This window comes from Gastrolobium bilobum, unplaced genomic scaffold (genome assembly GCF_033153095.1).
Source record: "Gastrolobium bilobum isolate Gb01-03AN ecotype WA unplaced genomic scaffold, APGP_CSIRO_Gbil_v1 utg5188, whole genome shotgun sequence".
NCBI classification, from domain to species: Eukaryota; Viridiplantae; Streptophyta; class Magnoliopsida; order Fabales; family Fabaceae; genus Gastrolobium; species Gastrolobium bilobum.
In genome coordinates this window covers 209,262-281,350 of record NW_026899969.1, presented here as the reverse complement: position 1 = coordinate 281,350, position 72,089 = coordinate 209,262, and the positions used below count along the sequence as shown (strand labels likewise).

The window sequence follows — 72,089 nt, the reverse complement described above, 5'->3', positions numbered from 1 at the left end:
TTAGAAAAATAAACTAGAGTACAGTAGAAAAATAAATTTGTAACAGGTTCAGATGTATTTATCATAGACTAGAGTAGGACTAAAAATGAGTCGAGCCACCTTTCAAGTTCTTTGCAACTCGATTTGTTAACAATTCAACAACTCAAATACTTAACCTAATGAGGTGAGTTTAAACTTTATAATTTTGGCTTATTTGACAAATGAGTGAAACTTGAACTTTCATATATTTAGTTCAGTAGTTTGTACGCTTGCTTACACTAGGTCTAAATCTTAGTAATAGTATAATTATATCCTTTAATAATTTTTATATCGATGTTAAATTTTATTAATGCAGCTGTTAGATTAAAAGCTTTCATGAAGTCGATTGAGTTTCACGAGTTCATATAATTAAAAAGAAAAAAAAAACTAATTGATAATTTATCACATTATTCTAACGTATATTATGCATTTCAAAATATAAGTAATCATTGATTATTAGATTACGTTGCTATGAAGGTTAAACATATCTAAAACATATTTGCAGCAATCTCAAAATAATATTACATGATTCAATAATTTGATTGGTTAATTTCACATTTTAAAAAAAAGTTATTAATCGGTTAAGTGTCAAGACTTACACCTATGCGTACACATAATGATTTAAAATTTATTATGCGTTTATATACATACATATTTGTTTTACCTTTTATATTATCAAGTACTTATATTCAACAAATTAATTTTTTTTTTCTTTCAAAGAGGGAGGGCCGCAATCAAGTTCAACAGAGCATAATCAAATTAAAACTTGAATAGCTTTCAATTCATATACAGTCCAATCAAATTGGCCCACAATCAATGAAGCCCAATAACTAACGTTTATCTTGACACAACTGAAAAATAATTTGTAAGAGCTGGCAAGTAATGCTTTCATTCACTGATGAAGGATATTCTCACTAGCAAAGTTTTTCACTACCAACTTACTACCTATCTAATCACCATTGGATCAAAGAGAAAGAATGCTAAAAAAAATTTGAAGAGAGAGAAAATACTAATCCAATGGTGATTAGATAAGTAATAAGTTGGTAATGAAAAAATTTAGTAGTAAGAATATCTCTCCTCTTGGTTCATAGATAAACACATGATACTACAGGAATGTAATGTTATGAAGTGCCAAGATTCATAACTGTCTCAACGGATCATGAACATCACTGAAGCTTATAAGCTTCAGCCAAATCCTTTTCAATTTTCAGAATCTTTTTTTCATTGCCACGGAACAAAAATGAGGCTAATATTTACAACGTCCAGGTTTGCACACAAAAATACAATCTGGAAGTATAATTTCATGAATCACATGATATCCCGTAATGTGAATGCAATGTGAAGATCCATACCCATACTGCCATACCCAGAGGCGGATCCACTTACGGGAGAAGAGGGGCAAGTGCCCACCCTTAAATATGATGTAAAAAATAAAAATATTTTTTTTCTTAAAATTCAAGTTTTTCCAATTTAATTTTGAGGTAGGATATTATAACAATCAATTAGGTTACTACAAATGTTACTACCAATCAAATTTCAATTTTACCGTTAGAACAATTATGCTGATCCAACGGTTATATTTATTTTCATCTTTGTATGGTTATGATTCCCATATTTAATACTTTATATTTATTTTCACCTTTGTATGGTTATGATTTTCTATAGTTAATGCTTTTACATTAAATATGGGGATCATAACCTTATAAAGATGAAAATAAATATAACCGTTGGATCAACTAATTGATCTAACGGTGAAATTGATTGGTAGTAACCCTAGTTGGTTGTTACAATATCCTACATCTTTAATTTCCCTCATTCTAATTTATTTTCAGGTGAGTTTTTTTTCTCATCTACCTTCATTATCCAAACCTAATCTAGATCTAAATCTAAACCAGATCGAACCAGCCGGCACATGCTCGTAAATCACGTTCAAGATCAGACCTTATTGAGTGCCCACCCTTCGTTATTTTTCTGGATCCGCCACTGGCCATACCCACAATAATATAAAGCATTCACCGGTAAAACAGATATAATCTTAGAACCTTGCAATAATCCTATCCTCAAACTGATTTCAGATATCACAGACACTACAAAATGAAGTAGATGTCGCTATGCAATATGATCATGGACAATTAGCTTAAAGAACCAAACCTGTAAGGTTTAGATTTCATTCACCTGATGATTTTTAAGCTGAGAATCAAAATACAACCGCGGGGGGGATCAATTAAGGGATGGAATTGCAGCAATCAAAAAGCAAAAAAGGTGGTGAAGGTACCAGTGAACTGGACCTACTTATGGAATTGATTACAATGTTCCAACATGAGCACACATCTACAGTAGTAAACCATACCTGGATATCGAGGAAAAATGTACAACCACTTGCAGCACCCCCTCAAAAGAAATTTTTAGGAAGAACTTTTTTCTTTTGGCAAAAGTTAAAGCACGATCCTCTTGTTTTGCTATTTGCAGTTTACTTCATTAGCACAATTGTTAAGACCACATCAAGCCAAGTAGTTGAACAAATTTGCATTATCTTTGTCTCTTTCCAAGTAGTCTCCACTCCAGAAATCAAATCATCAATCCGCCATCAGGCTGGGCAATAACATTGCATATAAAATATTCAGGATTCAAGAGTGAAAAACAGACACGCAATATTATGTTAGGAAAGTGGTCAGACATGAACCTTGAGCATGAAACACAACAGCTCAACACACTCCATAATACGCATAATTGAAGCATCGATAGCATATCTTCTGTTCCTGTCAACATCCGTAATTACTTTTTTCTTCTCATCCACAGGAGGAAGATGAATCTACACGAAAAATGTGTCTCAATTCCATCAAAAGTCAGTAAATAGAACAGAGATTTAGATGACCAAACAAACAGAAAAAGAGTAAAACATTATTTTTTAATAAAATTAGACCTTTATCCTCCTCATTTTGTCAGTAAATTTTGAATTAAATTCAAAATTATCAGTGGATGAAATCGTTTGTGTTTGGTTCCTTGTTAACAATCAAGGAGTGGGACAGTCTAACAACATCATATTCTTATAAGTTTAACTGAGTCATTATATTTAAATAAATCAGTCTATCTGAAGAATTAAAAAGCAGCAATACCGAAGCCTAAAGAAAAATGAGACAATATTGGGTCAGTAGAGAGAATTCCATACAAGAATTCGTGGACATCCCAAAAGTGAAAAAATGAACGAGCGAGGGCATGACAAACATATGATTACAGATAAGAAGCAGGGGGGAAACAGATTTTGGTTCAGAAAGTTATAAACTATAGACCAAAATCTTCAAAATCCAAATTAAGCAGTATCAAACAATAAGCACCATATATTAGATTGTTCATATCAAGAAGATTCAGGTGATCGTTTCTGCTGGAAGATTGAGATATTTGTAACTAGGCAAGAAGCCAGTAGTCAGAACTGTAACTGTCAAGTCTATTCAACCAAAAAAAGATTAAACAGAGTCTTCCACTAATTATTTTCCTTTCAAATAATTATTCCTCAACTCAGAAAATTACACCGATCCTCAGTCATAAAATAATAAGCAGGAACCGCAGAAAATTCTGACAATTCAAAGCAATCTCATAGACAAAAAGAGTAGATATAAATAAATTATACAAAAAGCACAAAAACCTCGTAGGAAAATAAATATAATGTAATTGAGAGGGGGAATGCAATATAACCAAGTTCATAATGTTCCAAGATGAATCGGAAGCAATAATCAATCTGAGAGTCACCCAGGTTACATAATGATGAGCATAACACCATACAACAATTACCCAATTACCAAAACCCCAGGATTAGGGGGGAAGTGAAACAAAATAAGAAACTCAAAGCTCATCCTCCATCCTCAAGTACTCCCCAATATCACCCTGGTGCAGCACGACGATAGCGTTGGGATCCAACTTCCTACAATCCTGAGTGGACTTGGCGGCGATACCAAAACCCAGAGGAACATCGGACATGGAAAACACGACAACCCCATCACCGGAAGCGATGTTGTCGGTGATCCTACCCAAGGCACTCTTCAAGACGTGGTTGCCGTACAAGAAGGACATCTCGGACTGTGGTTTGAGCCACACCTTGTGCTTGGCATTGGCGGCTAGCAAGTTGAGGGCTTGAACGGTGAGGTGGAAACTGCCACCGTGTGTGTATTTGCCGATGCACGTGCCGAGGGAAACGAGGTTGGTGCGAGCGATGTTAGTGGCTCGCTTCACCAACGAGTCGCTCGTGTAGAAGATCTTGTTCTTGTGGAGACGGAAACAGTAGCGACCAGGGTTCGAATCGGGGCCTTCGTGAGAGGGGTTTTCAACGATGTTCTTCAGGTTGTTGCCCACGAATTTGAACAGCTTCTCGAACACTGCACTCGTCTCCTTCTCGTCCAAAGGTCTCATCTTTTTTTTCTTCCGCCTCTTCCTCTTTTTAGGGTTTATCAGACACAGACAGAGAGAGATGAGTTTGCAACTGCAATTAGGGTTTTTCGTTTTCTTGTTATTTTATTGGCTTTGGCTTTGGTTTTGGAAGGAAAAACAAAAAAAGAATGGTCCTGATTAAGATTAAAGAAGGGGGGGAAAACACACACACACACACCCGCCATCGTGTAAATGACTTCGGGCTTATTGGGCTTATTGGGCTTTATAGGGTTCAGGATAAATAGCATCCTCTTTCTTATTTGTTCCATGTTGTCTTCCCACGAAATCAAGTTTAAGGATCACGTGTTCAAAACAAATAATCTAGCCATAACAAATCAAGCTTGATCCTAGGAGATAAGAAGTATGTTAATTGGAGATTTATTTTATGGCAGCATCACTTTAGTTATTTTAGCTGCTCCTTACAAAAAAACAATGCACTGACATTGAAAATAAAATAAACCATGACTTCAACAATTGAAAAAAATGGTACAATTGAAAATTTTAAAAATAATAAACCATGACTTCAGCTTGGTGTTAAAAACATATTCTCAAAAATACTACATTCGTCATGGATGATGGATATTATTTTCTGATTAACCTCCGGCGTAGTGTGATTTGTAATGGGTAATGGCAAAAGATCGCATATGAATATTCTAGTTATTTGTGTGGAATCATAAATTTAAACCATAATATTATTTATTAGAAAAATTAAACTCCCACAATGTTGAAACTAAAACTTCAGAAATGTGATCTGTCCCTTAGTAGTTAGTATTGCCACTGGACGACCAAGTCTATCTTGGAAGCAATCATGCAACTTATCCTTCTAATATCTTGTCATGAAGTATTAAGTTTAGGTAATTAATTTGAGCATCCGAACAATTCATATTTGTGATTAATCACCAATTCATTATCCATTGACTTTCGTTCACCAACCACCCGTCGTTTACATGAAAGATAAACTATGCTAGTTGCCATCCAAAAAAAATAAATTTAATTTGGACACATTATTAAAATAGGATCAAATTATTTTACATGGGCGTAAATTATACTTTTAATCTTGACTATGAATTTTATTTATGTTCTAAGGATATAAGCAGATCAATGATTAAGTTTAGGTGTAATACATTTTATTCTTATATTAGTATAAAAATAATCTACGCCATAGGAGTCTCAGTGCAATAATAAAAACTATTGTTCCATAATTTGCACTAGCATTAGCTTTCTTTCTATTCTACCTTAATTTGGCGGAATTTAAACATCAAATATCGTCTGAATAAATTTGGTAAAAGTTTTGAACCCAAAAAAGCTAAATTTCAAGATAAAATAAACAAGATAATTTTTTTTATTTAAAAAAAGTTAAAATGACTATTTTTAACCACTTAAATTCTGTCCAAAGAGTGTGGTTGTATGCTTTAAATGACACAACTTATATCTTTTCACTCTTGGATCCACACCTTTATTTTTTTTTGTCAATTCTCTCTTCTCCTTTATTTATTTCTTTCTCTCTCTTTAAATGAGAGAACTTTAAATCCTTTAAAATTATTATAGTGTTGCTACTAGCGCAACCAGATTAATGCTTGCACTCTACATTTAACCAAATAAATTTGACTATTTTAACTGAAAATAGATGTTCGTATCGTCATCGAGGACTCACTCAAAACATCTAACAGTGCCAAATTATAATCAAAGTTAGGTCCATCTTCCATCCAAAATGTATTGGGCATAATTGCGTTCACTAACAAAAATATCACGCAGCTTATCAAAAAAAGAAGAAGAATATATCAGGCTAGCGTTGTTCAAGTGAAAAAATTATCCATGTCTTATCAAAACATGATATCACATCCTTGTTCCTCTGGCTATAGAGATCAGATGCTGTAATTCCAAAAGAAATAAAGTAGAAGTAGAGAGTTGTAAAGCATATAATACCAGTTAATTACATAGTCTTAAATAGAACAAACACAAAAAAACAAACTTCTAGTCTTGTACCCCCCGATTATCATAAACCAGAAAAGTAACGGCGTAAACTGCAACAGCATATTCTATATACTATAGGTTTACAAGACCAAACTACCCCAAAGAAAAAAGAAAAAAGAAAATTAAAAATCAAATCCACCACCAGCATCATCGAAACCGGCATCATAGCCAGCATCATAGCCACCTCCATCAGATATCATGTCCCCAATCAGAAGCCCACCCACCGCTCCACCAAGCAAACCCGCTCCCAATCCCATTCCAAATTTGTTCTTTCCCGGTCTCTGACCCTGAGGAGGGTACCCGTACCCGCCTTGTTGAGGATAACCGTACCCGGCTTGAGGAGGATACCCGTACCCGGGTTGTGCCGGGTACCCATAACCCTGTTGAGCCTGTGGATACTGTGGCGGCGGCGGGTACCCATATCCGGCAGCATATTGTTGCGGCGGGGGAGGATATCCGCCTGGGTACGGCGCAGCATATGTCGCCGATGTGGATCCCATCGCCGGAGGAGGATAAGCCGTGACCGGCTCCGCCTTGGGCACCGCCGAGACCGGCGGCGCCTTCACCGGAGCTGCGACTTTTTCTCCGATTTTGTATGAGAGATTCAAGGCCCCCTTAGGCTTACCGGATGGTCTTCTGACCTGGTAACTGACGTGCTGGAAGGATTTTCCGTCGCCGGTTTGGTCGAGCAGCTCCTTGACGGGGATGTGAACCTGGCCGATGTCCTTGTCGGCGCCGAGAGTGCGCTGGCACCGGAGATTGATTTCGAGGGTCAACCGATTCTGGCGAGCGAGCGATTCGTTGACGGTGAATTTGATGGGGAAATTCCAGGTAGGGTTGGCGCCGCCGTCTCGGTCGACGGGGGTCTTGGTCTTTTGATGGTGGAGTTGATCGCCGGAGAGTGAAACGACGGCGTAGACGTCCATCTTGGAGAAGAGATTAACATCTTTGAGATCTTTCGCTGATGTGAGGTTGAGTTCCAAGGTTCTGTATTCCATGATGCTATGGACTGTGTTTATGGAATTGGTAATGTTAGGGTTTCGAACAAATTATCTTGAAGTAAGAAGAAACAATGCAAGTTGACCATCAATAGCGTTGAATTTATATATAACCGCAACCGCACGCGGAATGAATTAAAGGCCCAATTGGAAAGCGAGTACAAAGGAACCTTCCAACCTTTGATATTGACGCGCTACTGTTTGTTACTTCGTCATTATCATGTTTCTTAAAGGCGGGGCACTAAACAAATTAATATTGATTTACTTACCTATTTACCCTGCTAATCAACGAGTTAAATAATTTTATATTGGTAAATTTATTAAATAATATGATGATATATTGTTAATAACATAACAAATTATACTGATATTATACGTAAATTAATATTAGTACTTTTTTTATTTTTTGTTTGCAGATATTAGTATAATACTAAAGAGGAAACAGTAGCGTGAAGTGATATAGTTGATTCTGAAAAATCCGTTGCGCTTGACCAAGTTATGTGTCTTGCGTTTGCGTATGGGCGCCGCATTGTATGTGCAAAGGGGAATCGGTCCGCTGGCACGCTGCACGCCGCTTAATATGCTATTTACGCGAATAAAAGAAAATTGAAATTTTGACTTATCTTTTTTGCCCTTTTTTTCTGTTTTTTTAAATTACAAACGAAAGTAGCATGTTTCCACGAAGTTGTAGTTATTTTTTTATAAATTTGAGATAAATTATGTATATAAATTTTATTTTATATTTGATATTTTTAAAACAAATAAAACATATGATTAAAAAATAATACATTTGTTTTAAATAAAATATACTCAAGGAATAAAGACTGAGGTGGTACTCTACCATCAGAAGGCCAGGGTGATTCAATTGAAAATTGCATATAGGAGTGTTTACGGTCTATAATGGATTCACTCTTAAAGTAAAAATCATTCGATCCAATTTTTTGAATTTTTTTGTTTTATTATGTAATTATTTATTTGGTTTGAATTTTTTTTAAATTCGATTCTATTCAATTTTTTTCGGTTTGGATTAGATTGGTTTTTAATTTTTTGAAAAGCCTAAAATTTGTTTCATGATTATTATACAAATAACATATTTTTTGTATATATTGACTTTGTAAAGTTTTTTTTATTTTAATACAAAAATATCAGTAAATGATAATATAGGTTTTTTTTTTTGACAATGAGATATGAAGCTCTACACAGATAAAATTTTGCTAATGGGATGTAGCTAGATTTTTTCTTGAGTTTAGTTAATGGGTTAATAAGTCTTGGGTTTAGAATTTTTTTAAGTATGATTGGAGAAAGACTCAATTAGGTAGAAAAGAATTAATATATTGAATCGGTTTGGATTGGATCGGATCGAATCCAATTAAAATTTACTTTTTTATCAGTTTTTAATTTTTAATTTATTCGATTATCGATTTTTTTAGTTGAGTCACCGGGTTTGAATAGGTTTGGATCACCACTAATTGCATATTTGTTGGTAATAAACCGTCAGATTAGTCGGCGTTCGTTTTGCAATCGGATATTACACAATTTATAAAAAAAAAAATAATAATCCCATGTACTCATTATTTTCTTTTAAAATAAAAGAAATCGCTTACCGGAAAAAAAAAATCAAACTGACAGAAAGGAAAAAAAAATTAGAGAAGGGAAATTTGTATATCTAATAATTTCATTTGGCAATTGGATTTCAATGCAAAAAAGATCTAACGGTTACATCTAGACAGCACTAGAAGCAGCAGACGATTCCTTCTGGTTCTATTATTATTTGTCTATTTTTATATGACAAAAATAGAGTCTTTATTATAAGATATTTATATTATTTTTATCTAATATGTGATTCCATGGTTGAAGAACATTTTTATCTTTTTATTGTTTTATAATTTATTTATTGTTTATTTCTTTGTTAAATTTTAATTTTTCATTTTAATAACAGTTTTAAAATTAATTGAAAATATATATTATATTTAAATTAATTAATAAATTATTATTATAATTTTCATTAGTTATCTTAAAGGCTTAAACCTAAATCTTAAAAATACATACATTTCCGACATGGTAACCCGTTAAATCATCTAATCCATCGCAGAAGAGTTGAGCGTGACTTATTGTCGACCTTAAAGGATCTGCAAGACAATTATTTTGTTCTCTGACAGAAAAATTTTTGAAAAAAAAAAATATGTTTAATAGTATATTTTATTTTTATTTTGAGAATAAAAATTGTATATACTAACATAACAAATAATATAATAAAATATAATTTTTATTAAGCATAATTTTTTTCGGATTATCACTTTTCTTTCCTTATGGTCTGGCGGCGTGGTGATAGTGGTGGTGATGGCGTGATGGTAATGGTGGGGGTGACGATAGTTGCTATGGTGATGGCGGTGGTGACGGCAATGGTGATGGTGATAGTAATGGCATGGTGGTGACGGCAGTAACTATGACCATGGCGATGATAGTTGTGACAGTGGTGGCGATGATGGTAGCAACAGTGGTGGAAATGGCATTGAGCGAAACTCGTTTGATAAAATCATTTCGCATCACACATTCGCTACGGACGTGCAATTTAACGGGTTACCATGTCGGAAATGTATGTATTTTTATAAGAAACTCCTTTTCAAGCCACGTCCGTATACGAGAAATCAATTGCACCTCACGGACTGCTACACCACAATTGGTGAGCACAGTAATTATCAATAGCGAATTACTTTCTAAGATAATTTTCCTGTAACCCTTGCTCCAAGCCCTTTCCAAACCCCTCAGAATATCCCATAATTCAGCTTTAAAAGAAGAGCAGAAACCCAACTTATACGCAAATCCATCCAACCAAATATCTTGGAAGTTCCTAATTACACTCCCATAAGTTGCCACACCAGGATTACCACGGGAAGCTCCATCCGTATTTACCTTCACAAACCCATCTTCAGGAAAGGTCCAAGACACAAGGACGCTGCTAATAAGAGGGCCTCGATTAGAAGACTTTTGATTTGTAACAACACTATCCATTTTTGAAATAATTTTTTTAATTATTTCTACTTTACTCCCAACCATGGGCACCTTTTCTCCATGATTCATCATATTCCTCCAGCTCCAAATCTTCCAACAAGTAACCAAAAAACTGGACAGCCAATTATCTTGACTACTTTCCATGAAATTACTGCTAAAATTAATAGTAATCCACTGTTCAAACGAAGAATTAAAGAAAACAACGCTATAATTAATAGGGATAAGACAATCCCAAATTACTTTAGCCCTGTGACAATCCCTCAAAGCATGAATGATAGTTTCAGGTTCCCCAATTCAACAAGAACACATACCATCACTACCATTCCAACTAGACATATAACTATTCGTTAATAGTTTTTGATGGAGAATCTTCCAAATGAAAATTTTTATTCTTTGAGGACCCTTCCAAGTCCAAAGCCTATTCCAAGTTTTTTTCAACAGCATCATCAATGACTTCATAATTAGACATGTAATCATATAAGACACTCACCGAAACAGATTGGGATTTATGAATCTCCCAAATCTTTCTATCAGGACCATAATAGGCATTAAGAGGTAAAACACTTTGGACAATATCAACAATATTTAAAGGTAACCAATAATATTTTTAATATTACGGATAGGGATGGCAAAACGGGCTCAACCCGCCAAACGGGGCGGGGCGGGCTGAGTTTTCCAAACCCGCCGCCCGCCAGCCCACTCGGGCTGGATTTTTTAATTTTTTTTTCTTTTTTTAGTGTAAAATTTGACAGGCTTAGCGGGCAGCCTGCCTTGCCCACCCAAACGGGGCGGGGCGGGCTGAGTTTTCTTGCCCACTTTCACAGGCGAGGCGGGGCGGGTCAGCCCGCTTTTTGGCGGGCACGGGCGGTGCGAGGCGGGTAGCCCGCTTTGCCATCCCTAATTACGGAAGTATGCATTTTTTTTAAGAAAAAAAAATAGAACTTAGATTAGCGTTAACCATAAATATAAAGGGATGGATAAAATAAATATACTTAACTAATTTTTTTTTACCCACTCTAGTAAGTGATTTATTGAGTTTTTATCTATGTTGCACCGATGTCGATATGAGACATGACATGACATGCCGAATTATTAATTTTAAAAAATGATGAATTTTGACACGTTGAAACAATTTTTGATATTAAATAATATTTTAAGTATATATATATATAATATAATTTACATTTAATACGTATAACAATTCATAATAAGTCATATAACCAATCAAATATTCAAATTTCATAACATAAATATAAAGTAAAAATAATTTTTCATACCTTGTTAATTTTTTTTGTCAAATTTCATAATAGAAAATATTTCATTTATAAATTAATTTTTCATGTTTAGTTAAATAGATAAAATAAAATAAAATTTAAATTAAAAAAAAATATGTCGAAAAACATTGACCGTATGTCGAAAAACGTTGATCACGTATCAGAACGTGTCGGAAAACATATTGAAACATTGAGCATGTGTTGAAAAATATTGACTGCATGTCAGAATGTGTCGTATTTTTTCTAAAAAATATGCGTGTTCAATTATACATGCCTTTTCATATCTGTATTTCTCTCATGTAATATTTGAATACGGTGCCTATTTAATGTTTACTAAAACATAAAATAAACAGAGTTTTTCATGTGAAAGTAACGTGAAAAGATTCATTTCCGCAATTATTTTTTTGTCCAAAGTAAATTTCACTAACGCGATTTGCCTGATGGTGTATCCTGCCACAGGATTCCTCATAAATGATTTTGGCCGAATCCCTGGCTTTGTAGGAACACCAAAAACCATGGTTGACAATTGCAAAATATGTGATTCTAAGGATGGGATTTTAAAGATCGGAAAGTGAGGCTTATAATTGCATCGCCAAAGAGGTATACTTTATTTTGGACTGCAGAATCATAGCGTCCAAAGAGGCGTGTTGAAGGTTTCCAACAAACGCGAGTGGCTGAAAGATCAAGGAGCCCAAAAACATTGAAATTTAGCTTTGCGTTCTGAAGCTGAGGAAAATGCTGAATGTATTTCACAATCAAAATTGTAGGTTCTGCATGTAACAAGGCAGCGTTACAAATTGCTCTATCTTAATCGTTCCTTTCGATACAACAACATCATCTTCCTGTCCAACTATATCAAAAAAATAAAATAAAAAATTGTATCTTCAACGTTTTGAGGTCCACCTTGTTGTTGAATTTATCATTGCTAGGATTTATTTTTTTTGGGCTGTGAATTTATTTATAATTGCTAGTCAGAACATAATTGAAGTCTCCAATACAAAATCCCGCAACACAAATCTATGTCCAAGTTTAGGGGGAACATAGATACAAGAGAAAAGGGTAAATGATTCTGTTATTCTTTGCTACATTTAATTTGACTGCTCTCCCCACCAAAAAAAATAAAAGTAAAAAAATTGACTGCTCTCAAGTCTCTACTTTTACATAGTATTGAAAATTTGAAATTATAAGAATTTGGTGGAGGGAAAAAATGAAGATAATATTAATTTAATGTGTTATGATGCGATGTGATACAAATTACTAAGTATTAATTTTCTATTTATAATAATATTAGATGTGATGCAAATTACTAAGTAATAATTTTCTATTTATAATAATATTAGATTTTAAATTCAAAATAAACAAAAAAATTGAATTAAAAAATAAAAAATAAAAAAAATTATTTTTAATAAATCATATAAGATGTTCTAAATTATTTAAAGATACAATTAAGATATCATGAAATACTTTTAATATATGCAAACATAGACAAAATTATATTCTTCTATAACCTTAATTAAAAATACTTTTTTTTTTTATAAAAATAAAGTCATCGTTGAATCTATATTTAATTTTTTAAAATTATAATTTAAAATTAATAATTAAAACTTCTGAAGTCACTTGATTGGAACAATTATTTAATTTATGATAGGAGGTTTAACACATAATATTTTCTTTTCTTTTCCTCTTTCTTCTTCCCCTTACTTTTTTAGTGGGGATTCTTGAAACTTCATTTAGTAAAGCCTTTATAGTAAACTCTAATATGGTGTACTATTTAAATAAAATTCTATGTAATAAAAAAAAAATTTGTTGATATTTTTTCCCATTACTTGACAGAGTTTATTTTGATTAATATGTAAATTAATAAAAATATAAAATTAGTATGAACTAATAGCTATTTTGAAAGCACTAGTGATAAAATATAATTAATGATTATAAAAAATGTTAAGCCTAACAGGATTCTTCCAAAGTTTATTTACACAAAATAATGAATAGAAGTCATCTTATCATTTTGTGTTCACGAATTAAATATAAACATTAGATTAAAATATGAGAGTTAAATATTTGGTTTTCAAACCCATCCTTATAATGACCAGCTGATTTCTTTTAATAAGAATACGCACGACGATAGATAGCCATAACTTTTTAGATTCCAAAAAGACCTTTTCAAAGTTTTGCATCACTTGAGAAATCTTGTCCACTGAAAGTGGGTCAAGTGTAGGGGTGATAAACGAATCAGAGGCCTTTAATTCGGCTCGTGAAGGCTTAAGCTTACATGCCTAATATTGGTTGTTGGAATCAGGCTTGAACTTGTATAAAAGCTTGTTTAGTAAAAAGTTCTCAGGCTCCAATTCAAAAGCTTGGCCTTGGAGCCTCTCAGACTGACCTAGTATATTAATTTTTATTTATATTTATATTTATATTATTTATATTATTTGTAATAGCCCTCTCTCTCCTCTCAATTTATTTCACCCCTATTTTATTAGTTAAACAGACTTTTTAAATGATTTTTTTCTATATTATGTTGTTTCGATATACATTGAATTTATGAATATTTATGGAATTACTAGTGTTGTTGATTGTATATTCTGTTTGGATAAATTTTTATTGTCTTATTTTTTTCTAACAAGCTAACAAGTCAAATCAGGCTTTTTTTTTGTAAATAAGGCAGGCCAACATACCGATAATTATATTCGTAACAGATAACAGACTTGGTAAGGCCGACACATTTAATCACAGGCTTAGCCTTTTAAGACCAAAGTTCGGCTCAGCTCGACTCAGTCCGTTAACACCCGTAAACGAAACAATCTTGGGGCGGAAGAGCTGCATAGTCAATTTACTTTTTTTTTTTTTTACGTTTTCGCTGTTTAACTTTGAGAAGCAAAACATCCTATTGCTTCAAAATAAAATATCAGTCCGCAAAAACCTATAAGATATTTAAAAAAATTATGGAATAAAAAATGAAATTGGTGTTTGTCCTTTTAAAAGATAAAAAAACATGTTATTTTAAGTGAAATAAAGAGATATATAATGAAAATATGAGGAAGATAGTGAGGTATTTTTTCTAATTTAATTTTTAAATAAAAAACACTAATTTTAACTAAAATGAACATTTTAAAAAAAACAAACATTTTTCCTATAAAAAATAAGAACTAAAATATCTATATCTATCATTCTTAATTTTTAAAACTTTTTATTTTCTATATGCTTAAAAGAAGTGTAGGGAAAACTCTTGAATAGAATGAAATCCCATCACACCACTTATGATGACCTTTCAAGTTCCAATTCAACTCGATCACATACAAAAAGTAAGCACACTCGCATCAAGAGACAATACAAATAAGAACGCAATGAAACGTGATCAACCCACTGCTTGCTTTGCACCAACTAAAGGTGGAGGAGCATTATTGAGGAGCATAATGCCTTGCAATTTGCATATAGTATAAGGGGGATGATTCGTTTAAAAAAAAAGTTTTAATAAATTTTTGTAAATTACGTGAAGTAGATAATGTAACTAGTGTATTTTTGGAAATATATAATATAATTTATAAACAAAAAATTTGTAAATATAATTTTACTCTAAAAATATACTTATAAATAAGAAAAAGATCAAAAGATAAGAGATAGGCCACTGAATTTGGAGAATATTTGCACTCTTCTTGTAGTAAATTTAAATATACTACTCAACAAATTGTATTTACATCTTTTTCTTTTAACTTTTTCATTAATACAGTTAGGTAAGCGGGTGTGATTGTGATTTTACTTTAACACTGAGAATATTCTCCTAAATTAGGTAATAAGGGTTTTCATTTTATCCTTTAACATAACACAACAAACTTTCCTACACTCACAACATTTTGTGGGGCTCACACTTTTTAAAACAAAAAAATAAATAAAAAATTAAGGCACGCAAAACGAATATCTATAACATTACACAATCACTTTTCTTACAACATAACTCTCTTATAAAACCCAGGTAATAAATAACAAATAAAGCAGATTCGAAATAATTTACTTCTTTTGAGAGTCGTTAGTTATGCAAAATTTTGTACAGATTTTTATAATTAAATGATCAAACAGTAACGAGCCACTAAAAGTAAGTTAATAATGAAGAGTTAAATGATTTATATAGAAATATTATAAATTTAAGATTGTGTTGTCATAATTAAATAAAACAAATAACACATAATTGTTTTTTGTCATTCATAACTGCAATAAAAATAAACTTTGAGTTACTAAAATAAACAAGACAAATCATTTATGAAAATCTAAATACATATTACAAATTTGGGAAGATATCAAGATAGAATCTCTCAAGTAAAGTAACTAGTAGTACACTACATAGCCACAAAAAAAGAGACAAAAATTGGACCCCGAGAATCACTCTGTTAAATTTTGAGATAAAAAAAACAAACTTTGATTTGAAAAAATAAATCGAATCAAATAAGGCGGTGATAAATTGTAAAGCCCATTTCTTTGGTCCGTTGTATTCTCTCTCTAAACTCTAACGTTGTCTTTCTTTCTCCATTGCCTCCTTCTTCCTCATCCCTTACAGGTGCGTTGCCATGGATCCTAAAGTTGGCGTCTTTATATCAATTAGATTTTGCCCTTTTGCATAAATTCTTCATAGTTATGGGAAATCGAATGGGAGACCTAATACGAAGGGCATAGACTATCTTTTTTTTTTTTTCTGATATATTACGTGGTAGATGCAGGTTATAGTCTGAAAGGGAAGAGGGTGTTTGTGGCAATGGAGGAACCGAATCAATTGAAGCGTGCCATGATTGATTCCTCGGCTGGGGCAATTTCAGGTGGAATTTCACGGATAGTTACCTCGCCCCTTGATGTTATTAAGATTAGATTCCAGGTCTGTGTTTTTTTTTTTTTTGATGTTTTTTTTGCATTCTTGTTCATTGCTGCGTGCATATGTTATTAACATTCACAATTCACAGGTTCAACTGGAGCCCACATCTTCATGGGCTTTACTACGCAAGGATTTGGTTGTAGCTGCACCATCAAAATATACTGGCATGCTTCAAGCCAGCAAAGATATTCTTAGAGAAGAAGGAATACAAGTAGTAAAATAACCCCCAGATATTCTACCCTTTTAAGTTTACCATGGTGTTTTTTTTTATAATTTATGAGCCCCTTTTTTCTATCACATTTTTACAGGGCTTTTGGCGAGGAAATGTACCTGCTTTGCTCATGGTTATGCCTTATACAGCCATACAATTTACAGTTTTACACAAGTTCAAGACTCTTGCCACTGGTTCTTCCAAGACAGGTATTCTGTTTTGTTATTCAGTGTCCCGACATGTTAGCTTCATCAGCAAAGTACTGTTTCGAGACTAAAGTGGTGTTTTATGATTTATAACATTATTATTAGTTTGAAGTTATAACTTTTAGAAGTTAGGTACTTAAGCTCTTCCAATTCATTCCAATGTCTTGCTAGCTATAATTGTGCCAATTTATTTTGCATAAAGCTTTTTTGAGGATGATGATGTAGTCTGTCTGTAGTTAATGGATTTATACACTATATATGCTAGCCAAAGCCTATGCCCAAGCACATAGCACACTTCAGAAATATAATTATTTACCAGGAAATTTCCTATTTCTTTCCAATTCTAGGTTTGTGTTGTTCATTGGTTGCTTTCTGTTTCTGCAGAGAATCACATTAATTTGAGCCCTTACCTATCCTATGTCAGTGGGGCATTAGCTGGGTGTGCAGCTACTGTAGGTTCATATCCCTTCGATCTTGTCCGAACCATATTAGCTTCTCAGGGCGAGCCAAAGGTATAAGCATTATTATATTCAAGGTTATAACACAGTTTCAAAGTAAATTTGTGTAATGTTTTTTAGTGTTTTGAAGGCCAGTTAAACGAATTACTGGTCTGCTTTAAACGCCCTCCAGTTCAGACTTTTGCTTTTTCCTTGCCAACACCATGATGCACCTACATCTCAATCTTTGTTTGTGCTTGAAAGGTTTACGTTGACATCATTCTTTTTGTTCCTTCCTTTAGCCAGGTGCAAGGGATGGGGGTGCTACCCTATGGTTCCTTCTTGTCTAATTAGTGGTATTGCCAATATAGTTTGTCAGATCATTTACTAGTTGTGTTGGCTTAAAAGCTTTACTAAACTGTTGCGATCACGGCAAGTATACCGGTCGTATAAGTAATAAAGTAGTTAATAAGATATCGTTCCCACGAGGATTAATGACACCAAGTATTATTCTCACTATTCCCTCTGATTTGGACAAATCAATTTGATGTAGAGAATAATTTTTGAATTAAAATAAAAACAAAAACAATTGTAATTAATAATAATTTCAGAATAAGAACAAAGACTAGTAAAAACGAATTAAAACTTAATGACTAAAACTGTAGTTAGGAATTATTTCACCTTAGATCCTCCTAGTGTAGTTTAAATTAATTTCAATAGTAATTCATCTTAGACATTTCAGACAATTCATTTTCTAAAAATAATTGGTTGAATCCTAATGTCTTAATGACTTTAACCCTTTACCCCAATTAGAATCCTAATGTCTCAGTGATTCCTCTCAGAATAAGCATTAAACACGATGAATTATGAAGTCTGCAACTTAAGCAAGCCTATGTCTAGATCATGCAAGAATTGATATTTTACCTCTGTCAGGATTAGAATCTCAATATGTCTATTGTGAACCTTAACCCTCAAATCCCTATAAGAGTGATCAATTCATACAAGGATATAAAAATTCATGAAGGTAAAACACAAATAACTGAAACAAATTTAAACCACAAATAGGATTCACGTCGGATCCATATCCCTAACTAGAAAAGAAACTTAGCCAGACATAGCTGACTTAAACAAAATAAAGAATGAAAGAAAACAGATGAAGTCATGAAGAAGAAGAAAAGAATAATTCAATGATGTTCGATCTCCTTCAAGCTTCCTTCTCTATGAAATTCTCAATCTCCAGCTCTGGTATCCGGTGTTCTCGTCTTTCTACTGTGTTGAACCTTTCTTCTCTCCTGCTTCCAATCTCGAATGTGTCCTTTTATATGAAGCAGCAGTATCTTTTCAAATCCCCTTATCAGAAATGATCCAAAATTCCAATTAAATCCAAAATTGCCATAAAAAAAAAGATTCCTTTTTGTTTTATTTGAAATTCAAATCTTCAGCATAACTTTTGCAAAAGCGAGAAAGTGGCATTTTAAAATGCCATCTTGTGAGAGAAAACGGCGCCTTTGGTGACACTAAATTGACTTCAATCACAGCACGCGGATTGGAGCTTCTAACGCCACCGTATTCGTCTTTACAGAAGCGTTAGACTCTTGGCGCCTTTGACGCCAAATTGTTAGAGAGATTGGCACCTTTGGTGCCATGAGCTTTCTTTTCCAGGACTTTGGCTTTCCAATTGGTATTCTTTAATGAGAAAATTTCCTACAAAACACAATAGTTTCATGAAAGTATTCCTGAAAATGAATTAATAATTAAATCACATCTTTCATGTGTTTTGGTTGAATTTAGATCAATTAAGTGCTAAATTTGACCCTTAATACATGGTGAATTGGACACACATCATAAACCCTTAAATTGTACTTTTTTTCAAATGCCTGGAAGGGAACCAACATTTGAAGCGTGCCCTACACTTTAGAGAAGTCAAATTTGAAATTATGCAAGGGATTGGACTTCAAAATAATACAATATATAATTTGTCCTCTTGGTTAATGTGTGAAGTCTAATGATTTTCCTTCTTAAATATTTGCTTTTCACACAACTTATTAAGCAATGAGCAAGGGTGCGGGAAACTCATAATAAATGAAGATGGCAATGTAATAAATTACATATATTTCTAATAAAAATTCCTGGAGATGAGTGGGGGGCATTTTCCTCAGAAACTATAACATAAATCCACCACTTGTTAACAGAGTCAGCGGTAGCAGCAAACTACTCATTGTTGAGTTTTTGATAAAGCACTCTGGGAGGATTATAGTGAATACCTTGTACTTGAGCTATTAAGATTGTGATAAGAACCTTGAGGTGCATCACCCCAAAAGCTAGCTCAAAGGGTGGGAGTGCCCAAGGCCTTATAAACCCCACATTAATTGCCCATACAAGTAATGTGGGACTCCGAGTCCCATACCTTGCAAATGGGATCCTAACATTCCACCACGCTCCGCAGTCCCGGCGCCCACGCGGGCTGGCTTTGCGCTAGTTATTTACTAGCCCCGGGCGAACACTGCAATGCCAACGTCACCGCCTGCGCCGCTCGATTGCAACCGGGAGGCATAGTGGAAGGCTCTGATACCATTTGATAAGAACCTTGAGGTGCACCACCCCAATAGCTAGCTCAAAGGGTGAGAGTGCCCAAGGCCTTATAAATCCCACATTAGTTGCCCATACAACCAATGTGGAACTCCGAGTCCCATACCTTGCCAATGGGATCCTAACAAATTGACTTTGGCTTGGATGAGGAATGGATTGAATGAGCATACCCCCAAAATAATAGTTACTCCAGGGCTTGCACCAGGCTTGTTAAACATTGGTGTTTTGGTTCTGGAAAAACTATGTTGCCTCTTTAAGGATTGCTACGGCTGAGTATAAGCATTTGTGGAGGTCCTTTAATTGGCAGGATATGGGGGCTTTCTTAGTGAATTCATGAACTCTCCCTTGTGCATATGCCATTTATGCTCTTCTGATTTGCGTTGTTTGTAAACACTGCTCTGTGATGTTGTTTTGATCCTTTTGAAGCTATTTTTTTTGTAACAAGCTTTGCAAATATTTTGCCATCATATAGGTATATCCAAACATGAGGTCTGCATTCATTGATATCGTCCAGACTCGTGGCTTTCGAGGCTTGTATGCTGGATTGTCGCCAACTCTGATTGAGATTATACCTTATGCAGGCCTACAATTTGGCACCTATGATACATTTAAGCGTTGGGCCATGGTAAATTCCAGTCCTTCTATTTAACGTCTCATTTTTATTAGTTGATATAATTATGCCCTGCATGCATTGGATGTTGTACTTTGTTCATTTGCAGTAAGGTGAGATTGTAGATTGTCTTGGATTCTGCATGACTGGTTATTTTAGCCTGTTTTGCTTTGTATTATGCCATCATTTTACAATCTTGGTAGAAGATGATGCTAGAACAATTAGAATGACTAAAAATGCATAACTACAAATTTGTTTCCACTTGTAAATTGTAACCTTACATAAAAGATGGAGTTGGACAGCGGATGAATGTTTGGTTTCATTTTCACTTTAAAGTGTTTAATTCTTTGAGACCTGTTTATTTATTATGCCTTGTGTGTGAAAATTGTAGGCTTGGAACCATCGTATATATTCCAACACCACTGCAGAAGATAGCCTCTCTAGCTTTCAGCTTTTCCTTTGTGGTTTGGCAGCTGGAACATGTGCCAAACTTGTTTGTCATCCACTTGATGTTGTCAAGAAAAGATTTCAGGTAAACCTCTCTCTGCCCATTTTAAGTATTAGTAGTACAAGGATTATTGATCAAATATCAATTTTAAGGATTCTTTGTTTGCTACAGATTGAAGGGCTTCAACGGCATCCAAGATATGGAGCTCGAGTTGAGCCTCGTGCTTACAGGAATATGTCTGATGCCATGCAACGGATAATACGGTTTGAAGGTTGGGCTGGTCTATACAAAGGGATTATCCCATCAACTGTTAAAGCTGCACCAGCCGGTGCTGTCACATTTGTTGCATATGAATTGACATCAGATTGGCTAGAGTCCTTTTTGACTTGATTTTTTCGCCTCCACTTTTTTTATGATTAAATCATATTCTTTTCTAAAGCATAAATTGATTCCCACTTGGGATAGGAAGAAAGCGTGAGGGATATGCTAATTTGATTTTATTATAGTGGTAGTTGATAAAATTGCATTTCTTTAAGATGGAAGAAAATTTAGGAGGCGGCTAAGATCTATAGCATACATCAACATGTGTTACCTTTTAGCCTTGCCCTGTTGAGGTGGTTGTTCTTTGATACTTACACATGATTTTGATTTCCAAGTGTAAATTTCCAAAATGGTGCAAAGTCTTCCTTTTTTGTTACATTTGAAAAAGAAGGGACTCCTCCTGGTTAGATATGGTCCTGGCAGATTTGAACTCCAGGAACTATCTTTGGCAGTTATAAACTTTCAAGATCCATAGTTTTCAGGAACTATCTTTGGTATGTGATGGAAAAGAGGGAACTCATCTCACTCTATATAGGGATAACGGCCAAAATGCCATACTTTTCGCAAAAAAAAAAAATTACCTAAATGTCACGGATCGGATTTTTTCTTCTTCAAAATATCATATCATCTAACTCGTTACAATACTGACGAGTTAGGTGTGGACACGTGGCAGCAGGTTCATGGCTACATAAGCTGTTGGACAATGCAGCGAGATTACGTGGCAGATAGCTTTTATCACAACTTGTCATGGTATAAAACGCTAAGCAGCTTGGCGTGTTACATGTTTGACACGTTGTGTCAAATTCGCTATGCTGCATAGCATGTTAGTTTTTCTGACACGTGGCTATACATGCTGTGTTGCACAGCTTATTATGTGTAAGTAGCCCATCAGTCTAGCGTTTTTGGTCTAATAAATTCGTCATTTTTCTTCCCATTTCTTGCATCATTGTGGTCTAATAAATTATAGGATAATTTTAATTATTGAATTTTGTATTTTGAAATAAAATGATTTAAGGAAAATTAATATTGGTTTGAATTTTTTTAGTTTTGGATAACTTAATGTTAAAATAATTTAATCTAGGACTGTTAATTTAATTTATGTGTTAATTAATTTAGTGTATGAGTGGTAATTAATTTAATTTAATTTAGTTTATGTTAAATTAAAATATTTTTAACTGTTAAGTAATTTGATTTAATTTAATTTAAGAGTGTTAATGAATAAAGTTAAATTTATGTTTGTTAATTAATTTAGTTTAATTTTGTCTATATTAATTTAAATTATTTTATAACTATTAATTAATTATTTTTAGGAGTGTTAATTAATTTTATTTAATTTATGTTAAGGTGAAATTGTTTTGAATTGTTAAATAATATAATTTAATTTAGAAGTGTTAATGAATTAAATTAAATTTATGTTTGTTAATTAATTTAGTTTGATTTATTTTTATTAATTTAAATTATTTTAGATGTTAATTAATTATTTTTAGGAGTGGTGAATTTATTAAAAAAGCTGATACGTGACATATTATGCAGCATAGCGAGTTTGACACGTGTCAGACACGTAACACGCTAAGTTTGCTAGCTTTTTATGCCGCGTGGAAGGCTGTGGCAGAAGTTGTCTGCCACGTAATCTCGCTGCATTGTGCAGCAACTTACATGGCCATGAATATGTTGTCACGTGTCCATACCTAATTGTCAGGTGTTGAAACGAGTTAGGTGACATGATATTTTGAAGAATTTTTTTTTTTCCAATTCATGTTAGGTAGGGGTGTCAATATAGGTTTTGACACGCGGGTCGACCCGCAAAAAAATTCGTGTCGTGTTCGTGTTGATGTATTCGTGTTCGTGTCGACCCGTATTTTTTTTAAATTATTTTATTTTTAATTTTTTATTATTATTATTTTAATTTTTTTTAATATCGATCCATTTTTTTATTTTTTTTTGTCAATTACCATTTTGACCCCTATTTTGCGTGTTATTCGTGTCGTGTCGTGTCAACCTGCAAAAAATTCCTGTCGTGTCAGTGTTGAAGATTTTGACAGGAATAAAAATTCGTGTCGTGTTAATGTTGATGTATTCGTGTCGTGTCGAATTCGTGTCGTGTCAACCCGTTTTGACACCCCTAATGTTAGGTAACTTTTTTATGAATAGTGTGGTATTTTGGTCGTTCTCACCTCTATATAACCATTTTTTTTTCCTATCCAAATAAGGAATAAGGGATTCAAAAGAAGGAATTTGGAGAGTTTCATTTCACTCCACCTAATTTTTCTTTTATACATTCCATTCACTATTTGTTAACAAATATCGCAGAAAGAAACGTAAACTTTCTTTCATTGTATCACTAAATATCAAAATAATAACCTATAACGATGTTGACTTTCTGGTATAGCCCAATTTATTAATTTTTATGTGAGGTGGTTGTTGAAATTATAAAATAAAAATCGAGACTATATTTATACAAATGATACATAATAATGATGCCAGGTGGCTAGTTTAATTGTAAAGCACGTATGGCTTGAATGCTTGAATAATCATGGTGGACACGAAGGCATTACTATGATAGAATTCATTGAGCCCAAAACATTTGGTGGAATTTAATTAAGAAAGCGATAACTTATATTTGGCTGCGATGCTATTTATGTGAGACCCAAAAGTTAGTTGCAAATTGGAAATGTTAGAAAAGAAAAGAAAAAAATATATTTACATTAGATTATGAAGAAATGATTACCAACATCAGATGGCGTGAACAGAGAAAGCTCGGTTAATTAAGCGTATTGATCAATGTTGTAAAATTCGACTTTCTATGTAAAAAACGAAAAGAAAAGGATGATAGAAACGTAAAATGTAAAATGACACGAACCGTAAAATTTTTATATTCTACTACATAAGGTCAAGATATAAAATTATATATATGCATGTAAAAAAAATCACACAATAAACATATGTGTTGAGTTACTTATCTATCTAAAAAGGAAAATGATTTTTCATAACCAAGTATCAAAATTATAAACAGTGATAATTAATAAGTAATGGATAACCAATCTGTTATAACTGCTTCATACACTCTGCAAATTTTGGATCATCGTTCATCAGGATATAATTTCACTTCTTTTAATGTACACAATGATCCAAAAACACAAAACGATCCCCATAGCATAACTTATAATAGAATTGCAGCTTTATAAGACATAATTATAAAAAATATATATCTAAACAAAAAGATATTAAGATACTGTGAATTTGATTTGGGAAAAATGAAAATTAAGTTTTTTAAAAAAGAAAAATTTGTAAATCTTTTTTTTATTAAATTTTTAGTTTTAAGTAAAAAGGGTAAAAATGTAAGTTTTTATCGTTTTTACGCGGCGTTTCTACTAATTTTCACCAACGATCGTTTTTACTTAAATTTTAACATGTACCACTCTAGTAAAAACGTAACTTTTTACATTTTTATACTAATTTTTGACAACAATGGTGTGGACTTTAAACTGACTTCAAAATTTATACATATTAACTTTATAAAAAGTTTTCGCCTTCAACGCCTATTTATATTATGAGAGTTTAGTCTTTTATTTATCTGAAAATATTTAACAAAAAAATTACGAAGAATTGGTTATAGAAATAAATGAGTTTGAAATTTTTATTCATGATTGACAATACTAAATAAATAAAAAAAGGAATTTCGAAAAATATTTTGTTTGATTGAAATAAAATAAAAACAATTTATAATTTTTTATTTGTCACTTCACAAAAAATGAAATATTATTTCATTTGTCCTTCTAAAAAATTAATGTGATATTAATGTTTTTAAATTTATTTTGGTTTTAATAAGTGAGAGAGAAGATTAATAACATGATAATCATAGTTAAAATATTTCAATAAAAAGTAATTCAACTAAATATAATTATTTATGCTTTTGATTGGGATTAATTTTTTTTAATTATTAAAATATTGTATAACCGTTTCAAATAATAATCGAAAAGGGTATAAAATTTACTTCAAAACTTTAAAATTAATGTAATATAAATTTTAAATTCATAAACATTGTATCTTTTAGTAAAAGATGAATGTGCTTTCTTGCATTTATTGACAAATATGGGAGCATTTTCATATACATTACCAAAAAAACCTAAGCAAAATGAACAAGTTATCTTGAGAGAATGGCTTTCTACTTCACCACTTGTCAGGAAAAAAAATTGTAGTACTCGGAGGAGTACTTAAAATGCACTCCATGAGCCACACCTCTCATTTCCTCCTCTCCATTAAACCATTATATATTTAGCAAAGCATAACTAACAACGCTTGCTGATATTTGAAGCAAAAAGGCAAAGGCAAAGGCAAGTTATTAAAAATAACCACCAACTAATGATGAATGAAAATTACTTCATATATGCATGTATAATGAATATTTGGAGTCATCACTCAGGAGGACACACCCAAGCAGGGGAAAAGCCTACTATAACTGCTCCGTTTTCCTTTACTCTGTCATCATGTGACAGAATTGACGATGTTAAAAACATCTAATTATGATGACAAAAAAGAAAACTACCGTCATAATGTGCATAGGCTTTCTGTTTATTCTATTCATAACTGGGCAGCATTGACAAATCACTTGATCAATAAGGGGGGGCAGCAGGAAGTCTTTGAAACCTTGTTTGAGATTGGAGGCTGGCATGGCACTGCAACTAAGAAATCAGAAAAGCATAAAACTTCAACTCCAGAAGACTAGAAGCTGAGAAGACAAGACAAGAAAGATTTCTCTGGTTGATACTCTACATTCCCTTGGAAAGATTTTAAGGCTTTAAGCTATAACCTTTCTTCGAAGTTTGTATCTAATCTAACCATCCTGTATATGCTGTATTAGTTCAATGAATGAATGTGCTGCTATCTTGTTCATGTCTTACGCAGCTATCTCATCTTTCCCAGCATAGATTCAAAGAAGTATCATTCTCATCCTGAGTCCAGAATTTAAATTGAAAACTTGGTTCCTTCTATCCTTCATTACACTTGAAGCCTGTATATGTCACATTACTGTTACTGCTACCATTACCATTACCATTACTAACATCATTTGTTGTTTCCTCTTTTTCAAAACCTGCACCTCCACTACTAGAACCTGCACCATTACCATTCCCACTTCTAGAACCTTCCACTTTGCGATACACACGCCGAGAAGGTCTTGATACTGAACTGTCTTGGGGATAATCTCTACTTCTGCGCTTCTCCTTTCTGTCTAGATATCCAAAAGCAAAAGCCTCCAGCACTTTTGTTGTGGGTGGCCGGTTTCTTGTGCTCTGCCTTCGGGTGTGCATGTCAGGCTGATGGTCAGAGTGATCAACAGTTGTGATGTTTGTTCCTACATGGAGCTCATCTGATTCCTTGCTTGTGTTATTTTGCTGTATCTCAGTCACTTCATTTACCATTGGTTCATCAGCTTCAACCTCTGGTGAAACAGGTAAGTTAAGGTCAATCATAGTCCGTGGCTGAGGTTTCTCATGTTGATCCTTACTGCCCGAAGAACTAGTGTCAGGAAGAGCTTCTCCACTGATGATTGAGCTGTGATTTGACAGAGGATCAGCTAACGTCTTGTTCTCCTGGGTTGGAAAACCAGATAACGAGTTATTCTTCTGGGGTGAAAGAATCTCACAATATTTCGAATTGCAAGGATAGTAACTGGCCTTCTCTTGTTTCACTCCGGGAGCCACAAAGTTATCAATTACATTCTCACTGGATTTTGAATTATCTAGGTCCAGAAAGAAACTGGCCTCCTCTTGTTTTACCCTGGGAACCACAAAGAAATTAGAAGTGTTGCTGTTTTTCTTTGCACGGCTACAGGCAGTTAATCTCCTCCGTCTTTTTGTAACAGGAACTAGATCATTTTTGTTATCAGATACCATTCTCTGGAGTGATTGAACATTCATACCATCTCTTCTCCTCAAGAAGTCTGTCTCCTGGTCCTTGCAGGCAGCAGATAGACTAGTAGAACACATGCTGCTCCTTGGAAGCTCCTCTTTTGAAGGGTTGTTTCCTAAACCATTCAAGTCTGAAGAGACACCCTTGCCAATGTTAACTTCACTGGCATTAGTAATATCATTCTTCCCGCTATCAAAGCATATGGTGTTCACAGACTCAGATTCATTTCTTTGCTCCTCTGAAGTAGTCTCATCATCCGAATCATTTTCAAAAGAAGATGCTCTTAAGACTCCAAATGGTAAGCTTCTAAGTTCTCTCACCTTTTTCATCTTTTCACTGGCCAGACTTGTGTCCACAACAGTAAATTTCATAACATCTGTACTGCGATTTGGAGTTTTGACCTTGAGATAGCAATGGCGTGGCTGATCAGGGGAATTTTCCCGGGCCAGTTTTGTCTCTTTTGTCCACCCATTTCCTTCCTTGCTTGTGCAATCATTATCTGCAACTGTCTCAAGCTCAATTAGCTCAGGATCTGAAGCAACTTTACCCAGGACATCACTAACGGAATCAAAGTAGTGATTCCCCTTAACTAGTTTCCTTGAAAACTTTTTAACTCCAGGGACAAGGAACACCAGAGGATGCTTAGAAGCAACAGCATAATTATAACTACCCGGCTGCTCAGAGTGCCAACCTCTGGCAAGTAAACGAGGCCAAACAGCTTCCCAAAAGAGATCACTTGTTCGAGCTTTACTTAGTCTGAAATCACCTGTCAGAAAGCTTATTATTTCTGCTGGTGTAAGCATTGAGCATGCTTTGCCAACTGGCATTTCTGGGCGAAGAGGATGTGCGTGATTGGACTTCGTAGAATCTACACTCAGACCTGTAAGATCTTCTTTCCCTTTACCAACTCCTACTCCCTCAACAAGAGCTTTCAGCCCAACTGAGGCCTTTAAAGCTAAAACATAATCTTCTAGAGGCATTTTCCCCTCTGCAAATGTCTTGGACACCTACCAAGTAATTGAATTTTAATATAGTTATAACACATTCCAATTTCCAAGTGAATAAAAAGGCAGCAGACCTGATAATATGGTTTTGATCTGCATAACTATTGAGGTCCATGATGCAAAGACTTTACAATTTTAAGATAAAATGGTGACACATTCAGATTTTCAAATTAGAATGAAAATGACTGTTACACTGAACTTTTTCATTACGATATAGAAACAAAACTCAAATAGGTGTGGCTGTGAATTCTCCTTAATTTGAGTACTACGAATTATTTCGAAAGAAAGTATGGCCATGAAACTCTAATCCACCCTCAACCAAATGTCATCATAACTTTCAGAAGTGGTGTTTATTCAAGAAAGAACAGTTGACACCTATAAATTCTGGCATTTTCAAAAGTTTCTTTTTGTTCTATATATGGTTGGGACTAGGGAGGGAGGAGAGATGGCCTTTTTCCCAGCCAATTACGGGGAATGAAGGGTCTATAGATCCAATCCATGACAGTGGAGCAATGATGATATTAAAATGGCATAAACTTTGGAAGAATTTAAGTCAGTACCTCAAGTAATTTATTGTGGCATTCCTCTGATATATTGGGCAGTAAACGAGACAAAAGCTCTTGTTGCCTTGGTCCTGTGAATATTTTTTGCCCATAAATGCATTTTCTGCTTCTCATTTTCCTACATCCAGACCATCTTTTGTATTTGTCTGACTTATAAAATTTCCCATAATAGAATGACAGTATATCCCCCGTCTTCTTATTGCCAACAAATCTTTTCACTTGAACAAGGTTCTTCCCGAATATATACAAGCCAAGGATGAAACTGGCCTCTTCAATTTCATTCCAGGTGCCACTTGCAGACCCAGGAACCAGACAACGGCCTTTATGCTCCTCATGCATCCTAATCTTTGTTTCATGCTGCACATTGGAATTTTCTGATCCTCCCAATTCTATTCTATTGACCAACGTATTGTCAATGGCCTCAAGTTTAGGATTCGGTTTATCATAGTCCAGACCATTCTGGATCTCTTTGTTACATTCTAGTTTTGAAGATTCAAGTTTATTGGCAACTCCAATTGACTTGGATGCATCTTCCAGTGGATTCTTCTTATTGTACTCTACTTCATCCTTAATCCAAGTTATTGGTATGGGTAATCCTACTCGAAACTTATGGAGAGCACTAGCAGTGCTTTCTGCCTTATGTGGATTCCTTTGAAACCAGTAATCGTCAGATTCTGTAATTAAAGATGGAATTTCAACTTGGTACTGCTCACCCACCCTAGGAAATATGTCTGGATCACCAAAAACATCATAAACATCAGGACTTTCTGGAGAAAGTGATTCTTCATCTGCTTGCTCATCAATACAATTCATAAGGTCATTAACTTGCCCTGCATCCACCTGTCCAACAATTTGAAGACATTTAAAGAAAACATTAAGAAAGTGATGATGTTTTTGTAATGAACTGACGACAGAAAGAAAGTAACATTACGGCCTATATGTCAATTTCAACCCAAAAGCTTAAGCTATTAGGCGACGGTCACATTAACACTTTTATACTATATCTCTCCAACACTACCCTCACGCAAGAGTCCTATGATAAGAAACTTCATAATATTTAATTATTTATGGGACATAGAGAATTGAACTTGTGACCACTTGTTCCGTCACAAAGAATCACTTCAACTCAAAAGCTTAAGCTATTAAGTGAAGGTCGCGTTAATGATTTTATATTATATCTCTAGCAAAAACATCAATTGCATGAAAAGGTGATGGTTCAACACTTTCCTAAGTAAATGCTATTAAATTAACCAAAATCAAAGAGCTTCAATCGTACTGAAACTTTTCACTTAACCTTTACCAAGGAGTCAGCCAGAGCCAAACCAGTGAACCACTTCACTACTTAACCTAAACTATACGCTAACACATCATACTAATTCACCAGTGAGATTTGCTAGCCTTGTTAGTGGTGTGCATAGATAAAATGTTTCAGAAGCATTAGGATAATAACATCCTGATACGATTTATATAAAAATTATATTCCTAATTCTAATAGTCACAAGTTCCAATCGGCAAAATTAATGGAGTAATTTAAAGTAATAAGAAAAAAAAAATTAGAAATTTGTAGAAATTAAAAAAATAAAATAAAATCATTCTCATAAATCTTATGACGGATATAAACATTATTTAATTTAGCCAAAAATAAATAAAGAAAGAAAGCATACTTGCATAAGTACAAAAATCCCAGAATAACAGCATTTAGGAATAAAAACTCGAACAAACTAAGCTGAAGCAGATTCTCCAAGTTTATACCAACGAAACCAACTAACAAGAACAAACTTTGCCAAATAAAAAAAGTTCATAATAAGGAGTTGATATATTTATTTATGGGAGGAAGCAGGCAACACAAAAGGGAGGGGAGAGCACCGGCTGCAAACTGAGAACAAGGTAATAAACCAGATCCATTTCCTGAAACGAGAGTAACCCAACATCCAAAGTTGAAAACTTTAAACAAATGCATGACAACCCATCAAGCACATTACTCTCAAATGTCAAAGCCGAAACAGAACTCAAACAAGGAAGAACAGGAAAAGAAAAAAAGAACACGAGATGAATATATATATATATATATATATATATATATATATATATATATATATATATGTATGGATTAAACAACAACAAATAAATAAAAGAACCAAGAAACTGACAAGCACAGGCACAGGTTTCCCAGTGAGAATTCCAATATATGATCCAAGAAAATTCAACTTATTTACTACGAGAACAAGCAAAACACAAGAGAGAGAAAGAGAGAGGTTGCGGAAGCGAAAGAAAATAAAAGAAACGAAAATAATAATAAATTTTATTTTATTTTGGCAGTATTACCTCCATGGAAGAAGAAGAACCCGGTGAGACCCACATGAAGAAGCGAAGCTGTGAAAATGGGTCGTGTAGGTTATATACCGATTGGCAAGTAGCAGATTGAAAATAAAGAAAACGTGAAGAAAGCATGGTTTTTGATGAAGAAAGCAACACATATAGTTATATCTATAATATTTTATATATAATATACAAAGTTGTGCATACATAAAGAAAGAAAGAGATAGAGAGAGAGAGAGAGAGAAAAAAAAAAAAAGGGAGAGTAGTGATACCTGCGTTAAGAAAGATGAAGTTTCATGGCTACAAAGGTTGAATTGGAGGAGACTGTGCTGAGGAAGAGGCACAAAAGAAAAATTATGATGGAAACCGAAGTCGTTCTCATGTTCCCTTAGCGCTCTCTCTCTCTCTCTTGCTGATATATAGAGAAAGAAAGACATTGAAATAAATAAATAAATAATAATATAATATAATATAAATTTAATGTATGAGTTTAGAGAGAGAAGGAAAGGGTTCTCGTTTGTCCAGCCAGAGAAGTATATCCACACGCGCGTTTGGCGCGTCGATAACTTCAGTGACACGTGGCTTTGAAGATTCCAATCATACTATAGGGAGAGAGAGAGAGAGAGTATATTGCTGCGTGAATTGCTTTTCCTTGAGTTGAGTGAACTACGCTCTTGAGTTAGAGAGATTTTCTGCTACAATATAGCTTTGATCCGCATTGCCATTTCTACTCATAATTATTAGGATAAATACTTTTTTGTTCCTGAAAATTTTATGATATCCGATTTAATCCGTAGTAAATAAAAAGGTTTATCGTGGTTCTTAAGAAATTCAAAATGGATCTGTTTTAGTCCTTTTAAGGACTAGTATGAGTTTTTTTTGAATTTGTGAGGTATCACAATTTCAACTAAATGAGTCCATTTTGAATTTCTTAAGGATCACGATGAACCTTTTTATTTGCTAGGGACTAAAGCGGGGATCGTGAAATTTGTTGAGGACCAAAAAAGTATTTATTCTAATTATTAATGAAATTTGTTTTTGGTAATAATTATTAATGTTACATACTCATACTAATTAATTTAATTTTAACCTATCAATTGTATCTCACAATTTTATCCTTGACTTTTTTTTAAATCTATCCATAACTTATGTCGAACTTAAATTTTTGAATTCCAAGTCATGTTTAATATTCAAATTGAGAACGAGATCTAAAAAATAGTTGAAATGCTTGAAGAGGTTGCATTGCCATAAAGATGAGAGTAAAAGTGATTAAAGCAACACCGTAAACAAAGTGTAAATAAAACAGAGGGCAGAGTGTGTGTGTGTGTTGTAGTGGTAGAACAACATGTGTACAGTATAACGTGAGCTATTCATATCGCTTACATGTAGCGCGTTTACGTAGCCATCTCATTCCATTCAGAACTTCTCTCTACTAAAGGAAACTCATAAATAAACACCATAATCTCTCTAGTAATTACAATTTTTTTACATCCTTACATATTAATACGTTAGTTATTAAATTTAATAATATACAAACTAATACCTTTATTTCAAAAATTTAATAATATATGTAATAATATTAAATTAAAATTATAGAAAAATGAGATTTTATTTTATTAAAGATTACAATTCCTGTAAGTTTATTTTTTTTAAATTCTGTTTAGAGATTTGAAATTTTAATATATTTTTACTTTGTCAATTTAAAAATATGATTATTCCTTTGGGATTTATATTTTTTTGGTACTAAAACACATTCTCTCTTTTCTCTCAATAATTGATTTCAATCTCTGCAGTGAGAGATCGTTATTTTTCTGACCGCAAAAGTCACATGGTCGAACGAGTCTTCCGAACTCCTTTACTATAAAGAAGTAAAGGACAGACATATCCTTAAAAGTTTATTAAAAATGGCTAATTTATATAAGTTATTTATAAGAGTAAATATTATTTTGAGTCCCTAACAAAAAAATACGATCCTCACTTTAGTCCCTTACAAAAAAATATTAGTTCACTAACAAATTCAAAGTGGACCCATTTTAGTCCTTTTGAGGGACTAATATATGGGTCTTTTTTAAATTTGTGAGGGACAACAATTTCAACTAAATGGGTCTATTTTGAATTTTGTTAGGGACCTCGAGACTATTTTTTTTTTTGTAAGGGACTAAATTAGGGACCGTGTTTTTTGTCAGGGACCAAAAATGATATTTACTCTATTTATAATTTAACTAGTAATTTTTTATAGTTTAAAATAGATAATTACTCCCTATATTTGTACTCCCAATAGTTTTTATTATTATTATATATAAGTTGTTAACTTGTTATATTTATACTTATTTAGATTTTAGTCATTATGAAGGCATTAATATCTACATTTTTTTTATTGATTTGAGTTTTATTTTCTAGAAAAAAAATTCATTTAAGTTATTTGACTATACTTTTTGTGAAAGATTACTTCTTTTAATATTTAAATATCAAAGCATTGGTCCTGAAAAACTGAAGTATAAATGAGTAAAACTATAAATATAGATATTTGAAAAATAATAATTGTTTGAAATTCAGAAGTGAATGAAAGTATATTATCTACTAATAGTGAGAAATGACGTTCAAACAAGGGGAAACTAGGACTAATTATTTGTATTATCTTATTTTTTATAAGTTTAATGCTTCATATATATAGATCGTGGATCATATTATTATATGTCAAAATGTGAAAAATTATATTGGAAAATGCTGTTGTGTGCCCGAGCTGTTATGAGCCATTAGATGATTGTTGTTTCTTGAGATATGAGCAATTTTGCTTTAAGAATTTTTTTTTTAACTGCAAGCAGTTTTTTTAATCATCCGAGAAACGAACGGGATGCATGTGGAGTTTTCGATTATGATGTTTGATGACAAGAAAAACAGATTTTGGAATGCAATATATATTCAGTACAATGATTGAAATACTATAGCATGGTATTAGCAACTTCTCCAATAATTTTGTTCTTTATTTATTTTGATTTGCATTGGTTTGATTTATATATTTGGAATTGGCATGGCTAAAATGTGCCCGGTATTTTGTTACCTCATAATTTTGAATATTGATATGAACTATGAAGCAATTAAACTGTTTGCGTTTATGATGGTGAAGAAGTAGGTTTTTTAATGGAGGGGAGAGACAAGTCATAGCCCATTATCGTTCAAAAATAAAAATAAAAATAAAAATGTACGATCAAGACAGAGACAGGCCCACTCCACTCATTGGTAGGTATCGAAAGCCTCGAAGGGTTCATGTCATTGCCTGCATTCATCCACTGCACCTATTTCCTTCACTTAGAAAGAAAAAACAAAGAATTTTATGTTTATTATTTTACATAACATAATTTTACTTTTCTATACATATATTAAAGATGTGAGATTTACATATTTTTCTTTTTCTTTCATCATTTTACTTTCTCTCTCTTCATTATTGTGTGAGTTTGAAACTACCCTTATATTATATCACATAACATTAATAAAACCCAAAAACAAAATATTAAGATTATATGGTTGATGGTTAAATCAAAATATTAAGAAACCTTATTTATTTACGATTCAACGATAAAGATGCTGACTTTTTATTATTTTTCTTTTTTATTATTTTTCTTTTGGGAAAATAGTAAGTGGCATACTTTGTCTTTGTTTACACAACAGTTATTATACATGTGCATTCGGGACTGTATCTGATGTTAGTTGAGAAACTAGGTTGTTATTTTTTATTTTTTTTTGTTGGATAACTAGGTTGTTATTAATATCCAAAAAAAAAAACTAGGTTGTTATTAAAATTCAAATAGAACCAATATTTATTTTATATAATAAGATTATCTTAGAGAAATTAATAATATTATTGAATTATCAAATGCATCATTATATTAAAAAGTAATTAATTACAATATGAGGTATATTTTTATCTGTAAAATGTTATTATGTATATATTGTAATGCGAGTCTAGAGGGAGTCTATGGCGGAGCACCACCACTAATTAAATAAGCTAAGCTAATCACACTAAGTGTTTTTGATACTATGTCACAACTCAAAATCTTAAAACATTGGGTTCATGGGTCACCTTATTTATATACACTTAGTCTATTACCAACCAATGTAGTACTCATCATACTTGAATAATTCAATAATCTCCCCCTCAAATGTGAAATTCACTATTGGTATGCTTTTCCTCAACAGAGTATCCCAGGTAGGGGTATAAATGGGCTAGGCCGGCCTACAGGGGCCTACGACCTAGCCTATATTAGGTCATACTTGGCCTATTATAAGTAATAAAATAGAATAGGCCTAGGCTTTTAAAAAAACCTATTTAAAAAACAGGTCATAGACTTTTTTGTACATATTGGGCCTATAAGCCTACAGGCCGGCCTATATCATATTATTTATTTAAAATATAATAAATAAAATTATTATTTAATAATTTTGAATAACAAAATAATATTATTTTAGATATTCATTTAATTGTTGAATGTTTAATAGGCTTAAACAGGCTAACAGACCTAGGGCAAGACTTTTATTTTTTGAATATAGGGTCAGACTTGTAATTTGGAGTCTACACATGCTAATAGGCCAGACCATACCCAGTAATTTTTACACAGGCTTGGCCTATTTAAGCCAAAACCTAGCTTAGTCCTGCCCATTTACACCCCTAATCTCAGGGCTAAGTACTCAATCCGCCTCCTAGCCAATCACCAGACTAGATCGAGCTCAATCAAGCTCTGATATCACTGTCAGGCGGGTCCAAAATGATCCCATAGCAGGGGACCATCACCAATGGGCTAAGCTAGCCCAATCACACTAAGTGTTTCAGACACCATGTCACAACCTAGAACCTTAAGGCATTGGGTTCATAGTCTCTTCACTTTATACACTTCACTTAATCCATTATCAACCAATATGGACTCATCACACTTGAATAACCCAACATATATTAGTTAATTCTATAGAAAAATGATAAAATGACAAAAAAAATAAAGTCAAATCTAATTTTAATCATGTTAATATCTATGTAAAACAATAAACAGTTAGCAATTATAATTATGACATTTCCTAATTTGTAAGTGTGAGTTTACAATATTGGGTACGTGTAGTGTTGATATTCATAATGAATTCCAAAGTTATATATAAGGGATTAAAGTTTCTGCTGTTACTTTTGATAAATAAGAGTGTCTGCAGTTCAATCAAACGACACCGTTTTCGTCCTTTTTTAAAATCAAATTGCTTACGGTGCAACCCCTCCGTCGTTCGCCTGCCTTCTCTGTTCTTTTTGTTTCTTCTTTCATAAATGATGGTCATCTTCGTCTCTCTCGTATGTGAATTTATTCATATTTGAATTCCAGTTCTTGAAGATGGAGGTGGCAAAAACCCAACAGAATTATTATGAAAACTTGAGGATGAGGTGGATGGTGTTCTGAAATGTGAGATTTGGATGTTTATTAGGGCTAGAAATTTATTTCGTGAATGTTTTTTCAGTTATTTGGATGGTGTTCTGAAACTTGAAGACCAGCTTTTGGGCTTTGCTTTGGTCCCAATTTCACAAGTTGTTGGCAAAGGAAAGAACTTGAATTCAAGTATGGATAAATTCACGAGACGAAGATGACCATCGTTTATGAAAGAAGAATAAAAAAGAACAGAGAAGGCATGCGATGAATATGGAAGAGTTGCACAGTAAGTTAGTCAGTAAGCAATTTGATTTTTAAAAAATGACCAAAACGGGGTCGTTTGATTGAACTGCCGACACTCTTATCAAAAGTAACAGCAGAAACTTTAATCCCTATATATAATAATGTAAAAGGATATTTTTTTTAGTGAATTTTAAAATCAAATACAATAATATAAAATATAAATATAATTTTGTCTATATAATTAACATTAGTATGCTTTTTCCTTTAGACTACGGCTATAAGCACTTTTATTACCAAAACAATTGTGCAAACAATTGTTTGAACAATTGTTTACGTAAATCTGACGCGTGGATTCTTAAAGTGACAATTTTTATATTTTAATTTGTGTCATTAAAAGTAAAGTTTATCTGCAAACATAATTTATTTTTATTATTTGGAAACTTCTGCAAACATTTTAATTTATTTTTACTGGTATCAACCACCATTAGATATAACCATGACATCGCTTTAACAAAGAAGATAGAAAAACTAAGCATAATAAAGAGTTAAACCATTAACTTTAATATTCAACTTTTGAAGAGAGAATTATAACCTCAACATTGACAATATTAGAAATTTAGAAAACAAGCACAGCTGCACAGGGTATATATAATTTAAAAATTAATCAAGAAAATTCATTTTCCATCTTCATCACCCACTTCGTGTAAGAAGAATATTTAAGTTTTAATATTATCGGGGAATTTTTCTTCTTCTTCATTTCCAATCATTTCCCTTTACTAAAATATCCAAACAGGGGTCATTTTCCCATTTCCTTACCCTGTGTCCACGTGGGAGACTTGAGCCTAGAATTCTCCGCATTTTCTAAGTTTTGAAGACATGTTCTTACCAAACTCTTTATCAATCTGAGATTGTACACGAGTGACACGCATGTACAAATTTTGGGATGATCATAAGATGTTCGATTTGTTTGTACATTAAATCCAGTTGATGTTTGCGTCTTCATCCGCCAGTAGTGCACACCATAGACGAAGTAAAATGAGAGAAATTGGTTGAAAATTTAGTACAGGGAAAAGTTAAAAACCCATGTGGCCTTCGTTTAAATTACTTATCACCTTGCGAAAAAGGTATTTATCATAATTTAATAGATTATAAAGAAAAAACTTTATAAAATTATTGAAATTTTATGCTGAAATTGTAAAAAAAGGACTCATTTGAATGGTTATGTGCATTGAGTTTAAATAAAAGAACAATGTTTTTTTTTTCTTTTTATATAAGTTGTTAAATTTTAGGTTCCTAAGTTTCTGAATGTTTGGGCATCACTGATTAGAAAAAAACTTAGAGGCATTTTTTATTCTAAAGTAAACATTTGGTATTATTAAAGTTTTACCTTTTTTTAATCATTTACCCCATGTAATTTTTTCCACCCAAGTATGTTCTTAAAATCTTTATAAACTTGGTTAATTTGTACATTTTGCCCTTCTTAGGGAAAAAAAAAACTTTAGCTAATTTTTTTGTCTTACTGTGTTCCTTGGTTTCAGTTTGCCCAAACCATTTGGGGTCTGGACACTAAGGAGGAGTTTGCAAGGAGAGATATTTTTTTTACCAGAATTTTCTTTTTTTTGGGAATAGGATGGAAAATTCTTTTTTCCATATAAGTTATGAAAAGGTATTTGGTAGGCCAACTTTTTTTTTCGGAAAAGAGTTAATTTTACTGATGCAATGTTTGGTTGATTGTAAAATATTGATGGAAATCTGAACCGAAATAACAAAATTATCCATTTTTACACATCTGTTGATATATTGTATAAGGACATTTTTGTCTCATAATGTGAATGCGTTTCTCAGTTGGTGAGAAAAAAATAATACCATGGGTGGGATAAGATTATTTTTCCTATGTGTAGTTAAAATCGAAAATGATGGGAAAAAAGGTATCCTGTGATTTTTTTACTTTTACTTATACCAAACATGGTAAAATAAATTTTCCCACCCCATTTTCCCATCATTTCGAAAAGAATCCCCATGCCAAACAACCTTTAGGGGTGGGTTTGGTTTGTGTATTCCAATGAGATAGCTAGGCATCAGTAAGTGTCATTCCTTCTTGACCACTTTTGGTTCATGGTTTTCGAAAATTTTACAAGCAAACCAATTTACCCATCCATTATCAATTGTGAGAAAAAACAGACGAGAAACACGGATGAAAAATGCCACTTACAATATGGTATTTGTAAGTTGACCGGGTAAAGTGATAGAAGAAAATGAGAGACGTGACTGATATACCTTTTCTAACCTAATCTCATCAGATTGTACATCTATGTCAAAGTTACTTTTGTCAATTTTTTCAAAATTTAAAAAGAGTTACTTTTGTCATTTTATACCACTTTTCCATCAAATTTTACCCTCAACCAAACACGGACTTACAAAACTCTAATCAATTTATTCGATAATATTTCGTCCAACCAAACAATTTTTTTTCAACTTTACCAACAAACTTTCTCACAATTTCTCCGATAATTATATTTACCTGGTAAAAAAAAATTCTCCTCTATCAAACGCCCCCCTAAAGAATAAGTAGAATACAGGACCATAAAGAAGCTTGAATTGCAATCCATGGAGGTTGGTACTCCCAAGTTCCCAACTGGATAGTTCTATGGATTTGTGATTAAAGCATTAGCATAACAGTTGGAAAATTCAATCAAACCCAAAGTTATCATCACGGTTAGTTATCCCATAAATGCAAGTACGACAACATGGCTGTTAATTTCCAACCATGTTAGGTATCCCATGCATGCAAGAACAACAACACGGCTGTTGATTTTCTGTACATGTTAGGTATCCCATCCAATATTGTAAAACTAGGGTCTCTTGGAAAAATTGTATCTCAAAGTTGAAGTGTTTGTACATTTTGAACTTAATCTCTTTTGATCTTTGAACTCTATCTTTTAATCCCCAAGATCCGTGTTTACCAAACAAGATAAGTAATTGGACATGAGAAATGAAATCCTCAAAATTAAAAGAGTGATCTCAACTGCAAAAGCTACAAAGTTTGTTAACAAAAATCCTCAACTGCAAAATGAGCTAAAAGTATCATCACAAGTCAGTTACTCATAACTCAACTTTAACTAATCTATTGGAACATTAACCAAGAGTCCAAATCAAATTAGTCTTTCTGTTGAGTCCAGATCTTCACAGTTTTGTCATTGCCAAGAGCACCGGAAGCAATCATGTTCTCTGTAGGGTGACATGACACAGACACAACGGTATCGGAATGACCTTCCAGTTTCTGCATTAATTTCCGTGTCTGCAGCTCCCACAAGTATATACAATTATCTTCTGAGCCGCCAACAACATATTTCCCATTCGTTATAGAAAAAGTGGATGAAATGCAGTATTTTGAATTAACATGACCGGTATAAGTCTTCAGAAACTTCCCAGTTGAATAGTTCCAAAGTCTCTGCAGGGAAATGAAAATTCCCATGTAAGTCAATAACATGGAAGACTAGACTAACACATAGAATGGTGAAGCATGAAAAAAAAAAATTAATTCTTGCAGCCAATTGAGCTACAAAATCGACTAGTCAACAACTGAGAAGAAGAAAAAAACTATCAAATTAGCCGTATGCCATTAAACGAAAAAAAAAAAAAAAAAAAAAAACATAATATTGCACAAATTAGAGTCCATTAGAGAAACTTAACATGAAAAAGCAATTCATTTTGCTTTTTCATATTTACACAGCAAAAGATCCCAAAATCCAGGTAGAATTTTCCAAGACTAATGAGTAAGAATTTTATAATGAAACACACGAGTACATTAACTATTCAAAGATCACATCATCCCCGCTTCTTAAATCCATAATATCACAAGTTCTGCCATTTTTCACGGGTTTAGCGAGACAGGAACACTACAAGACCATGTAATTGCTTAGTTCAGTCCAAGAACAAATGGTTAGTTACTGAAAAATCTAGAAGATTGAGCTAAAAATTTAAAATTGAAATAGAAGTAGCTTCTTAAATTTCAAGGGTAAACACAATTGTTCTTCAAATTAAAGAGACCCTAGCCAACTAGGAAAAACAACAACTCTAGGTTCTAGGAAAATGACAACAGAGGAATGACATTATTCAGTATTTGGATTATGTTAACAGTGTGTGCTTATAAAAAACAAAAGAGAGAGAGAGAGAGAATTGAATTACCAGAGTGTTGTCCAAGGTTCCAACGAGAATAAACTTGCCATTAGGGGAAAATTTAACAAAGGAAACAGGAGGGTTCTCATCATCGATCAGAGTCTTCATACAATGGCCAGTGGAAGCATCCCAAATCCTGCAGAGACCATCGTAACTGCTAGACACGATGAGTGAACCGTCGCGATTGAAATCAACGGCGGTGACGGGGTCGGAGTGAGCGGGTAGGACCTTGAGGCACTTCCCCGACTTAACATCCCAAACCCTAACGGTCTCGTCGAAGGAACCGGATACGATGATGTTGGACTGTGGATTGAAGTTGACGCAGAACACGTAATTGGTGTGACCCTGAAGTGTCTTTATCGGCGAACCCGTCGGCACGTCCCACAGCCGGAGAGTCTTGTCGTCCGACGCCGACACGAGGAAGCGGGAGTCCGAGGAGAAGGCAAGATCCGACACGCCCTGCTCGTGGCCCTCGTACTCCTGCATAGGCGACAGCGTTAGGCTGTCGGAATCGGAGTCGGAGTTGGTGAAGGCGTAGGTGCGGAGGGTCTTGTCGGCGGAGGAGGAGGCGAGGAGGCGGCCGTTGGAGGAGAATTTGACGGCGGAGAGGGCGCGCTTGTGGCCGCTTAGGGTTTGGGAAAGTGTGTAGGGCTTGAACGAATCGGAATCCAATGGCTCCGTCGACATTTTTTTTCTCTCTTGTGGGTTTTCTACTGAACTTCAATTCAAGTGCGAAGCAACAGCAGACAAAAGTATTGGAACACCATGGATTAGTGGTTACGATTTATTAAACATTTGTTTCATCTGCCTCCCCATGCCACAAAATTAATTAACTGGGAATGGATATATGAAAGATTCTTTATTGTTTATGATAGATATATTAATAGATAATTTTAATAATTTACTCTTTCTTCTTCTTTAATTTATTTATGGGAAAATGTATAGTTACTATTTTTTTATTTTTTTTTTTACTATTTGTTACTACTAATCATCTAAATAATGTTAAGAAAATATGTTTGTGATTTTAAATGGGAAAAACATTTGTCATTTTAAAAGAGGAGAGAAAATACAAACAATTATGCATGCACAAAACTGATGTTATTTGGACAGGATATACTTATCACCAAAAAAGTTTACCACCTTTAAAACTAATTTAATCACAATTGATTTTAGTCAATTTGTTTAGTATTAAGATGGGCAATTTCTAATTTATAACTTGTGTTTTGACAAGTTCAAGATGTCATTGTGAGTTTGAGATAAAAAATTGAGAATATGGGATTCATTTTTATTAAAAGATTTATTTATTTCACACTTCAGAAGAGGGGGAAAAAGGATGGGGTATGAGTAGTGTTTTAAAACTCAGACCAGTTATTAACAAGGTTGAGGTACTCGGTCGCTGGATCATTAGCTCAACTGAGTTCAACCGGATTTACTATTCACATATTAAAAAAAATATAAACATGTTACTTATATTAAAAATTCACATAAGAAAGCCATCAATGAGCTTCAAAAAACAAATTGGTTCTCAACGATAGCAAATAATTATATACTTCTAGGCTTCTAGATCTAGACCATATCCTAACATTGAATTAAAATTGCAATATAAGCTAAATGCATCTTTTGTGCCTTGACATAACACAGATAAACTAAATCATGATAACAAATGGTAGACATGAAGTATACACTAAGGGGAAAGTGTTCACTGTTGAGATGAATCCATCAGTGTTTATCCCTATTTAACTTCTTGAGATCTTTATAAGATGTAACTAAATTACATAAATGAATTACAGTAATCCAAAATACCTTCTTATTTTCACCTTACATTTTAATCATATTTACCATAAAATGTGAATATCAGTAACAAGAAAAAAGATTTACCAAACAAAAGAGATGGTCAACTGGGTCACCGAGTCGCCAAGTCTCGGCCATGTTAATCGGTCTAAACTGAGTTGACTGCAGAATTGGTTCAAATGACCATTCTAACCAGGGAACCTACCAGGTCACCGAGACTTGTGTCTATCCAACTGGTCTGAGCCAAATTTTAAAACACTCTGCATGAGTATTACTGTTAGGTGGCTATTTTAATGGATTATTTAGCTTTCATGAGATACGGTCAAGTATACTCTGCTCGCGTGACTTGTTGAAGGCTGTGACTTTGTGAGGACTTAAAGGAAATGGGTTATTCTATATAAGTATATGGAGGAGATGGATAACCAAAATTATGGTAATTTAGTTGGCTTCAAAGAATTGAGCATGTAGAGATGAGAGTATGTGTTTGATCTTTTCTAGTATCATCTTTGGAAAAGGTTTAAAACCTTAATCCCGAGACCCACACCGAATCGGACAAAACGTGAAGCGATGAATCGATTGGAATATCTTCAGAGTGATTTAGTTTTGCAGTTTCTTTTATCTCAAAAGGTCTGCGAGAAAAGAATGCAAACATAATTAGTGTTGGAAATCAATAATCACACACAAATAGCAAACAAAAAGAGAAAAAGAGAGAGAATTGACATAGTGATTATCCTGATTTATCCAATTTTGGCTACGTCCAGCTTGTCTGTACTATATTCATCTCACCGCCACTCGTTAAAGTCACTCGATTAACAAGGAAAATATAAATAGGATTAGAAAAAACCCTAACAATAGCTATTCATAAGCTCAAGCCCAAACTATTAAGAAAAAAAAATACAATAAATCAAAGGTTCACAATAGTACCTAGCCTCTACGGGCTTAGAGGCGCTGACCCCCCGGACATCCGCCCGCTCACCTGGGAGCGGAACCCTAGTTGCCTTTCTGCTGATCCCAACAATAAAAGCCCTCTTCAACATGCGAAGTATGAGCCACACCCAACAATTAGACTATTTCTTATTTATGAGAAATTGTTCCTCAAAAATTTTGTCAAATGTTTTAAGGAAGATTGTTCTCATCTAATATAGCTGTACGAGGAAAAACTGAATATTTCAAGTAACAGGGACAACACTTGGCGTGCAGCCTTCGCTAAGTGTGTAACTTCTTTATCAAATTTTGGTATGATTTAATTACCTTATCTTATTATGTCATTCCCTTGAATTAATTGTCCTCTGATGTCTAATTATCAATCATGCTAGCTTGTCTTCAGCATTTGTTATTTCTTAGGAGTTTTCCCTGCACAAATTTGTTATATGCTTCAAGAACAACAGGCTTCGTACTTAGATGATTTTCCTCAGATTGCCAATTTACACTAAACTAGAAGTTTTAGGAATGTTTTAAGGCGGATTCTTCTTATCTGTTGAAGCTGTGAGAGGAAAAAATAAATCTTGCATGTGATTTTCACCAATTATGTAACTTATTCGTTAAATTTTGTTGACTTGACTTCTTATCATATTCTGTCATTCCCTTGGAATACTTGTACTGTCTAGAATAGAACAGGACATTTCATCAGCAATAGACATTGAAGCAGGTTATATTACAAACTCTTACAAACTACACTAAGTACGACCGGTCATACTTTAATCATGTAGTGTATGACCAGTCGTACTTAGTGTAATTTAAAAAAAAAAAATTGTAAACGGATCCTATCCTATTAAAGTTCAAAGGGTCTTGTATACGGTCACATAATAGTTGTCCTGTCCAGATATTTGATAAACAAGGATGCTAGCTTAGTTACACCATTTAATTTTTCTGATAAGTTGTTCCTGCAGAAGTTTGAGATATGTTTTAAGGAAGAAGAAACATACATGATTTTAAGGCTATAGCCGGGAGGAGTAACTTGATATTTTAAAAGTAATTGATCCAAGAGAATAGGTGGTTTTTTGGTTGGACAATGCCTTTATAAGCATATTGATTCCCCCTCCAAGTCTGTTTGTTTCATTCCATATATATCCATTTTCAAAGAGGTGGATGGATTCATGTCACATGTCCTCGAGAATTATGGGATTGGAACGTTGTTTAAATTTCTAACATATTTAACCATTGGACTCGAGAGCAAGAAGGTAAACAAATCAACTATCCTTTTCTCCGTGTTGCAATTGAATTTCAGCCAAAGCAGAGTAGATAAAATATTAGAAATCCTCGCTGTTTGGGATATTGATATCTTTTTTTTTATTCTAAGCAGTGTTTGGTTCGGGAGAATTTTTTTTTTACTAGGGAAATGTAATTGATAGGAAAATGGTTGGAAAATGAGTTTGATAGGAAAATGTAAAAAAAGTTGTTTGGTTGACCCAAATATTACTAGGAAAATTTATTTAAATATGCAAAATCTATGTTCGCGAGAAACTTTGTACCTGTTTTTTCACTTCTCCAATCATCTCACAATACCACATCTCAAGTGGTATTCTGTAATAGTGAATTTTATTCAAAAATCAACACAAAAAATCATTTTTCCATCTATCCTATTTGTCTGGTATTTCTTGAAAAAACCTGAATCAAACGTGATATTTTTCAATATCCAACTACATTTTCCCATCAATCCTAAAATAAACCTTCAACCAAACACTTTAAGGTGGCGTTTGGTTACAAGCCTTTTAACAGATACCTATGCAAATGAAGTTTAGATTTTAGAATAACCACGTTTGTTTCAACCGATTTTTATCAAAAACCATCCATATCATTTGCATGGATTTTTTAACTTTTGATGAGAAAGATTGCTTTTTGCACTGTTGAGAAAGCTAATGTGAGGATGGTTTTTTTGAAAAACCCAGACATCGCACTATTCACACACTTTTTGGACTCCCATTATACCCTCTCGTTGATAATGATATTTTCTTCTTTTTATGTTTATTTGCATTCAAATAGTGTCTGAGGCCTGCGAGTGCGAGCCACCCTTTCATGAAGAAGGGTTATCGCAAAAATGCTTTGCGAGATAGATATAGCTCTTTTTCAAAGACGGGCTAATTATATTTTAAATTTAAAGAAGAAAAGTTAGAATATTAATTCCTTCTGGTTTTAAAAAAAATTCAAACAATTAAGGCTGTGATGTGAGGTGAGGCACGCTGGAAGTTGAAAGAGCAGAGATGGCGTTTTCCTTCTGAAATGAAAGCTTCGATTGGTTGCTACTATACTGTGTGTATGCCAAACACAGCTCGTGAAACTCAACACTAAGGTTTGGATTTGATGGCGGAGGAGAGAGAGGAGATCAATGGCGGATTCTCGATGGAATCCACCGAATCGAGGTGGGTTATACAGGAGGACGATGAGGATGCGTCTGATATAGAGGGCCACTGTTTGTTTGTTTAGGATAAGGGTATCGGGGATAAAATTGTAATTTTATATCATTTACCTATCTATATTTTTTTCAAAACCAAACATAGGTTTTCAAAATTTTCATATATTTTCCTGGTAAAATTTTATCCAACCAAACAACTTTTTTTTACATTTTTCTATCTATCTCACTTTCTTACCATTTCTCTGTCAATTCTATTTTCCTACTATTCCAAAAAAATTTCTTCAACCAAACACCCCCAAAGAAATTTCTTTTTGATAAGATATACAGATTTAAGGAATTTTATATTTTTAAATGCATTTTCTTAGCGTTTAGTGTGAATGGCCTAATTTTTGAATGACCTAAAATTGGCCAGGTGTAGGCCCCGGTAGGCAGTGGCCCATTTACATCCTAACTGCAGCGGTGGCAGGTGGTTGGTCGAATCTCCGATCTCATGTTTCACTGTCACCGCCTGAGAGCAATTCTCTCCCTCAAGGCTATCTCCGAATTGCCACAAACCCCAGAATGTTACCCTTTTCTGAAACCCCACAAATCACCAATCTTTCTCAACCTCTTGTCGACCACTTCAGATCAACAACCATCATCATTCACCATATCCTACCTCACAAACAATTGTGGTTTGTCACTTGAAACTGCTCGCAAAGCATACAAGCGCGTTCGTTTCGACACATCCCTGAAGCCCGATTCAGTCATCGCCTTCTTCAGAAACCACGGTTTCTCCATCTCCCAAATACACAGCATCATTGGTAGGGTACCTGAGCTACTTGCATGCGACCCCAACAAAAGGGTTTTGCCCAAGTTTGAATTTTTAGCCTCCAAAGGTGCTTCTTCCTCTGACATCGTTCTCATGGTCACTAAGAGCCCAGATTTCCTGCGTAAAAGCCTCGAGAATCACATAACCCCTGCCTTTGAATTGGCAAGGAGATTCTTTCCATCTGATGAAAGATTCATTGCTAGTGTAATTGGTTATCCCACTTTCCTTAGTGATGCTCGTGTGGAACCAAACGTGAAATTGTTGCTTGATGTTGGAGTGACACACTCCAACATTTACCATTTGCTTCGTACTAGGCCTTCTATACTATGCTCCTCTGATTTGAAGAAGGCCGTTGAGGAAGTTAAGGGATTGGGATTTGATCCTTCCAAATCGAGTTTTAGTGTAGCATTATTGGCCAAAAGGGCTATTACCAAATCCCAGTGGGATGCCAAAGTTGATGCCTTTAAGAATTGGGGTTGGTCCGAAGATGCAATTTCCCATGCATTTAGGAAGCATCCTAACTTTATGCTACGGTCTGCGGACAAAATCAATGCAGTGATCAGTTTTTGGGTTGATCAGCTTGGTTGGGATCCTTCAGTGCTTCTTGCATCACCAAATCTTTTTGGATTTAGTTTGGAGAAAAGGTTTATTCCAAGGGCTTCAGTTATCCAGTATCTTCTCTCCAAAGATATGATAAAGAAGGATGCTAGCTTGGCTACACCATTTGTATTGTCTGATAAGTTGTTCCTGCAGAAGTTTGTGAAATGTTTTGAGGAAGAGGAAGCATCTAGGCTATTAAGGCTATATCAGGGAGAATGTTAGCATCTGTCAGTTGGTTGATTTATGAATATAGATTTTGGTGTAAACCAGGCATATTATGTTTCTTCATCTCATTCTATTATTTGTTCCCTTTCTGTTCCTGTCGAAATCTGAATTTCTCTACTGGTTTGATTGTTTCCTTTACTCAGCTGGAACCTTTTTTTTAAGTCACGGTTCTGATCTATACCATTAACTTGATATTTTATACTAGGTTGTCAGTAGCAGCCCGTAGCGCCGCTAAACCGCTACCGTAGCGGGTAGCGGCGGTCGGCCGCTATAAACTGCGACGCTACGCAACTTTGGCCGTAGCGGAAGGTAGCGGCGTAGCGTAGCGTCAATATTGCTACCCGTTACACCGCTACACCACTCCCATGTTGGAGTTTGATGGAGAATCCGGAGATGATGATGATTTTCTTCATTAGTTCACTTCTTGTACTTGACTATTTGACAATTTTATTGTTCATTTGTGTTTAATTTTGGATCCTTCTTTTATGTTCCTTGTATTTGACATTGATTATGAATAATGTGTTTGATTTTGTGTGACTTCTTATGTTTGAGCATTAATACTAAAAGCAGTATTGCCTCGTATCTTGACTGTTAGTATAATATATGTGGAACTAATACTTCACCGTAGCGGCAATACCGCTACCCGCTACACCGCTATACCATTTTCGGGGTCGGCCGCTACCGGCCGCTAACTGCTATTGACAACTATGATTTTTATAAGTAATTGATCCTAGAGAGTAAATGATTTTATGGTTGGAGAATACCCTTATGAGCAATGTTGTTTCGCCCTCCATGTTTATTTGTTTCATTCCATATATATTCTTTTTCAAGGAGGTAGGGATTCATGTCACATATCCTTGGGAATTATGGGATTGGGACGTTGCTTGAATTTTTGACGTTTTTCCCATTGAACTCGAGAGCAAGAAGGTAAACAAATCCAATATCCTTTTCCTGGTGTTGGCAATACGATTTCAGCCAGAGTAGAGTTGATGATACGTATCAGAAATCCTTGTCTGGCCTAAGTAAACCTGAGTGACTGAATAGTTATTCTGATTATTTGTATGCAAATTTTGTTGTGAAAAGCTTTTGTATACACTATAGTATCCCTTCTTTATCCTCTTTTGGGCAAATGACCATTGCTTTTGTAATGAATTTGGAGAAGGGTCATTCATCTTAGCTGGCACTGTTTGTTTGATTGTTTTGTGTGGAGCAAGATATATAATAGTGTGTTGTCACATTGCTATTTTTATTTTTAATAAGATATATAGATTCCCGTCTCACATCACAACTGTTATATAAAAGTGTGTTGTCACATTGTTAATAAAATTAATTTTTTCACAGGCCTAGTTTTCAGATTGCATCTTAGCCAACATGTTACTTAATCTTCAGAGTTATAATTTATAAAGTAAACTATCAACATAATTTCTCAAATATACCCGTGATATTAATTTAATTATTTAAATAAAGTTAATATTAACTTAATATTTCACTTATATTGAGTAACATTTGATTTTTTTAATTATAAAAATCTTTAATTTAATTTCTAAAATACAAAGTTCATTTACAATCTTATAATTTTAATGACACTTTAAATTATTCAAAAGGCAAATTAATGTTAGTGTTTTTTTTTATAAAAAAAAGTTAGTGATGATACGTGCATTCTTTAGAATTAAGACAGATATTTTTTAATTTTTGACTTTTGTTTTGATAAGTTCATGATGTCATTGTGAGTTTCAGATAAAAATTGAGAATATAAGGTTCAATTTTATTAAAAGATTTATTTATTTATATATTTATTTTAATGGATTATTTAGTTAGCAAAAAATTGGGGAGCTTCTGACCTATAAATATGGACCTCTTCTATTAGTTCTGATTATTCATCCTCATAGAGAATCCATGCAATATATTCGGGGTATTTTGTATGGAGAGATGTAATCTTAAATCTTGTATCTCAAGAGAGTGTAATTGCTTTCTCTTTAAGGAAAAGTTGTAATTTTCTTCCAATGGGTGAATATTCTTCTACTCTGATTTTATCAATTAATTAGAGGGGTTTTCACGATAAATGTTGAATGTCAGTTACTAATTTTTCCCAAATCTATTTTAAATGAGCATGTGACTACTGCTCTGAGATTTATCAATGGTATGGAGCACCTCTCTAAAAATGATGCTATATTGGTATTGGAGGATATGAGGACTTGAACTCAATACCTCTAATTGAGGGGAACAAACTCCTTAAACCAATGATTATTGGCAATTGTATTCATAGACTCACTTTGATACATTACAACTTTCATGTTGCAGTCAGGGAGAGTAACTCCAAATCCATCCTTATCCAATTCACTTAATGCAAGACAGTTAGTCTTATGGCTTATTATAACTGTAACTAACTAACTGAATCTGTTACAATTTTAACTAACCACTACAGACAGTTAATGGTTGTTACTACTCAACTATTACTTCCAGCTAAGTTTGACAGTTCGGCCTCTGTTCTTCTAACTGTGAATTCAAGAATGTTTTTAAATCGACCAAAATATTGGTTTATAAAAGAATAAAATGCATTCTGAACGAAATCTTAGATTAGAAAGCACACCGGCATAATTAAAATTTGGTATATATGAATATCTCATGAAATAATATCTTTATATGATGCTAAGTTTTAGCCAAAGAAAACTTCTGATAACCCTTCAGACTTTTAAGATTTATTAGTAATTCCTTATTATTATTCCAGTCAACCCCAGCATTATTTTAAGCTCACAAAGAGTCATAAAATCTTGTGGGGCATAAAACGAAGTCGCCCCTAACAAGATTCCAACAGACAATGCTCCACTACAAAATCTGTCTTGATGAGTTGAAAATATGCCTAGAATATCCATCCATGTTACCACAAGGTGCAGTTGACCATTGATCTAAAAATATATATTAATAAATGGCGAAGGTTGTATTGAATTTTTTTTTTTTTTACAAACTTACAAACTACACTAAGTCTGACCAATCATATACTCTTGATTGAAGTTTGATCAGTCAGAAACAAACTTTTTTTCTTACAAACTACTGGTCAGACTTAGTGTAGTTTGTAAGTTTGTAAGAAAAAAAATTTGTCAATATAACCCCTCACTTAATCAATTCATGTTGTCTTTTGCCGACTCTATCTAATAATACATGGATATAGGTTATGCTTTGAAGTGCTTCCCCTTTTAAGTCTTCAAACCTAGTGTTTAGCATTTTTTCAAATTGGTTCTTGTGAGTAAACAATACCAAATTAAGAGGCCATACCAATAGCATCTCTTGTATTGGCATGATGTGAGTTGACTCCAAACAAAGCAATGGCTTTTGCCTGTTGGCAATGCTCCATTGAACTAATAATTAATAAAAATGTTTGCAAGTATATATACAACAGTGTAAGTGAAGTTCACAATAGTTTTTTTTGGAAGTATTCACTTCTTTTCATTGTAAGACTAAGTAGTTTATTAAACCACATGCGACACATAGTATATAACTACAAATTTCTCGTAGGCTAAGCTCTATATTGTCTTTCTTGTGCTGCATTCACGAAATTTTAAATTGAGAGTGGAGACCACACTTACTCAAAGTGAATGCATATGAGTAAACCATCTTATTATTTTGTATGTTCTTGTTGAATAAATTCAAAGTTTGCAAATTTCTAGGTTTTCTTTATGATAAAATATCAATTAACAATTGAGATTTACTTTATTTAGTAGATTCCACCAAGTTTCCTTTGTCTTAATCATCACAGTAAAGTGCGGCGAAGACAATTAGAGCATGGTTAATGGTGATCAACATTAATATAATAAACAAATAATAATCTAATGGACAACTCTTGGAGGAATTGTAAATGCACGTTGGTCCATTCGGAGTTGGCTGATTGTGTTTTTTTATTATCGATCGTTAATGTAATTCCACTTGTCTTATAGAGAGAAGAGTACGATGAATACCAAGATGATTGGATATCGGTAGTAGTGGTAGAAGGGTTTGTTAATGATTAATTCTGTTCCTTTTTTTAAATAAAAATAAATTATAGTCCAATTCCGATAAAATAATAATGAATTATAATAATTGAAGAAACCCTCTTTAGCTTTTACCTCTAAGCTATAGGTAGCAAATATAGTTCCATTCAGAAATATTTTTACCACTAAGCTATAATTTTTATTTTTATTTTTACTCTCCAAAAAAAAATACGCGTGCTTAGTTAGAAATTGCCAGAATATTTTGGTTTTAATATATCATTAACAAATATAGCATCACCCTAAAAATTCTTAACTCATATTTATAGACTTTCCAAGAAAAAATTTAGGTCTAAGCGTACTTAGTGTACAATATATATATATATATATATATATATATATATATATATATATATATAGAGAGAGAGAGAGAGGAGCAGATTCTTTGATACCAATGTCAAACTTTAAAATCTGAAATCAAATCTTAACGGTCGATTTTCGTCAATTAATGATTATCATTTATTAAAAATTAATAATTGTTATGGACCTGACAAAGATCCATATTCTAGAAGGACCAATAAAGGACAACACAAAAGGAAGAGAATCTCCTATTGATGACAATTCTATCCAGACAGCTAAGCAGTTGGACTTGGCCCCCAAATATTCCTAAGAGGCCCAGAAGTACACTCCTTCAGGTAACCCAACTATAAATACAGGGTTAAACCAATAAGGTACGGACACTCTCAAAACCCTCTCTCTTAGCTTGTCACCGTGCACACACCCCACGCCTTTACTATGTCGATTATTATTGTGCACAGTGATCGGCCTACCCTCAAGGGTATATAGATACTTGAGAGAGGGCACCTAGATCCTACATAAAATATATCTAGCCATCGGTTGGACATCTCTGTCTTTCAGACAGAACATTATTGAGAGAGAGCACCTAGATCCTACATAAAATATACCAGTCATCGGTTGAACATCTCTGTCTTTCAGACAGAACAATAATTAATTAGGAAATCATAACTGTTAATTGACGGAAATCAACGGTTATGATTTGATGTTAAATTTTAAAGTTTAACAACTATATATGTCAAAAGATCATATCTCACATATATATATATATTATTTTCTAAAGAGATAGATATAATGTTAGATGGAAGCACATGAGTCTTACATTAAATCTAATGATTTTATACGCTCGTCATCTTTTCAATTTTTAAAGTATATATTTAATTCTATTAAAAAAACATATATTTAAGGATTTAATATTTTTTATGTTATAAGAAATAAATTTATCTTCCACACATACACATAAAAGAGTGTGAGACTTATGTGGATCCATATGAGAAGAACAGGGAGAAAGATAAAATATTGGTCCCACACAATTTATTTTATGTATGTATAGGAGATAAATTTATCTCTTACAACATAAAAATTACTAAATCCTATATTTAATAACGAAACTCTACGTATAAATCCTTGTACAGGTTGACACGCGAACCCGCGGGTGGACCCGTCACGGAAAAAAACGTGTCATGTTTATACAATCCGTACACGACCCGCTCTTACCCGTGGGTTGACACGACACACATTTTAACGGGTCAGGTCACAGGTCAACCCGCGAGTGAATACCTGTATTGTCACCCTTACTCATCACTCATCACATCTCACCCTCAAAAGTATCCACTTTGGCCGGCGTCATTAAAATTAAATCTGTTTCTGCCATCATTAAAATGTTATAAATCTATAACATGATCGATGAACACACAAAAAGATACCAAGTTTTAAAAAATAAAATAAAATAAATAGCCATCTAAAGCACAAGAATTGAAGCACGGAAACCATTACCACAGATATTTCATTATAAAATATGACAATAAGCCTTCGAAACACGAGCAGCATAAAGAAAATTTCACAAACAGACTCTTCTCTCCCTTGAATTTTGATACCTGTTAAAAGAGCATGTGAAACTTGAACATATATAATGCTTTTGCACCGGTAATATTTCAGTGTAATCAATTGATAAAAAAAAAGTTTTACAAGACTTTCAAATAAATTTGTAACGATGATGTACAAAGATTTGAGATCATATTCCCTTTTATTTAAAAATAAGAAACTTTAAAAAAGAAAGATTTATTACTTCAATTCTAATATTACAATTATAAATCTACAAAAAAAATATCACACTAATAAATAAAAAATCATACTAATAAAGTGAATATTCTTTAGAATAAAAAAAGGAAATGTTTTTGTTATGTAACATAACATAAAAACAAACTTCCTACTCTCACAAAAAGAAGGGAGAGGAAAGAGAATAGAAAAAAGAGAAAAAATTTAAAGTGGGTCCCATATAAAATTTGTGTATGTAAGAAGATGATTTTATGTTATGTAACATAATAAAAATAAAGCCCATAAAAAAAAATGTTACCAAATATATATATATATATATATAACTTACCAATTACAATAGGCGCTTGTTTATTAATATATAGGACTATTAAACAAGCGCATGACTTGTACGGATCTTATAATTAAAAAGAAAAAAAGAAAACCCAAAGACCTCGGAACTCATTGGCAGTTGGACTAGGTATTGTACGGCTCCTATATTCCAATTCAACCTACCAACGTTGGACAAATTATAAAACAAAAATAAATACTCCGTTGTCGTATGTAATGACGTGAACTTGATTAAAATCGTTTAAACTATAAAGTAAAATAAACTAAAACGATTTAATGCTTTATTTAGCGAATACTTGATATTGTCACCTCATTCTTAGACTTTCTTAATACTAATAAGAGTTAGGCATGACGATCAAAGGTCAGATACAGGAAAAAAAAATTAAAACTCAAAATTTAAATTAAACACAGTAGAATTAATTGTTAATGAGAAATATTATATTTATAAAAAATTTATTTACAAACTATACTATGTCTTACTGATAAGACACTTTTAAGTGAATTTTTACTGGTAAGATACAGTGTAATTTGTAAGTTTATTAAAAAAAATTGTCAATATTTATTGTTAATAACCAATATTTATGACCATGTCTGTAAAATTAATAGCATAAAATTATATGCGAATTATTTCAGCCAAAGACAAAAAAGGCAATAGCTAATCTATATTTTTACTATTATCATTAATTATATTAACTTTTGAAATATGTTGTCCGTGTAAAATTGCTTATGTTATCAGTAAATTATGATTGGCAATTCTAAGAGTCAACACTTTTTAATGATTTAATAACATATTATTGAGTCATAATGATAATACTATAAATATATATAGAAGAAAATATTTCTTCCGCTAAGATAAAGGTAGTTTTAGGGTTTCAGGAAAAAAAAATATAGAGTATTTTGAAAATTTTAATTCTCTCTTATGATATGAATTTTTTAAAAATACTTTGTATTTTTTAGTTGATTATTTTTGTAATTTATTTAGTTTCCAATTTTTTAATTTAATTTTTACGATTAGCATTGAATTGATTAAACATACCTACTACAAAGTTTGAGGTTGATTCAGTTCACCCTGTAGGCAAATGTTAAGTGTAATTATATAACTCTCACACTAACTATGAAGTACCGATACTCCGAATTTTTTTTTCTAACATACGCGTATCGGGAACATATTAAAAACATATTGTATCGTATCGACTCGAAAACGCCGTGTCATTGGTGGATTCGTACCACACTAGTGCAAATACTCCTCAATCCTCATCATTTGTTGAAACATGCTAGTGCAAGCTCATTGGTGGATTCACTCGGTGTTTGTGGTGTATAATTGTTTACCTTCAATAGTAACAGTCATAAATTTTTTTTTTTTTATAACAGTAACAGTCATAAATTTACTTGTATATCTTAGAGCTTTCCAAGGGATATTTCTTATTCATATTTCACTCTTTTCAACTGTCCCAAAAGCCTTCTCAGCATCCATTAACAGTAAGCAAGCCAATGAAATACAAAGATTACTCAAAGTGGGCTTTGACTAAATTTTGCAACCAAAAATATGAGTGTGTGTGCTCTGATTTAGCTGCAGCATCATACCCCACAATTCTAGCCGACCAACTTGTCATCATTCGCATGTCATACTCAACATGACAAAATTTTACAATATATCCATTTGTGATTAAGCCCTCTTCTCTATCCATCTCTCTCTATATATATATATATATTAGGATTCTCTCTGACCTTCATTCTCAGTCAAAAAAGAGAGACTAGTTCTTTCGTGGGAAATTATTAATCCTAGAAAATTATGGATAACGTTGGTGGCAGTTCCTCTAATAGTGCTGGCATCAAGGAACAAGACCGGTTGTTGCCAATTGCCAATGTTGGCCGCATCATGAAACAGATTTTGCCTCAGAATGCAAAAATCTCGAAGGAATCGAAGGAAACAATGCAAGAATGTGTGTCAGAATTCATAAGCTTTGTGACAAGTGAGGCATCAGAGAAGTGTAGGAAGGAAAGGAGGAAGACAGTGAACGGGGATGACATATGCTGGGCCTTGGGAACACTAGGTTTTGATGATTATGCAGAGCCAATGAGAAGGTATTTGCACAGATACAGAGAACTTGAGGTAGAAAGAGGAAATAGCCCTGAAGAGAAGGATGAACTATTTAAGTTGCCTCCTAGAGGAACTAGGTAGAATGTGTCTTGAGACTGATCAGAGTAGCTCTAGATTCCTCAATCCCAAGGCCAGTTTATGGTTTTGAGGATGAGATAATGTAATAACTTTCTTTTCTTAACTGGATTTAATTGAGTCAAGATTCATGAAAACTAGCTAGATTACTTGTTTTTCTCATTGTTTCATATATGCTGCTGGTCTAGCTCTGCATGCTTTTATTTTTATTGATTTGTTAATTAAAGTGGAGATCAATGAATCCTGACCTTGGTTCTGCTGAAAGTTGTTGAGCTTGTGTTCCATAACCATGTTCATTGTTATTGACAACAAATTCTAGCACTCGGGATTTAAGGAATTATATAAGGATCCTTAATTCAAGCATATGAAAGGGTATTCATCCTCTTCAAGCAAAGTTCATTAACAAGACTGAAAGCCTGAGGTTAGTAAATCATTACATGTGAGTTTCATAGAGGAGAATCTAGGAATTTGCTAACACTAATTAATTCCATCTCGGTCTATTGACAAATTCCCAAATCGGTTTCCATGAATTTTTCATCACTAGCTTATAACCTGAGAGATCGATATAAGAGTTTGATTTCATCTTTGTTGGCACCCGTGAATTTAATTAAATTTCTCCGATCGTTAGATTCTAGTTCATTCTCCTTGTTTATTTCTAACTCTATCTGAAGTCTCAATCACCCTTACCAAAAAAGACTGGTATAAAGTCATTTTCTAAGCTTGAATAAATAAAAATGTCACTTTCTAGGGTTTCTTCAAATAGAGAATTGTTAATTAGCATCAATTAACATCCTCATTAGATGTTGAGTAAGTATAGATTAGTATAATCTTAAATCTCATATACTTAGGCTGGAGAGTTACATGAACTCATAATTTTAAGGGTTGGGGCTTAGGACCACATTCCACCAAATTAACTATTATACTCATTAGATGTCAACACATAGCCCCAAAAGAATGAAGCCAAAAAAATAATGAAGTTTTATAAGCTGTTTAGATTCATTGTAATGGGTCATACCTCTAAACATGGGGTAAGTGTCGTTGAAGAATATTACTTAGAAAAGCAAGGGTTCATACATACACACATGCTGTTTTCTATTCCTCTATTCAAGTGCATGTTGTATATATTGAACTATCGGTTTTGCTGGGAACCCAAGTACCAAAGTTTAGGAACAGGAAGTTTCCACCAACCAAAATGATTTGTGTGATGAAAAGTAGTAATCGATTGAAGAGAATGTCATTTCTATGAATGAAAGAGTCGCCTAGCAAGAACCACAATAGTTGCTCTTCCCAATGGCAGCATGTGATTGAACATGGTGATATAACATGGACTAATTGACCTTTTGTTATGGCCAACAACTCCTTGCCATGTGTCTAGCACAATTGGTTGCCCTAGAGCGCACGCAACAGAATTAGTACCTTGCTGGTTGGAATAACTTGTCAAAGTGCCTCCAAATTGCAAATTAATAGCGTTAGCCAGTGAATGGTATATTGCATTCCAATCAAGACCACAAAGACCATGCGCACAATTAACTTTGTGGGTAGTGCTCATTATAAATCTGGAGTAGTGGAAAGAAAATCAATTTTTTTAATCATTCTCTTAGGCACTCGAGTCTACATGTACAAGATTACGTGTAACAAATAAGAACGATTAGATATAAAAAGCATCAAATGGTAATATTAACAGTGTAATTTATACTGGTAATATATATATATATATATATATATATATATATATATATATATATATACACGATAGTAGATATTCTTACTACTAAAATTTTTTACTATCAACTTGCTACTTATATGAAAAGAACATTTCAACTCAAAACCTTAAGATGTTGGAAAAAAGCATTTTTAATGATTTATATTATTCTCTAACCTATATGAAAAGAACTATTTTAACTCAAAACCTTAAAGTGTTGGGAAAAAGCCTTTTTAATGATTTATATTTTTCTCTAACACACCATCTCACACAAGAGCCATTTTCTCTGATACCATGTACAAAACCATTTCAATCCAAAACTTTAAGGTGTTGAGTCAGTGGCGGACCCAGAAAAATTTCTTTATGTCCGCACATTTAGTGGCAAGGGTTCGGGGGCAGCCCCCAAAATATTTTTTCTTAAAGAAAGTTTAAATTAACGCTTGAACCGCTCATAATCTAGTTACTTCCATAACAAAGGATGAAGAAATCATGAGAATGGGTACGTGACACGGGTGGAAGAATAAGTTTTCTCTCTACTCAATTTGCCTTGCTACGTTGTTTTAATCATCTCTGTACGTTGCTAACTAATATAAGAATAAATATCTTTTTTTGGTCCCTAACAAAAAATTTGGTCCCCACTTTAGTCCATTATAAAAAAAATAGTCACTTGGTCCCTATGAAATTTAAAGTGGACTCATTTTAGTCTTTTTGAGGGACTAATGCAGGTCTTTTTTGAATTTGTGATGGACCACAATTTTAACTAAATTGATCTACTTTGAATTTCTTAGGGACCTCCTCGAGACTAATTTTTGATAAGGGACTAAAGTGAGAATTATATTTTTTGTTAGTAACTTAAAATGATATTTACTCTTAATATAAATATTGAACTAAGAGACAAATAAGAATCTACATAGCTACAAAAAAAAAAAAACTAAAATCCGAAATCTTATGTCCGCACTTGCGGACATAAGTGCCCACCTAGGTCCGCCAGTGTGTTGAGTGAGGACCCTTTTAATGATTCATATTATTCTCTAATACACCCCAGACACAGGAGCCCTTTGGGCTTGAAGTGTGGATATTGTGCACAGGCTCAATTTTTTGGTTTACCTAGTGCTTATTTCAACTTGACTCTGATACCATAAAAAGAACAATTTCAACCCAAAATCTCAAGGTGTTGGAAGAAGGTCTTTTAATGATTTATATTATTCTCTAATACTATATAATCACCATTGGGTCAATATTTTCTCTATCTTCAGAAACTTTTTAGTATTCTCTCTCTTTGATCCAGTGATGATTACATACATAGTAAATTAGTAGAGAAAAATTTTGGTAGTAAGAATATCCCTCATATATATATATATATATATATATATATATATATATATATATATGGTTTACATTTCTGCATATATGGTTTACATTTCTGCGGCTGTTATACGTGCAACAATCAAATACTTGTCATATATATACTTGAAATCATTAAATGCGGTGAATCATAACCATACAAAGGATGAAAGCATTAAATGTGGAGAATCATAACCATACACATTCGTTGTTGTACGTAAAGCGGCTGCAGAAATGATTTTATATATATATATATATATATATATATATATATATATATATATATATAGTGAGAGAAGTGATTTATTGAAAGTGAAAATATTAGATCTTACATGATTTACCAATTAAAGCATAAAAATATATAAACTTTTAAAGTAATCATATGATATTTAAGTAAGTTTTAATTTTGAGCGATCTTGTTAGAGAGATATATTATAATCACCGATGGCGCCTTCGTTTACCAGCTTAAAGCTTTTAAATTGAATTGATTGTTTTATATGGTCTCAGAGTCTCTGTGACCATAAGATTACAAATTTGATCCTCACAGCCCCCTACTTTTAGTAAAATTAAGTTACACAGGTACGACCTGTGCAACATAAGGTAGAACCAAAAAATGAGTCTATGCAATATTCATACTTTAAGCCCAAGGAGTTCTTGCATAAGGGGACGTATTCGAGAGATGTAATATAAAAAATGTTGAAAATGCCTTCATTTACAAGCTTAAGTTTTTAGATTAAATTGATTTCTTGACTATGTGACTATGTGGTCACAACTCACAAGTTCAATCCTTATCGCCTCCATTTTATTAAAAAATATGATTAAATATTATGAAATATGAATTATTGTCCATCTTTTAAATTTATTGGTAATAGACTCTTATGTGAGAGGACATATTAAAGAAATATAAAAATCATTAAAAAGACTTTCACTTCTGAAATTGTTTTTTATACATCTATAGATAATTGTGTGATCAAAACTTGTTTTTCTTGTCTTTCACAATAAACCACTTCTTTAACTAATATGGTATACGTAGTTTAGTGTGCAAACCTGTATAATCATTTCGTGCTAAATGCTATTCTTGAATTAAGGACTCTTCTTTTTCCTTTCTTTGTATACTTTATAGATCTATGCAAGGGAACCCAGATCTCCTGCAGTTCATTACAGTTCAAAATGAGCTGCAAATGGATACAGTTAATTAAAATCTAACAATTTATATTTTTTGTCATATTTTTTAAAATATTTAATGTTAAAAAATTTAACGGTGGAAATGTGCTACCATTGTTTCTAAACTGTAGAGAACCTCACTCCTTATGAAAGGAGGATACATGCTAGAATAGATTTTTTTTTTTTTTAAAAGAAAGAAAGAAAGAAATAAATAAATTTACTTTCCACCAATAAACTAAGCTTTCATTAAAACCTGTTATTAGTTGTCTCATTCACTTCAATTCAAAATTAAGTGATAGTCTGACGACTCTATCATATTGAGAAAGATCATACAATCACTTTAATTAATTTGCATATCACGCACGCCAACTCTAAATCGAAAGGCCACTGAAAATTTAAAGTATAATATATTTTATTTATAAATTTTTTTTGGATATAACAGGAAATAAATTTTTTTTTTTTTTTTTTTGATAACAAGAAATTTTATTTATAAATAGATTGAATACTCTTCCAACACTCTTAAAAATCCAATCCGAGAATATATAAATTAAGCAACAACTGCATGTTACTCTAACTAGTGCAGAATGGTTAATTTGAACTTCGAAAAAGATGCAGTATTTCTTGAACTTCATTTGAAATTTGAATAGCAATGATATGGGTACATACATCGTAAATTTTTTTCAAAGCTCTCATGTAAGTTAATAGATATAATTTTGGTAGAACTATAATTTATTTTTAATTTATCCAAAAAAAATTATTTTTTAAATGATTCATATTGAATCTACCTTAAAATTTGTAAGGAGCTTATGAAAATAAAGTTTATATGTCCAAGTATCATCACTTTTCTTTTAAAAAAATTCTTGGATGTTTTTAAAGAACATTTTTCTTGTATTTGTACCTTTAAATGTAAATCATAATTTTCTCTACTTCAACTACTTTTTTTAAATATAAATAACAAATATTTTTAATAATATAACTGTTCTGATACACATTAAATGGTATAGAATAAAAGAAATAACTGGCTCTCATAATGCCTTTCTCTCCTCTCTTAATTAGCTCATAAGACATTCTCGAAAGTTCAGCAGTCCCATTGTTTCTTGTTTATTGAAATGAATCCAGATATCAGTGAACCTGCTATATTGTAACTTTCTTTATTGAATGTGGTTACCATTTTTTTTCACCGTTGTCCAACTAATCCAATTCAAGTAGGGGGAAATTATAAGGGCAGCAAAGTTTTTCTACCAAATTTTTATTAAAGTTACATAAAGTTAGTTGTAACAAGTGATCACCATCTTTTTTACTGCATGCTCTGTATTAATCTTTGCTTCAGTTGCTCCTGTGTATTTATTGATTACCAAGATAGCGGCTATACTTGTGCAAGGCTTTTTAATTATACATGTGTACATGAAAGCATCATCATATAATTATAGGGTTTTATAAGAGTTATGTTGTAAAAAAAGTAATTGTGTAATGTTATAAAGATTCGTTTTGCGTGCTTTAATTTTTTTTTTTACTTTAAAAAGTGCAGACCCCATAAAATATTGTATGTGTAGAAAAAAAAATTTGTGTCATATGACATGAAAGATACAAATTCCATAATTATAATGGGGTAATCAATTCTCCTGTCACCGTAGATTTGATTCCATTCCTGCATAGGGATCGATCATGGGACCTACCATGTTTTGCTTCTTCTTTTTTTTTTGTAATTTTTTATTACCACTTACCATATGAATGAATAGAGAAGCTATTCTCCCAATTATAATAAGGGAAACAATTAATTGAAAGAAACTGACTAGCTAGGCTTGAGTTGTTTTTGAAATGGTTCTTTCTAAAACTAGAGTATTTCAGGATCTGTTATTATGCACAATAATTTATTTATTCATTTTATGCATGGATTGAAAATTTTAGAATTATCATTGTGGTAAGACAAATGGCACCATTTGCGATTGTCGATCGGATAAATTTTGGCGTAAAATTTATGAACAAATAAGTAATTTCCCTAATTTATGCTTTATTGTCAAATTTACATTGCAGAAAATTACATGTATTTCAAAATATACTTATACTCTTGCAAAGTATAATTGAAAAAAAATATAATATTTGAATTTTATTATTTATATGTTAGTTAGATACACTTTTAATTTTATATACATATAAGTCCTTATATTTATTTTGACATGTTAAGTAAAAAAAATTTAGAAGATAAAAAATTATAACTGTTCCCCTTTATTTTTTTAGTATATTTTTATGGCTCAGTCTTAATAATTTCATAACTTTTTCTTGAAGTTTTGAATAAAATAATTTCGACAGAAAAAATCCTTTCTTCTTCTAATTTTTTTAGTTTTCAATTTCATCCTTCAATTAATTTTTGTTTCAAATCAGTTATTAGAAAAGCATTGTGTTAATTTGATAACTTAAAGATTTTTTGGAACAGAAAAAAATAAAAGATAATTTTGATAATTAAGCAATTTAGAGGATAAAACTATTTTAAACATAAAATGTTAATAATTAATAGTTCATTAATTATTAAATAATTTTCATTAATTAAAGATATAATTCATAGTGTCACTACAAAAAAAATGCTGATTAGCCACATTTAAAAATGTGGCAAACATTGATAAAAAATGTGGCTAACGTGTTTTACCACATTTTGATTAAATGTGGCTAGAAGTGGTGTTGCAATAATTTAGCCACATTATTTTACTCACTTTGCCACACTATGACTGAGTGTGGTAGCCTTTTTTTAGCCACATTTATTGCTAATTTATCCACTTTATAAATGTGGGTAAACTGTTTTGTTTGCCACAATAGAAAAATGTGGCTAATTTTTGCCTAAATTTTTTTTAGCCACATCCATGACTATGGATAAATATACAAAATTCCTTTTTTAAAATTAAAAATATTATGAATTCGATAAATATCAATAATAAAGAAAATAATGTTGAAAATAGCTCAAACACAATTTAGTGAACACATTAAAATGTGAACCAAACACCAAACATTATATTCTATTATCATTGAAAAATTTGTACAACCCATCATGTTTTCAATTTATATAAGCTAATCAAGCTTTCAAGCTTTCTACCAATATCATAAAGGGAAAAAATTGCCAAATAAAACTAATAAAAAGTTTACTTACGGGACATCTATACAAAAAAGTATCTCCTCAATTCCATAAAAAAATATGGTAGTACAAATTTTCCATATCATCCATTTAGAACTTGTTCTTGTATGCCATCCTAGTCTTTTGAAATGCCATCTACCAGATCACACCTACACAAATCAATTCCATATTATGTTAATATACTATTAATATACAAATCTACACAAGAAGAAATTAGAAGATCCATCAGTTATTTTCTTTATTTTATTTATTTTCAGAACAAGAACCACATAATAGAATAATAGAATACAAAAGTGGGAAGGAAAAAATGCCCTTGGGAAATGAAGTCAAGAAAAGAAATAAAAGATAAAAGAAAAACTAATAAACTCAATGAGTAGATATCATGTGATCCATCCATAGTAAGAAGAAGAGAAGAGAAGAGGGGAGGGGAACAAAATATTTAATAAAAAAATAACAAAATGAGAATTAATTTAAATGAACAGAGTGAAGTGATATGACAAAATAGTACCCATAGAATTTACCAGCGACTACCCTTGCTTCTTCATGTTTCGTCGTTTAATTAACGAGTGTGTCTGTACTCAGAGAATTCCTATCGTACGTTATCGGTCTGCATTAAAACAAGGTCAATCATTGGAGGGGATGCTCAAAATAAGAAAAATTAGAATCAAACATTAGTCTCAATTAGAAAAGAGAATTGTATTCCTGAAATTTTGCTTTCTATTGTGACAGTTCAATATGTTAGGTAAACACAATAACAAGAAATACTAAATGACTTACCTCTTTATGGACGTAAAGTTCCGTACCATCGTCACCGTGGCTCTAGAGGATGTGGATGGCTAAGGTGCTGCTGCTACTGCTTTAGTTGCTTCCGTTGCTGTTTTTGCAGCATCTTCATCTTCATTTTCATCTTGGTGGCCATTGTTGTAGGTTTATATTACTTAGTTAAGCCCACCATACCTATCTACAATGTTGAAAATCTTGATGTCAAAGCTTTTGATATCAGAAAAGATAAGCTCCACACTGAAATTGCCGTTGTTGTGAAAGCTGAAAATCCAAATAAAGACATTGGTTTGGATTATGGAGAAAATAATTTAGTTAGCTTAATATAAAGCATTTTTCTACACTAAGAATCATCTTCAAGAAAGTGACTTGCAATTTCGATATAAACAGGCTCACTACCTTCTTCTGGCGGTGCTGAGTCATTGCAAGCATAGCTGTCATCTGTGCTCAAATCAGTGCAGACGTAAAAATTATATCAACCGGTATATAGCTAATCCTCTTACCAGCTTCAATGGCTTCCTCCACACCTTTTTTGGTCAAAGTCACATCACAACATCCAGTGAACAAGTTCTTCTCATTCCACAAAGACTCACCATGACGAATCAATATCAAAGTACTCTCAGCTATAAAACAAGTTCAGAACACCCACCAATAAGAAGATAAAGCAGAGCATCAAGACCCTTTGGTTTATTCAGTAATCAAAAACCACTAAAGAATTGGATTACAGTATTGACACATAGTTCACAATCTAAATAACGAGAATCAGATCACCACAGATTAGCATTAGTTAGAAAGTAGTTTAGGTAGAGGAGTTACTAGTTAGTTGCTAATTTATTCAGTATGTCTATAATTTTGAATACAAAGAGTTGTTAGAAAAATAATTCCTTACATGATGATGAATCGTCAGAAATGGAGAGTGGTGTAGGATCAACAACAGAGGCGTGAGAAATGGATGCATGAATTGCATAAAATTTGTGCTTGCTAGCATTGCCCGTTGAGAGGAATCTCCCGAATTTTCTAGAAGATCCAGGGGAAGGGACATCAATACCCCAACCATGAAGTCCCGCAGGTTGGTAATAAAATGTAGCAGTCATATTCCTGATAATTCAATTAATTACAAGCCATTGGTGATATCAAGGACCTAAGTTTACAAAATAATCCAATTAATAAAATGCCTCCTTTCTTGCAACCAGGGAAGAACACAACCATGGTCAATGTTGTGTTGAAGGGGGAGAGTGATGAGCCTCAATGCTAAGACCAAAAGTCTGTGGACACCTGAATAGAAGAATGCCAACATCAACCCTTAAAAAACTGAAGTACTTAGATGATGGTCTGAGATTATCTTCTACACTGTAACTAACAATAGTGGGGCAGCGAGTTAAAACCTTACCTATATTCTCTTCTGAGAGCCCCACCTCATAGAGAAAATTTACACTTTCCGTCAGCTTCTGCCTGCTATAAGTTAGCAATGCTGGGAAGCGGTAGATCACCTTAGCCCATTGTTCCTTGTCAACACCCAAAGATTCTAAGAACTTCATGGTGGGTTTAAGGTTTTCAGATAGACTTATTCCACATAATTGAAGCCTTTTAGTAAGGATGATTGCAACGTTTTCTTCTGGAACTCCAAGTTCAAGAAAAAACTCAACTAATGGCTTAATTTTACCCTCCATACTACAATTGGAAAAATATGGGAATCATCGTATGATACTTCTGATCTTCTCGATATCCATACCAAGCCCCGTGAGATACACAATATGAGGGCAAAGCTTACCAACAGCTGGGTCTATCTCGCTCAATCGAGACACAACTTTAAGCTTCTTAGAGTCTAGTGATGGACTAGGAGGAGGAACTGGCATTGGCACGGTGGATTTTTCCTTAACAGGTGGGTTTGGATAGTTTTCCACTACATCCACTAGAATTTCTCCATGCTCTTCAAAAAGGGTTTCAAGATAAGACATCAGAGCATCCATGATCTCGAGTGTTATAAGCTCTCTCCCTGTTTATGTCAATGATACTGTGATTAGCAGGACCCAATATGGATGAAAGTCAAGAAAGAAAAAAGGGCAGATTAGTGCATCTGTAATAGGCAGTTTTCTCTTGCATTTGCAATAGGCTAATTGTGACCTCCGGGTCACATGGCAACAATGAAAACAACACCAAATATTGTGCCAAGGTTCTCCTTCAAAGTTATGAAAGAAAATTAATTAATATGTTGCAACCAAACCTGTGAGGTACCGAGATTTGTGCTTAGAGTGAAGCTTTGAGACAAGGTGATCAATAAAGAGATCTGACTTGTTGGTGGTTCTAGCTACAATTGCATTGCTCAAACCACGTTCCTTTAAATACAAGGTTAATACAACCTTGGCTTCTTCCTTTTTTGCTGCTAACATAGTGGGAGCCATCACTTTTAAGTTTAAAGACCCATCAATGCCTGAATAAAAAGCATAATTCCATGTCTATGCTCAATAGAATAGTACATTAACTTCGTATCAATTGCAACACCTATTCTTTTTTTAAAAAAAATAAAAAATAAAATGCTTACCAGATTTTGCCTAGCAAAAGAAGAACTTTGCAGAAAAATGAAGTTGAGTCCTGATAATAAAATATTCATAAAGGAAAATAAAAAGTTCAGACTCTATAATAAGAACCACAATATAAACATTGATACACCCAGAGTTATGCAGAGCATTACATCACTACATAATACCCAAAGCTCAAATAAATATTAGCTTGGATAAGAATTACAAGCCATAAAAATATTAAATAAATTAAAGTGAAGTGAAGACATTTCTGATTTGTAGTATTTTGCTAATAAGTAATCATGAAAGACATTTCACCACTAGTCTACTATATATACTACAAGAAATCAAATAGGATCAGATCACAAGAATGGAGAGCAAAAGAGACATTATATGTCCCTAGCATTGTTACGGCATGCTAATAACAGCTATGAGCACACCAAAGAACTACAAGCATAAAGTTTTTCCATCCTTGATACTTCCAATTTCCAAAACCTCCAAAGTAAATCAATAAGAACTGCCCTAGACTCGAAGAACATAATATTAAACGACTTATAGCAAACAAAACCAGCACCAATACAATGTAAAAACAAGTGGTCAGCTGTTTCTGAAATAGAACCACACAAAACACAAACAGACAGCTTTCTTTGGTCCATGAAGCTGTAGCATATCATTTGTATTAATCTTACTAAGAATCATGTCCAAACAAAAGACTCGACCATTCAGGGAGATTTGGATTTCTGAAAAAGCTTAGCAAGAAAGACACTTCATTTGAAAACTCAAAAGAAATCGAAAGAAAGACTTACAGGAACACAAATCAGTAGAAACAAAGGACCAAACCTTGCCCCAATTGGAGAGGATATTTGGGAAGTATCAAACAAGCACATAAGAGACTGGAAGTCACACGACCTCTATAACAGGAATGTTTATAAATTATCTAAATTGTGCCAAATATTAAAATTTTAATAAATTTTATACCTAACAGCACTGATTAAAGTTATTAAACTGACAACATGTAGTGTTGTCGTCTTAAACGTGTTAGAGGTAGAAACAACAGTGTCAATGAATTACAGCTTAAAATTTATTCTGAAAACCTAGATTTTTAAAAATCGAGATAAAGATAACACCAAAACCAAGATAGCATAGTGGTATCCCAATACTCATGGCAAATATCGACTTTTTCATCCCAAAAAAATAAAATAACACTTCCATGAAGAACAACATGATAGCTTATTTCTCTCCATGTTGTACTTCAACAAAGTTGTTCTCATCTTAAGTAAAAAAATTCTACAATAGAGAATAAAATGTCAATCTGGTATCTATTTTTCTTCATGTTAAAAAATTCCCCTTAACCAATTCCTCAAACCATAGCCTCCTCACTTGAATTCCTCCTCTGAATCTAATCCACAGAAAAACTGGGATAAGAAATTACAATTGCATTATAATATTATTATTGTTATTGTTATTATTATTTCGGTTGAAAGAACTCGAGCTTCACATACTGATCCTTCCAGAGATTGAGGCATTCAATCAAAATTAACGATAATGAGAATCAAAGGGAAATTCTATTCATTCATCGAATCGAATAAACAAACACAGAAACGAGACAGAAAAACGATGAAAAACAAAGAAGAGATTCTACCGTCGTCGTAACGAAGCTGAGGAGGCGACGGAGGCGGAGAGAGGAACTCGTCCGGTGGTGCCTCCGTGTCAGAATTCAGAATGAGGTTTTTCCGCAGCTCAATTCAGAATGAGTATAATGCATCAAAAGTCATCATTGTGGCAACGAAGATGAAAAGTGAATCGACACCAAACTGATTAGAATAAAATGGGAAAAAGTTTAATCCAACCTATTAAAAAAATGCTTTGGAGCAAATGATGCAGAAAGTTCCATTTATAATAGAAGTGATAAATCTTACCCTAAGGATTGGAATTGGGAAAGAAATAAAGGAATAGGGAATCAGGAACGAAACAGGATAGTTGCCTCATACCGCGAACGAAAAATTCATCTAGGGCTAAGCTCAGAAAGGATGAAGTTATTTTGAGATGAGAAAAACGTCTTTTTAGGATTAAGTGAAAACAAAATAATTAAGAGTAATTTTGCTACATTTGTAAAATAATGTAGTAAATTGAGAGTACTTTTGTATTTTTACCATCATTCTAATAAATGTGGTAAAACGAATGTCGCTGCAGGGCGCTATTTTTGTAGTGTGTTATCTAAAATTTTTAGATATATATATATACACACGCATATATAATTATATAAAAAATAATGTGATCATTTTATTTCATAATCTAATTGAATTGTTTATATTTTGTAAAAAAAATATCATACAACTTATCGCTTTTGAACTTTGATGACTAGATAAACTTAACCAATTACAATTATTATTTTAATTAACTAAACGTTAACAATAAAATTTCACTACTGTTTAGTTGTTTTGTTTAAAAATTATTATTCTTTTTAAAAATAATTAAAATGCTATTAAAAAAATAAAAAATAAAAATAATCAAGTACTGTGTAAGAGTTATATTTACTGAACTCGTTATCTCATACATATGGGCTTTTTGACCACTATACCCTTTTTTTAATAATTAATTACCAAATTGACCCTATTTATAAACTATTTCAAAAATTTAACCTCTACAGAAAATATAACACCAATCTGCTCTTGTTTGACCGTTGACCATGAAGTCAACCCCTACCTACCCGGGTATATTTTGAAATTTTTTACCTACCCGGGTACACCCCTCCCTACTCGGGTATATTTTTTGAATCTGAAAAATGTTTGAATTATTTACCCGGGTAGAGAGGGGTGTACCCGGGTAAATAATCATACCTTTGTTTGCAGTTTCTACTTTCTACATATACCGTGCCTTAGTTTGGTTTATGAGAAATTCCAAGAAGGCTAGTAGAATGTTTTCGCTTATTCTGCTGTATACTCGTTCCTACTTTGGAAGTTTGTGCTGTGATTATGTAAATGAATCTGCTGATTCAGAATTTGTCTTTCTCGTTTGATTCTATTCGGCCTTAATCATTGTTTCAGTGATAAAAAATGACCTTTTTTTCTTCACCTATTGAGCGGTTAATCTGCTGATCCATCTTTCTGATGCTAACAACTCATCATGATGCATCACTGCTTACAGCTAGAAATAGATTAAACAGAAACAGCCCTATTTTCTTTCTTTGTTCCTCTCAAACCCCCCGGGTAAATAATTCAAACATTTTTCAGATTCAAGAAATATACCCGGGTAGGGAGGGGTGTACCCGGGTAGGTAAAAAATTTAGAAATATACCCGGATAGGGAGGGGTGTACCCGGCTAGGCTTCATAGTCAATGGTCAAACAGGGGCAGATTGGTGTTATGTTTTCTGGAGAGGTTAAATTTTTGAAATAGTTTATAAATAGGGTCAATTTGATAATTAATTATTAAAAAAAGGGTATAGTGGTCAAAAAGTCCATACATATGGGTTCATTTTTTTTAGAGTTATTTTAGATAATTTTGTCTAATGTTCATCAAAACAAAGTTGTTTTAGGACATGTTTGGTGTGATGTATAAGACCTGATAGTATAAGCTTATACTATTCGTTACGATATTTTTAGTTATTTGGTGTGACCATCGTATAGTATAAGCTTATATAATAGGATCCCTTTATATATCAAAATGATGTATAACTTAATCAAGCCTAGGATGGTAGGATTAGGCCTGATAAGGGATTGATGTATTAAACAATGCAATTCTCAAGAATTAATATATTATTTTGATATTAGTATGTTAAAATAAAAAATAATTTTTTAAAATATTGGAGATTTTTATTTTTATAAAAATCAATATACTTTTTGGACACACTGATCAACATATTTCTATAAAAAATGATATCATCTGATATATTTGGAGAATTATGTAAATTCATTATTAAAAGGTATTTTGACAAAAATATTTATTTTTAACCTATCTAGTATTATATAGTGTATTACCAAACATTGGATGATATTACTTATATAATATAGTATCTTATACAATATCATGTCAAAAGCTGGATAATATTAAAATTTAATCAGGTCTTATACAATCATGCCTTATACTATCAGACATTATCTTATACTATGTATCAAACATGCCCTTAGGGTAGAAATCATGGTATATTTGTAATTTTAATTTATTTCAGGGTTATAATAGTCCTTATCATTCTAATTTTTTAATTTTTCAACCTCAAAACGACATCGTTTTGGTGACATTAGACAAAAATATCTAAAGTAACATTAGCTCTTTTTTTCCTATACATATTTATAAAAACTTTTATTCACCTTGTGCTAACATTATTAAGGGTTTAATGTTTCTCATATTATAGGAGATAAATATATCTCTTGTATACATACACATAAAAGTATATAGGCTCGTATGGGTCTATGTGAAAAGAAGAAAGAGAAAATATAGACCCCACACATTTTTACGTATGTATTGAAGATAAATTTCTCTCCTATAACATAAAAAAATATCAAATCATATTATTAATGGGGAATATGTTTATTAATTGTATAAAATAAAATTGTCTCATATACATACAAAAAGTTGGTGGGATCCACTTTTTTCTTTTTCTCTCTTCTTAGTGGGTCTCATATCATCTACTAATTGGTGTGTTGCATGAGATACAATTATCTCATGCAATATGATAAACATATATTTCATTATTAATATACATAAAGGGAAAAAAGTATCTAATGTTACCTTAGATAACTTTATGTAATATTCATCAAAACGACGTCGTTTTGGGGTTAAAAAATTTAAAAATTGGAATGATAAAGACTATTATAACCCTGAAATAAATTAAAATTACAAAAACACCATGATTTTCGCCCCAAAACGACGTCGTTTCGGTGAACATTAGATAAAGTTATCTAAAGTAACTTTAGAAAACACAAACCCATACATAAAATATAGAGATAAATATTTCTCTAGTTATTGAAAATAAAGTTATTTATAAAAATAAAATTATTTTCAATGAACATAAAACGACGTCATTTTGAGATTATAAGATTAAGAAAATTATAATGATAAATACTAATATAGTCTTGAAATA

At 32.8% G+C, this 72,089-nt stretch overlaps 7 protein-coding genes and 1 pseudogene across 7 annotated transcripts; 3 read left to right on the top strand and 5 right to left on the bottom strand.

Annotated features, from left to right (window-relative positions):
- Window positions 1–2,198: 2,198 nt before the first annotated feature.
- On the bottom strand, window positions 2,199–4,570 carry LOC133294520 (uncharacterized). The gene is made up of 2 exons (XM_061493205.1): window positions 2,702–4,570; window positions 2,199–2,610 (listed from the first exon to the last, which is right to left on the bottom strand). The coding sequence occupies exon 1, from the start codon at window positions 4,420–4,422 to the stop codon at window positions 3,859–3,861; it is 564 nt and encodes a 187-aa protein (XP_061349189.1). The 5' UTR covers window positions 4,423–4,570; the 3' UTR covers window positions 2,199–2,610; window positions 2,702–3,858.
- Window positions 4,571–6,268: 1,698 nt separating this feature from the next.
- Window positions 6,269–7,481, bottom strand: LOC133294511 (protein SRC2-like). The gene has a single exon (XM_061493194.1). The coding sequence runs from the start codon at window positions 7,410–7,412 to the stop codon at window positions 6,537–6,539; it is 876 nt and encodes a 291-aa protein (XP_061349178.1). The 5' UTR covers window positions 7,413–7,481; the 3' UTR covers window positions 6,269–6,536.
- Window positions 7,482–16,177: 8,696 nt separating this feature from the next.
- Window positions 16,178–21,793, top strand: LOC133294530 (mitochondrial thiamine diphosphate carrier 2-like). The gene is made up of 8 exons (XM_061493215.1): window positions 16,178–16,250; window positions 16,411–16,562; window positions 16,648–16,770; window positions 16,868–16,979; window positions 17,361–17,488; window positions 20,475–20,627; window positions 21,004–21,144; window positions 21,232–21,793. Exons 2-8 carry the CDS (start codon window positions 16,446–16,448, stop codon window positions 21,448–21,450), a joined length of 993 nt encoding a protein of 330 aa, XP_061349199.1. The 5' UTR covers window positions 16,178–16,250; window positions 16,411–16,445; the 3' UTR covers window positions 21,451–21,793.
- Window positions 21,794–25,787: 3,994 nt separating this feature from the next.
- On the bottom strand, window positions 25,788–31,570 carry LOC133294547 (uncharacterized). The gene is made up of 4 exons (XM_061493235.1): window positions 31,450–31,570; window positions 31,184–31,231; window positions 28,856–29,698; window positions 25,788–28,298 (listed from the first exon to the last, which is right to left on the bottom strand). Exons 2-4 carry the CDS (start codon window positions 31,217–31,219, stop codon window positions 26,370–26,372), a joined length of 2,808 nt encoding a protein of 935 aa, XP_061349219.1. The 5' UTR covers window positions 31,220–31,231; window positions 31,450–31,570; the 3' UTR covers window positions 25,788–26,369.
- An 8,235-nt stretch (window positions 31,571–39,805) lies between these two features.
- LOC133294513 (COMPASS-like H3K4 histone methylase component WDR5A) lies at window positions 39,806–41,819 on the bottom strand. The gene is made up of 2 exons (XM_061493196.1): window positions 41,008–41,819; window positions 39,806–40,270 (listed from the first exon to the last, which is right to left on the bottom strand). The coding sequence occupies exons 1-2, from the start codon at window positions 41,683–41,685 to the stop codon at window positions 39,977–39,979; spliced, it is 972 nt and encodes a 323-aa protein (XP_061349180.1). The 5' UTR covers window positions 41,686–41,819; the 3' UTR covers window positions 39,806–39,976.
- A 4,738-nt stretch (window positions 41,820–46,557) lies between these two features.
- LOC133294548 (uncharacterized) lies at window positions 46,558–48,511 on the top strand. Its single transcript, XM_061493237.1, has one exon. It carries the CDS (start codon window positions 46,632–46,634, stop codon window positions 47,772–47,774), a length of 1,143 nt encoding a protein of 380 aa, XP_061349221.1. The 5' UTR covers window positions 46,558–46,631; the 3' UTR covers window positions 47,775–48,511.
- Window positions 48,512–55,991: 7,480 nt separating this feature from the next.
- On the top strand, window positions 55,992–56,471 carry LOC133294524 (nuclear transcription factor Y subunit B-5-like). The gene has a single exon (XM_061493208.1). The coding sequence runs from the start codon at window positions 55,992–55,994 to the stop codon at window positions 56,379–56,381; it is 390 nt and encodes a 129-aa protein (XP_061349192.1). The 3' UTR covers window positions 56,382–56,471.
- A 9,229-nt stretch (window positions 56,472–65,700) lies between these two features.
- LOC133294472 (transcription termination factor MTERF5, chloroplastic-like) lies at window positions 65,701–67,707 on the bottom strand (annotated as a pseudogene).
- Between the last annotated feature and the right edge of the window lie 4,382 nt (window positions 67,708–72,089).

Coding starts and splice junctions, on each gene's coding strand:
- LOC133294520 (XM_061493205.1), bottom strand. CDS start 4,422: ATGAGACCTTTGGACGAGAAGGAGACGAGTGCAGTGTTCGAGAAGCTG.
- LOC133294511 (XM_061493194.1), bottom strand. CDS start 7,412: ATGGAATACAGAACCTTGGAACTCAACCTCACATCAGCGAAAGATCTC.
- LOC133294530 (XM_061493215.1), top strand. CDS start 16,446: ATGGAGGAACCGAATCAATTGAAGCGTGCCATGATTGATTCCTCGGCT. Junction 16,980..17,360: donor CACTGGTTCTTCCAAGACAG/GTATTCTGTTTT, acceptor CTGTTTCTGCAG/AGAATCACATTAATTTGAGC. Junction 20,628..21,003: donor CATTTAAGCGTTGGGCCATG/GTAAATTCCAGT, acceptor TGAAAATTGTAG/GCTTGGAACCATCGTATATA.
- LOC133294547 (XM_061493235.1), bottom strand. CDS start 31,219: ATGTGGGTCTCACCGGGTTCTTCTTCTTCCATGGAG. Junction 29,699..31,183: donor GTTCTTCTTCTTCCATGGAG/GTAATACTGCCA, acceptor ATTGTTGGACAG/GTGGATGCAGGGCAAGTTAA. Junction 28,299..28,855: donor GCCACAATAAATTACTTGAG/GTACTGACTTAA, acceptor ATTACTTGGTAG/GTGTCCAAGACATTTGCAGA.
- LOC133294513 (XM_061493196.1), bottom strand. CDS start 41,685: ATGTCGACGGAGCCATTGGATTCCGATTCGTTCAAGCCCTACACACTT. Junction 40,271..41,007: donor GAACCTTGGACAACACTCTG/GTAATTCAATTC, acceptor ATTTCCCTGCAG/AGACTTTGGAACTATTCAAC.
- LOC133294548 (XM_061493237.1), top strand. CDS start 46,632: ATGTTTCACTGTCACCGCCTGAGAGCAATTCTCTCCCTCAAGGCTATC.
- LOC133294524 (XM_061493208.1), top strand. CDS start 55,992: ATGGATAACGTTGGTGGCAGTTCCTCTAATAGTGCTGGCATCAAGGAA.